The following is a 66,701-nucleotide window of genomic DNA, read 5'->3' on the forward strand; positions in this document are numbered from 1 at the left end:
CGGAATCCACCTTGCAGCCCTGCTATGATCTCCTCCAGAAGATCCATTCTGCAGGGCGGGAGAGGGGGGTGGGTAGACCCAGGGTTACCTCAGGGATGAGGGAGGGCTCCAGGGTCCCCCGCCGAGGGCTCCATTTCTCACTTCTGCAAGCTGGAGAAGAAGCCTCCTCTGAGCAGCTCGGTGCTGGGTGCCTGCAGGAGAAAAAGCCTGGAGCTGCCACCCAGTGGCCAGGGGCCTCAGGGTGGGGGGTGGAGCGGGGGATGGACTCAGGGTCCCCTGCTTCACCTGCCATCATGTCCTTTCCTGTCAGCAGCCTCCCAGGGTGTAGGAAGCCCCCCTGTCGGTCAGCAGGTGGGGAGGGGGGAGAGCTCACAGGGCTGGGGGTCCAGCAGGGCAGCCCTGTGTGTGTGCAGGGCTGGATCTTGGCTAAGGACTTCTCTCAAGCTGCTCCGTGGAGCCTTGAGCCCCCAGCAGGGAGGCTAAAACCTGAATGCTGGAGTACAGGGAGGGGCACTGGGGGAGAAGGGTCAGTCAGGGATCACAGATAAAGGAACAGGCAGGCATCCCTGGGGGGTCACGGGTCAAAAGAGGCAGCCAGGGAACTTGGGGTTGGTAAGCATTGAGGGGCAGGTCACAGGTTAGTGAAGGGACAGTCACAGCAGGACTCTGGGGGCATGCGTACCACTGAGCTGGGCTCCAGGCGGCAGTGCGGGCTGGCCCTGCCTGTGGTGTCCTGAGATGGCAGCTGGCGGCCAGGGCTGGGGCTGCTGCCCGGAGCCAACTTGCTGCTCGAGTCCCAAGCTGTGCCCCTCTGGATCCTGCTGTGGCCTAAGGCCTCAGGAACCGCTGGGGCCTGTGGAGAATGATGGCAGAGAGCTGGCATGGGTTGCCCAGGGGCCCCACAACTTCCATGGTCCCCCACATTCCCACCCTGGCTCCTACCTGGGATGGGACGGGGCCTGGGAGCAGCACTGAGGACACAGGTCGAGGTGTGGTCTTGGCTTTGGGAGTCACCTCAGAGTACAGGGTCTCTGGGGGATAGGTTAGAGTTGGAGGGGGGAGGCCCAACTGAGCTGTGACCAGCACCTACCATCAACCCCCTCCTAGCCCTCACCTGGTGGAGAACCCTGGGGGAAGGGGCGCAGTGTGGCCTGAGTCATCGGGCTCGCCTCAGGAGCCAAGTCCTGTGGAGGGAAGGCTGGGCTTGGGACACAGGCCCGCTAGGGCTACCACCCAGCCCCTGTCCACCTGTCCTGTACCTGGGCCATGGCCTCCTGCAACAGGTATCAAGTACTCCTCAGGCTGCCTCAGCGGTCAGCAGGCCCGAGGCCCAGCCCAGCCCGCACCAGGGCCTGGTAGGGGGCTGGCACCAGGGGATCCAGAGCTGGGCTCTCACCTGCCTCCAGCTTGACCTTCACCTCAGGCCCCTCTATCCCAGCCCAGGGCAGCTCTCCTGTGGGGAAGCACGATTGGGGGACCCGAATGGGTGGTGTGCTTCAGTGGGGCAGGGTGTAGTCACGCACTGACCAGTAAAGACCTCCTGGGCCAGGATGCAGAAGCTGTAGAGGTCGGAGGTGATGGTGGGCGTGTCACCGCAGATGAGCTCAAGCGGCAGCCACGGGTACAGCTCGGGGCAGGGGCAGCCCTGGGCCTGGGCCCCCCCAGGAGCAGCTTTGCTGTGGCCTGTGGATCCCAAGGGGCCTGGTGAGCCAGGGGCTGCTGGGCAGAGCCACGGGGGCAGGCGGGGGGACGGGCGGTCACCTGGGCCGTAGCCTGTGCTGGTGCAGTGAGCGCCCGTACTCCAGGCTACCCACCTTGGCCAGGCCCGGCCGCACCAGCTGCACAGCGTGGGAGCTGAGGCCGCCGTGAGCACGCCAGCGGGCCTGCAGGAACAGCAGGGCTTCCAGCACCCGCAGCAGCAGGCGGCCCGGCGGCAGGCCCATTAGAGCCTGGGCCCCGCCCTTGCTCTGTCCTTGTGGGTGCAGCACCACGTGTAGGGAGCCCAGCCACACCGGCTCGAAGACTAGGCACAGCCCTGACAGGTCGGCCGAGGGGCTCAGTGCCATCAGCAGTAACAGGCTGGGGTGCTGCAGAGTGCTGGGTGGGTGAAGAGCAGTCCACTCACAAGGAGGCTCCAACCCACACAGGGTGGGGGCTGCTCCTGGGGATAGACCACCACGTGCTAGGGGTCTGGAGGTCTGTACCAAGCACCTGAGGAGAGAAACAGATGCAGGCGCACACAGCCTGGCAGTGATAAAGCCAGGGATCCAGCTGGTACCCCGTCCGTGGCACCCCTCCCCACACCCACCACCCCCTGACACCTGTAAGAGAGAAGTGCCCACTTTGTGGTGGGGGACAGTGATCACTCCAGCAGGAGGGCTCCCTGCCAGGTGCTGGTCCAGAGTGAAGACTGTAACTGTGGCCATTACCACACACCCTGGTCTGCTTATGAAACATGTGAGTTGGGAGGGCTGGCCTGTGGAGCTGGGCTGGGCTGGGGAAAAGGCAGGGTGGGGTACCTGCAGTGCCGAAGGTCAGCCACCAGCACATCAGGTTGGGTTCCAGGTGCTCTCAGGTGCCGCACAGTCACAGGGTGGCCCCTCCACAGGAGGCTGGGGGTGGGAGGGGGAAGGAGTGTAGGTCTGAGATGTCGACCAGGTCTTCCTTGTGAGGGAAGCAGGAGAGCTAGACTTTCCCCAGAGTCCTGCCGGATGGACAGCCAGGCAGGGGCTCTGCAAGGGTGTGGGAGGAGGCTGTCTCTCACTTGGCCATGAAGGTGTGGGAGCAGCTCTTGTAGGTGCGCTCGGGCTCGCCCTGGGCTGGCAGCAGCTCCCTGGGGTCCATGAGGGGTACAGCTGTTACCAGTCCCAGTGGCCACAAGCTGCTCAGCTGGGGATGGGAAGTGTGGGCATGAGCCACAAAGAGGACAGGATCAGTTCCCCTCCCCTAGCCTCTCCCACTTACCTGGCCAAACCCCAAGGCAGGTATTTGGGGGGCTCTCCCCATCTTCTCTGGCCTCAGTGCCCTGGACAAAGCAGTGGGCCGAGGTAAGTCTGGGGTAGCTGGGACAGTGGTTGGTGGGCTTCAGGGTGCAGAGAGTACCTGCTGGACTGCACTGGCCACAGTGTGGACAGGGGGCCACACAGGCTGTGCACAGAGCCAGTCTGCGGCTCGCCAGGAGATGCAGTGGGGGCCAACTCATAGCCATACACCAGTGCTGACATACAGGTGCGGCAGAGCTGTAACAGCTCCAACACCTGGGGGCGGGTCGCATGGGGTAAGAGCAGGTGGGGGTGCTGGTCCTGACGCCCCTGACCCCACCCAGGCACTGCTCACTTTCCAGCTCTCCTTGGCACCGCCCTGCTCAGCCCAGTCCCATGGCGTGCGACCCTGGTGGTCACGCAGACGCAGGTCACCCCCGGCCTGCAGCAGGTGCAGCATCACCCGCCTGCGGCCCGAGAAAACGCCCGTGTGCACCGGGGTGCCGCCATCAAAGCAGCGGCTGCGGTGGAACAGCGAGGGCAGGAATGGGTTAGGAAAGGGACGGAGCAGGGATCAAAGGTGGCAGAATGGGGTCTTTGGGCTTGGCAGGCACCAGGAGAGTGGGAGGAGTCATGTGGGAGAGGAGGGTCATCGAGATGGAAGGGGCACCATGAGGGAGGCCTCCAGGGAAGAGAATCCCAGCTCTCAGGGGCTCAGACGCAGGGCCCAGGGAGTGAGGGCATTGTCACCTGTCCACTCACTGGTTGGGGTTGGCACCGAAGGCCAGCAGAAGCTGCACGGCAGAGCTATGGCCCAGCAGTGCTGAGAGGAAGAGCGCCGTCTGTCCAGCAGAGTTCTCACCATCTACCTGGACAACTGAGGGGCGGCAAGACTGCAGACTGTCCCCTCCCCATACTCCCAGGGCAGAGGTCCTGGAGGCCATGGGGGCAGCATCCTTGGTAATTCCCAGCTTCCACAGTCCCTTCTTTACTGGATGACCCTTGACCCCAGGTTCCATCTCTGTGTCCTGGAACCCCCATCCTCCAGAATCCACCTCAACGCAGTGCTCCAGGAATCACTATTAAGTCTACAGAATTGGAACAGGGGTGACATCTACCTGCCAAGCGGACATCAGTCCCCCATCCCAGAGGAGTCAAATCACACAAACGCCCCCAAGGGCCTGCGTGGTGACTACAGAAGTGCATGTTGTGGGGACTTTGGCTGACAGGAGCCTCGTGCACTGTCTAGGGCAAACAGCCTACACCCAGCTCTAACTCAGTGCTATAAATACAGCCCCATGTGACCAGCATCCAATTCTTCAAGGAAAGCAAACTCTGAATTTTATCAGGAAATCTCTCGTTTATTTCTGAACCCTGCATCTAAGGGCTGAATCCAGGTTGCAACCTCTTCTGTATCCCCCCTCAAATGTCGAATCCCTTTCCCCTACCATCATCCTGCTCCAACCCCCTCCCAACCCCTTGCCCTCTTCCCCAAGTCCTGTATTTCTGCATCATCACCCCGAATACGGCTTCCTTAAGGATTTGTCCCAGGGAGGGCCAATGCATAGTGTGCCTGCGGCTGCCTCCACACCTATGTCCTTGGCAGACATGACTAATCAATGATGCACATGTTCCAACACAGCTTGGTCTCTATTGCAAAATCCCTCCACATATGGTCTTTCAGGAACCTCCAAATAGCACATTACTCATGATCCGTACATCCCATTTTACTCAGTAGCCCGCTGTCTTTTGTGATGGCACCTTAACTGGCTTTCTGCATTTGTCTTATCCCACTTGATTTGCTGCCGTGAAGTCAATTCCAACTCATAACAACCTTATAGGACAGAACAGAACTGTCCCATAGGGTTTCCAAGTAGCTGGTGGATTCAAACTGCCGACCTTTTCGTTTCAAGGATATCTATAATCTTATACATGTTGTTCTGATGCAAGAAAAATACAAAAAAGAGACAAGGCTCATTTTATGAGGCTAGTATGATCTTAATTGCAAAATCAGATGAGAGTTTCCAGAACCAGAAAATAAAGTTATGTATCATTCCACTTAAGAACATCTACGAAACTCAAAGTAAAAGGGGCATCCCAATCAGTTTAGTCCCAGAAAGCGAGGATGGTTAACCATCAAAAGTCTATCTATGTAATAAACCACATTCGTGGGTTAACGGACAAAAATCAGATCTTTAACTCAGTAGATACAAAAAAAGATTTGATATAATTTAATCATATGTATAATGGGGGGGACTGAGAAAACTTAGATGGGCGCTTACTTTCCTTGATAGAAGTTACAGACTAAAAACCAATAGCAAGCATAGTACTTAAGGCAGAAATGCAGTCTTGTTCCCTTTAGCATCAAGAACAAGGCAAGAGAAGTCCACCAATAACATGGCTCTGAAGGTCCAGCCAACCCCTCAGACCAAGGAAAAGAAATGAGCACAAGGATTGAAGGGCTGAGACCAAGTTGTCACCATCTGCAGACAAAAGAAAACCTAAAAGCATCAACAATTAAAACTATGAAACAAGTTCAGAAAATGGCCAAAAACATCACTTACAAAAAATTAATGAAACATGGAAATCCTAAGTTAGATAACGTCCATTTCTTGCCTACAACGCCAGTGGTTTTTCATCATACACACAACAAAATCCAACAAAATTCATCCCCCTTTCAAGGCCCTTTACCTCGGTCCTTTCGCTAGTCCCCAAGCTGCTGATGCTACTCCCACACGTCCAGTTCATTCTGACTTCAGGAGCTTTGCACTGGCTGTTCCATCTTCCTGGAGTGCTCTTCTCCAGCTTTTTACATGACTGGTTCTTATGCTGTGGAACTCAAGTATCACCTATTCCAAGAGGACATACTGCCCAGTGTCTTTACCATCCCCATCACCCTTCTACACCTCCCTACTAGATTTCATTCACGGTGACCCAGAACGTCATTTCCCCCCTAAATTCCTACCATGGACCACACGGCCTTGCACATAGGTGCTGCTACACAATTGTGACTCAGCCAACTGAAGCCACACCCTCCATACTGCCCCCGATCCTCCCCCTGCAGATGGTCCCAGCCACTGGGCCCTCACCTCTCCGCAGGAGCCTGGCAAGGCCCCAGCATGGGCCCCCAGCCACAGCTGATGCAGACGGCCCACCAGGGTTTCGGGATCATTCATGGAGCCCAGCTCCACAGGAAAGCAAGATGGAAGCCAGGGCATCTGAGGGCTGGAGACTCAGCTCCTGGGCAGGGGTCAGCTAGGGGTTTCATGAGGGCAGGAGGAAATGAAGGATGGGACCTCCTGGGGCTAGGTCAGAAGCAACAGAGCTGGTTCAAGGTGTGCAATCTGAGATAAGAAGGGGATTTAGGAAGAGTTTGATGTGGAGGGAGGTGTCTGAATGAGAATAGGGGGAGGGAAGGGCAGAGGTTTAAGGGAATCTGAGAGCTGAAGAGGCTGTAAGGAAATCTGAGGGCTGGGAGCTCAGTGTGGGATAGGGAGCATAAGGATGGGAAAGGGCTGGGGGATAGGATTTGGGCTTGGAAAAGGAGTCTGAAGGTTTAGGGAGAAGGTCAGATGGAAGGCTATTGGCTGGAGGAAGAGGGGCCTGAGGATTAGGATCTGAGACGGGGTGGGGTCTATGAGCTGTGAGAGGGATCCTGGAAAAGGAGGTCCGAGGTTGGGGTTTGCCCCCTGGGGGAGAAGTCTGAGGAGTGGGTGGGGTCTGAGCTCAGTGGGAAGATCTGCGGGAGGAGAGAGGGTTGAGGGTAGGGTCTGCCCGTCCTGCTGGGAGAGGGTCTGCTGGTGGGAGGTGTGGTCTGAGGTCTGAGGACTTGCCAGTACATTGGGGCGGGGTGTACAGCCTGGAGGAAGGGTCTGAGGATTGTGTCTACCGACTGGGCGAAGGGTGTGTAGAATGCAGACGGGATCTGATAAAGGGGTGGGGTCTGCGAATTGAGGAGGATCTTGCAGATTGGGGTGGGGTCTGAGAGCCGTAGGCGGGGTGGGAGGAGTCCGGTGGAAATCTGAGAGCCCGTAAACACTAGGGGGGGTCTCAGGACCAGACCTCAGTCCAGATGGCTTAGCACCTACCGTTGGGTTCCAGCTAGTGATCACCACGTGACTACCACGTGACTCAGGGGTGCTAGTTGTGGCAGCCCGGGCGGGAATCCTAAGCGCATGCGTATCAGTGGTTTCCTGCCATGCCTGCACAGCAACCTCCTTCCTAGGAGAGGATACACCCCTGCCCTGGGGTGACCCTCAAGAAGAGACTGCGATATCTAATATCCACCCCAGAGTTTTAGGCTTAGCTTTGCACATACCTTCCCCCACCACCAGGACCTCTTTGGAAGCCTCGGGCTCTTCGTGATTCCTGTAGAGCTGTACTTGGCTGTCTTCTTCCCACGTTTCTCACTCACCCCACTGACTATTTCAACTCTCTGTCCCTGCCCCAGCCTCTCCCCTGAGATCCAGACCTGGGGGTCCCACGGTGTCCTAGACATCCCCTGGAACCTTCACACCTGCAGGTTCTCTCACTGACCTCAGTATTCCCCCGACCTGCCCTTCCTCCCGTGTCTCTGCTTCAGGGTTGACCCCACCGTCTCCCTCTGCAAGCCAGAGCCCCGGGCATCACCCTGGATATCTACCTCCCCTCAGTCCCCTATGCTTTCCACCAGCCTCTCCTCTCCCCTCAGCCCCGCCCTGCTCCAGCCCTCCTGCTTCCCTGCCAGCTTCTCCTGGGCTCCTGGCTCTAGTCTCCCCCTCTGGTCCATCCTCCACATGGCAGCTGGGGGGATTCTATCCCTCACCTGCTTAAAACCCTCCCTGACTCCCCAGCGCCTCTGGGACAGAGTCCAAACCCTGCAGTCCAGCATCTAAGACTGCGTCATCAGGCCCTGTGGCCCGTCCAGGCTGGTCTCCACAATCTGCCTTACATGTCTCTGTTTGGGCACTCGCCTTGCCTTTGAATGCCTTCTCAATCTTCACTTCATTACTCCTGTGAATTCTTTCACAATGAAATACTCTTGATCACCCCCAGGCTAGGTCATGCACCTCCCACAGCCCCCAAGACTTCCCTCAACACCCTGACTACTCTGCTTGGCTTCCAAGACCACAGCCCTGAACATTCTGGGCTGTCACCATCTGAAGATGGTTTGTCTACTCCCAGTGACGCCCCCCCCCCCGCCCCCACACCATGAGGCAGCGCCTGGAGTTGTCATCATCATTGCTGTGTCCCCAACATTGTTCACCTCCAAGCTGGCCCAGAAGGGGCCTCAGACAAATGCCTATTCGATGAGGGAGAGGTTGGGCTCTCCCTCTGTGCCTCCCTGGATGTGTGGCTTTGCTCCAGCCTCAGTGCCTCAGCATCGGCTCTTCGTCTATGGAATGGGCACCTAACGAGGTGAAGGAACTCCCTGCGTTAGCCACCGCCTGGATGAGTAGAGCTGGTCCCAGGCCCATCCCAGTACCAGTGCCTCAGTGTTGGGGGGAGCTTCGTTAGTCTTTGCTCAATGTCCCTACTATGCTATCTAGGTCCCCAGGAGCCCTTCCCTGAGGAAGCGGTTTCAGTGGGGGGCAGCAGCCTGGGCAGTGCCTCAGGACCTTTATTGACCATGACCACCACGGACACTGACGGGGTTCCCTCAGGCGCCCCCCAGCAGCCTCCTCCGTAGCTCTCGGCCGAGCAGCTCCTGTTCCCTGCGGACGCCCTCCAGCACGCTCCGGTTCTCCTGGGCCCTCCGGATCAGGTAGGGGATCACCTCCTCCAGGGAGCCGTAGGGGATGGACTTATACACAGCATAGCCGGCCTGCCCTGCGGGGAGAGGGTGGGCGGGGTGTGGGCCTGGGCCTGTGGAGAGGCTCCCCTAGGCCCCATCTGGAACAGACTTCCATTTCTGAGAACAGGATAGACTGGCTGAGTTGGACACACTTTCCCACTAAAGAAAAAAAAAATTCTAGAGCAAATGTTTTTTAAATCTTTTTAAAATCACTAAAATGATGCCAAAAGAGTAAGGAATTATTAATCCAATGATTAAGAGAAAGGCTGTCGCTGCAAGGTGAAGAGGGTTAATAACAAGTCAGTTCTCCTGCTTTCCCTCACTCCCATGGAATATTGACTACACCACGGACTACCAAAAGAATGAACACATCTGTCTTGGAAGAAGTACAGCCAGAATGCTCCTTAGAAGCAAGGATGGCGAGACTTTGTCTCACATACTTTGGAAATGTTATCAGGAGGAAGCAGTCCCTGGGGAAAGGACATGGGGCTTGGTAAAGTAAAAGGTCAGAGAAAAAGGTGGATTGACATGGTGGCTGCAACAATGGGCTCAAGCACAGAAGTGGTTGTGAGGATGGTGCGGGACAGGGCAGTGTTTCATTCTTTTGTACATAAGGTCACTATAAGTCGGAACTGACTCGACGGCACCTAACAACAACAACAACCCCCACTCCCAGGGAATGGCCTTGGCAACAAGCAGAGCCAGGAAGAAAACAGATGAAAATCTCTCCCTGAGAGTTTGTAGCCAGATTTGCCACACCAATTTACACCCCGGGATTGTCTCAAGAAACCTCAGGCTGTGAATTTACGGTAAAATAGGTTTGTAGTCTTAGTACCTGGCAGAGGAAAACACAAATCCTTGTGTCTCAGGCCCTGGCAAGCAGCACAGTGAAGATAACAGGGCACACAGGAAATCAGACACCACGACTGAGAACCAGAAAATACAACAGACAGCAGACACAGAGACACAGCTCTGCAAGGCCTTCAGATAATGGAATAGCAGATCTGTCTGGAAGCCTGTGGAGGCTGGGCCAGCTGCAGGCTCTGGGTGGGAGCCTGCCGGGCATTGGTTGGGAGAAGAGGCCTCGCTGGGACCGGAATGGGTGGTTCACATACCCAGTGCCAGGGAGACGTGGTCGCACATCCCCAGAAGTTGTCCGAAAAAGACAGGCCCATCCAGAGGAATCCCCAGCTCCCACATGCTACGAAAAAAAGGACATACCCTTAATCCAGACAGGGGCTGGATCCAGGGCTGAAAGTCAGCCACTGTGCACCTGTATGACTTCCAGTTATTAAAATAATAAGATATTATAAACTCAATAATAATAACCACTGCCCCGAGCCCCTTGGGAGCCGCCCAGGAGATCCTAGCCCTGTCCTTGAATCCTAGGACCCCCTCATACCCCAGGACCCCCTCATACCCCAGCCAGAGGCCTACAGGACCCTGCTGCAATTCTAGCCACACTGATGCCTGGCTGTGGCAGGTTAAATACTTTGAGTGTCTCCCAGAATCCTTCCTAAGCCTAGTGGCCCCACACCATTCCTCCCCTTGTCCACGTCTACCTTCTACCTGTCCTGTAGACACCGACTTCCCTTCCCGTGCCTCATACCGCTTGGTTGCCTGGTGGACAGACTCCTCATTGTGGGAGGCCACCATGAGGTGACACAGGGGGCCACGGCGGGACACGTGGGTCAGCATCAGCTCCAGACAGCGGCTGTAACTGCACAGATATGCTAGATTCAGCTCAGGCATCTGGGTGGGGCCAGGCCCCAGGGATCAGGGATTCCTGCCCTTGGGAAGGTGGGTGCTGTGAAGGGCAAGGTGTCTGGAGTCAGAAAGTATCCCCACTCCTCCTGCACCAGCTGGGTGACCCTGCACAAGTTGCATTCTTTCTTTGAGCTGTTTTTCTCTTCTGTAACAGCGTGAGTTCTCCTAAGAGTGCTGCTGTGAGGATGGAGTGAAACAAAAGTGACTCAAGGGCGATCCCACACACGAGATGACACATGTCCAAGGTTATTCACTACATTGCCTTGTTTGCAGGACGAGATTAGAAGCAAACATTCATTAGCGGAGAACTGGCTGCCTGAACTTTGGCACACAGAGAATAGGGGAGTACCCCTCTCCAAAAAAAAAAAAAAAAAAAAAAAACCATTGCCATTGAGTCGATTCCAATTCACAGCTGTAAAAAAGAACGAGGACACTCTGGACACTGGGAGGGAAAAGTAAAAAGCCTGGCAGATGCTTTCTGAACGTGCCGTAGGCCAGGTGCTTCACGTGCTCTGTTGGTTCTCCTCCGTTGCCTCCTACATCTGTCCTCTGCCCTGTCTGCCCCTCAGGGCTTACGTTCTGCGTCATCCATGAAGGCATGGGCAGGAGACCAGAGCGAGGGAGGAGGAGAGAGCTCGGAGCATCTCACCTCCCAGTCCCCTCCCTTGGTCACCCTGGCTTTGTTTTGTGTATGGCCACGGCTCCTGTCTGGCAGTCCCTCTTCCTCAGCCCAAACAGCTTCCTGCTCTTGTGTGTCCTTGGGTGCCTCATCATTCCTTATGAGTTCCCCTAACTTTGCCCAACCTTCTATAAATAGTCCCATCACTGAACTCCATCTAGTTAAATCCCTTCGCATGGAATTCTGTTTCGTCTGGGACCCTGCCTGACACACGTACATTTGCTCATTTAATCGTCAAATGAACTCTGTGAAGTAGATGTTCTTATTATACCCATTTTGCAGAGGGGAAGATTGAAGCTGAGAGATGTTAAGTCTCTTGTCCCGAGGTCATCCAGCTAGAAATGGCCGAGCTGGGATTTGAACTTAGACTGTGGCCTCCAGAGCTGGAGTTTGTTACCACTAAATTATGCTGCCTTTGAGATACGCAGTCTAGTGGGAAAGCAAGGAACAGTGTGTAGACATGATGTCTTCTATGCCAAAAGAAGGAAAAACAAGAAAATATCTTTGTGTTTGCCTGTTTATGAATACAAAGGCACTCAGGAAACAATGCGGGGGCAGGGAGACCCCATGACTAGATGGAGATGTGGGTGGAAGTGAGATATGTCAGCATATTTATTTTCATATTGTCATGGATTGAATTATGTCCTCCCAAAACTGTGTGTATGAACTTGGTTAGGCCATGATTCCCAGTATTGTGTGGTTGTCCTCCATTTTGTGATTGTAATTTTATGTTAAGAGGATTAGGGTAGGATTGTAATACCACCCTTACTCAGGTCACCTCCCTGAAGCAACTTAAAGGGAGTTTCCCTGGGGTGTGGCCTGCACCTACCATGTACCAGGCACAGTTTTAAGCACTGGGTTTGTTTGTTCGGCAGTGAACAAATCAGAAACCTCTGCCCTCCTGGATCCACAGTCTGGTGAGGGAGAAAGGCAATGGGCAGCTGAATACACAAACTGCATAGAATCCCAGGTACTGATAATTGCTAAGGAGAAAAATACATTCAGATAGGGGACAGACAGTGGGTGTGGGGTGTTCCAGGTTTTGATAGGGAGAGCAAGAAAGGCCCCCTGAGAAGGTACCAATAAGTCAAGACCTAAGGAGGTGACGGATTGAGTCAGGTAGCAATCCGAAAGAAGAACATTCTGGAAAGTGGGAACAGGAAGTGCAGAGGCCCTGGGGGATCAACCGGGAGACCAGCATGGCTGGAGTGAAGTGAGTGAGAGGTAGAGAGGTGATGGGACCAGGTCATGTGAGGCCTTGTGTGCCACCGTGAGGATTTGGGGTTTAGTAAGAGTGCGGAGGGGTTTTGAGTGCACGAGGGACATGATTTGGCTGTTGTATTAACAAGTTCCCTCTGGCTACCTGTGAGGGACAGGGCAGGGCAGAGGAGGGAGCAGGAGCCTAAGGAAGAGCCTGCTGCGATGGTCTAGGTGGGAGGTGATGTGTCTTGGACTAGGGAGAAGGAGTAATACGTAAACACCCAGGATACTCAGCACAGAGCTGGATGGGTGTTGAGCCCTCACTAAATGTTAGATGTTATTGTTATTTCTCTCAGAGCCTGGCCTGGCCCAGTCTTACCTCCAACTGGTGGCCTCGTAGTCAGGCTGAGTGGGGTCTTCGGTCCTTTGGAGCCGGGCCACCTGTCTCTCCTTGTCCAGGTAAGCCCCTCGTACCAGCTTCACTCCAAAGGCCAAGCCAGCCCTGTCCGCTGCCTCAGCATCCCTCTTCAGCCGCTCGTGTGTGTCCTGGCAGGGCACACAGGCAGGTTCGGGTCAGGCCACAGGAACACCAGCCCGTGATCCCCCCGAGTCCATGGTCCCCCCGCGTCCACCACGTACCTTCAGGTAGGCCTGGTAAGTGTTCCAAACCCAGGGTCCTCCCTCCCTGGGGCTGTTCCAGCGCAAAGCCAAGGCAGCCACCAGCAGGGAAAGTGCAGGATTCAACGAGGTGTACTCGGCATCCACCAGGAGCCTCACGTGCTGGGTCCGGGCGTGCTGAAGATGTGGGAGACATGGCCAGGGTGCCAGGAGTGCCTAGCAGGTGCAATGGCACCAGGCCCCAGCAGAAGACATTACCTGTACCACCCGGTGCAAGCGGCTCAGAGAGGCCCAGAGATGCTGGTTCTGCTCGGCATTGAGGCAGGAGACCTGGAGGTCCTGGGGGGTTACAGGGGAGGCAAGAGGGGCTTAGGGCTGCTGTACCCTCCAGGGTCTAAGCTCCCACTCCCACCATCAGGCAGGGGAAAAAACGTTTAGCAATTGTTAGAAATCTGAAAGGTAGCAATAACACATAGACACTATTTATTGAAGTATAATACAGTGGCTGAGAGCCCGGAATCTGGGTTCAAATCCTGGCTGCATAACTTATTGTGTGACCTTGAGCAAGTCCTGCAACATCTATAAGCCACAGTTTTCTCCTCCGTAAAATGGAGGTGATAATGATACCTACCTAATGAGGTTGTTGCATAGATAAAATGGGTTAATGTGTATCTTAGGCTGGGTTCCCTAGTGAAGCAAAACCAGTGAAGCACATATATATATATATATGTGTGTATATATATATAAATACATATGCAGAGAGATTTATTTCAAGGAAATGGCTCATGCATTTGTGGAAGCTGGCAAGTTCCAAATCCATGGGCCAGGAGTCAGACTGGAGGCTTCTCCTGACTCACGTGGTTGCAGGGGCTGGTGAACCCAAAATCAGCAGGTTAGACAGCAGGCTGCTGGCTCACGTCCCAAGAACCAGAGGTCAGAGGATGATGAGTCAGATGCAGAATCGAGAGAGAGCAAGCGTTGCCATAATATCCGTATATATCGGATGCAGGCCACACCCCCAAGGAAACTCTCCTTTCAACTTAGTGGCTGCTCACAACAGATCACATCATAATGGTGATTACAACATATCTGCTGAACCACTGAAAATCATGACCTAGCCTTAAACCATATATAGTCTCTAAATAAAGACAATATAAAGTCATACTTGCACCTAACATGGTACAACTAACAGGCATACAAATGAATATTCACTAGCCCCATTTACATCTTATATTTTATAATGAGTAATGGAATAAAAAAAAAATTTTTTTTTTTTAATGGAATAAGGGAGGGAAGAAAACAAAGATATTTGTTATGTGTATATCTATATCGATACAGATATAGATATATATACATGCACACATAAAATGCACACATACACGTATAATAAAACAAGGAAGAAATACTCATAACAATTACAGTCCTCATTTCAGCAACTGTTCACATGGTCATAACTGGTGTTTAGAGCTACCTTCTTCCACCACTTATTCCATATTGCCTTTGCCCTTAGCAAACACCTCAGCTGGTGGTGGCTCTTTGCCTGGTGGGGTGACCCAAATCATCATTCCTAAAGGATCTGGGCCATTAGTAGCCATGTCGGAATTGGGTTGCTGTAGTTTTTCATTGGCTTTAATCACAGGACATGGTAGTACTAAGAGACGCCTTAAGGGGTCTCCTGCATGCCAGACATCCTCTTCTTTACCTCCATTATGTAATATCAGTCTGATTTCCTCTTGGTAATCAGGTAATCACACCACCCAATATGGTAACTCCCTTCTTTGTTGATCCAGAGGCATAAGGAGCCCAAAGTGGCCAGGTGGCATTCTTAGCTTCCAGTTGGTTCCAGTGGAATCAGTGATGAGTCTCCAGGTGGGAGTGTTCCTACCTTTGGAACTAAGACCTCTAGGCCCACAGAGCATAGGGTGTTGGGGACAGGAAGCAAAAATTTTGCAAGTGAGTCACTAGGGGTAATAGTGCATGGTGCCACTCCCATTTCTCCACCCCTTGATTCCTGGACACATGAACCCAGGCTATGGGAGAAACAGCACCATATTTTGGGGGGGGGTTGGGTTTACAGCATATACAGCCTCCCAGAGAACACTACCCCAACCCTGCAAGGTATTGTCACCTAGCTGGCACCATAATTGTATCTTTAAAAGGCCATTCCATTATTCTATCAAATCAGCTGCTTCAGGGTGATGGCGAAGATGATAAGACCAGCGGATTCCATGAGCATGGGCCAATTGCTGCACTTCATTTGCTGTGAAGTGAGTTCCTTGATCTGAGGCAATGCTGTCTGGGATACCATAACAGTGCATAAGGCATTCCATAAGTTCACGGATGGTAGTTTTGGCAAAAGCATTGTGTGCAGGGAAGGCAAATCCTTACCCATACTAAGTGTCTATCCCAGAAGAACAAAACACTGTCCTTTCTATAATGGAAGCCGTTCAATATAATCAACCTGCCACAAGACTGCTGGCTGATTGCCCCAAGGAATGGTGCCATATCAGGGACTCAGTGTTGGTCTCTGCTGCTGGTAGATTGGGCGTTCTGCAGTGGCTGTAGCTGAGTCGGTCTTGGTGGGGAAGTCCATGTTGCTGAGCCCATGCATTACTTCCATCCCTGTCACCATGGCCACTTTGTTCATGAGTCCATTGGGAAAGCCAGGAGTGGCTGGGGAAAGAGGATGACTGGTTTCCACGGAACAAATCATCCTATCCACTAGTTTGTTAAAAATCTTGTCTACCGAGGTCACCCTTTGGTGAGCATTCACATGAGACACAAATATCTTCAATTCTTTGGCCCATTCAGAGGGGTCTGTCCACATGCCTTATCCCCATACCTCCTTGTCACCAATTTTCCAATCATGTTCCTTTTAAGTCCCTGACCATCCAGACAAACCATTGGTCATGCCCATGAATCAGTATATAATCATACATCTGGCCATTTATCATAACAAAGTTCTGCCCACTGGGAGGATTTCCCTTCACCACTGTCCTTCATGGAGGTCCCAGAAAGGGGCTGTATTGCTGCTGCTGTCCACAGAACCATCTGTAAACCAAGCATGAGTTTTCGCTTCCTCAGTCAACTGATCATAAGGAACTCCCCATGAGGCCATAAGTGTAGACTGGGAGAGGGAAGGTCATGTAACAGAAGTAGAGCATTTGGGTCACTTCCTCACGCCACTTGTGCCTCCAGGTCTTGCTCGAGTCTGATCTCATATATACCACTTCCGTTTAATGACGGAGTGCTGCTGTACATATCTGACTTTGTAGGCCAGACAACACCCAGTTCATGATGGGCAGCTCAGGCTTCATGGTGACTTGGTGGCTCACAGTTAAGTGTTCAGTTTCTACTAAGGTTCATTTACAAGCCAAAAGCTGTTTCTCAAAAGGAGAGTAGATATTTGCAGAGGATGGCAGGGCTCTACACCAAAATCCTAAGGGTCTGTCTGTGATTCACCAATAGGGGTCTGCCAAAGACTCCAAACAGCATCTCTATCTGCCACCGACACTTCAAACCATTGAATCAGCTGGATCAGATGGCTCAATGGCAGAGCGGCTTGCATGGTAGCCTGAATCTGCTTCAGAGCCTTCTCTTGTTCTGGGCCCAACTCAAAACTGGCAGTTTTTTTTTTTTTTTTTTTTTGCCTTAAGTGAAAGTTTACAAATCAAGTCAGTCTCACATAAAAATTTATATACACACCTTGCTACATAACCCCAATTGCTCTCCCCTTAATGAGACAGCCCGCTCCCTCCCTCCACTCACTCTTTTTGTGTCCATTTCACCACCGTCTGAGCCTCTCTACCCTCTCATCTCCCCTCCAGGGAGGAGATGCCAACATAGTCTCAAGTGTCCACCTGATCCAAGAACCTCACTCCTCACCAGCATCCCTCTCCAACCCATTGTCCAGTCCAGTTCCTGTCTGGACTTGGCTTTGGGAATGGTTCCTGTCCTGGGGCAACAGAAGGTCTGGGGGCCATGACCACCGGGGTCCTTCTAGTCTCAGTCAGACCATTAAGTCTGATCTTTTTATGAGAATTTGGGGTCTGCATCCCACTGCTCTCCTGCTCCCTCAGGGGTTCTCTGTTGTGTTCCCTGTCAGGGCAGTCATTGGTTGTAGCTGGGCACCACCTAGTTCTTCTGGTCTCAGGCTGATGTAGTCTCTGGTTTATGTGGCCCTTTCTGTCTCTTGGGCTCATAATTACCTTGTGTCCTTGGTGTTCTTCATTCTTCTTTGATCCAGGTGGGTTGAGACCAATTGATGGATCTTAGATGGCCGCTTGCTAACGTTTAAGACCCCAGATGAGAACTGGCAGTTTTTTGAGTCATTTGATAAATAGGCCAGAGTAGCACACCCAAATGAGGGATGTGTTGCCTTCAAAATCCAAAGAGGCCCACTAGGCATTATGCCTCACTTTTAATTGTAGGAGGGGCTATTTTTTACTTTAGAAGGAATATTTCGACATGCCCCACATCACTGAACCCCTAGAAATTTCACCGAGGTGGAAAGTACCTGAATTTTTGTCAGGTTAATTTTCCACCCTCTAGCATGGAAATATCTTACTGATAAGTTTAGAGTCATTGATACTTCTTCCTCAATAGGCCTAGTCAGTAATGTCATCAGTGTAATGGACCAGTGTGATGTCTTGTTGTTGGGAAAAGCAATCAAGGTTTCTGCAGACTAACTTATGACATAGGGCTGGAGAGTTGATATATCCCTGAGGTATGACAATGAAAGTGTATTGCTGGCCTTCCCTACTGAAAGCAAACTGCTTCTGGTGGTCCTTCAAAACAGGTATGGAGAAATAAGCATTAGCCAGATGGATAGCTGCATACCAGGTACCAGGAGACATAGTAATTTGCTCAAGCAATGAAAACTACATCTGGAATAGAAGCTGCAATTGGAGTTACCACCTGGTTAAGTTTTCAATAATCTGCTGTCATTCTCTAATATCCATCTTTTTTTTTTTAATAACTTTTATTAAACTTCAAGTGAACGTTTACAAATCCAATCAGTCTGTCACATATAAGTTTACATACATCTCACTCCCTACTCCCACTTACTCTCCCCGTCTTGAGTCAGCCCTTTCAGTCTCTCCTTTCTTGACAATTTTGCCTGCTTCCCTCTCTCTCTATCCTCCCATCCCCCCTCCAGACAAGAGTTGCCAACACAATCTCAAGTGTCCACCTGATATAATTAGCTCACTCTTCATCAGCATCTCTCTCCCACCCGCTGACCAGTCCCTTTCATGTCTGATGAGTTGTCTTCGGGGATAGTTCCTGTCCTGTGTCAACAGAAGGTCTGGGGAGCATGGCCTCCGGGATTCCTCCAGTCTCAGTCAGACCATTAAGTTTGGTCTTTTTATGAGAATTTGGGGTCTGCATCCCACTGATCTCCTGCTCCCTCAGGGGTCCTCTGCTGTGCTCCCTGTCAGGGCAGTCATCCATTGTGGCCGGGCACCAACTAGTTCTTCTGGTCTCAGGATGATGTAGGTCTCTGGTTCATGTGGCCCTTTCTGTCTCTTGGGCTCTTAGTTGTCGTGTGGCCTTGGTGTTCTTCATTTTCCTTTGCTCCAGGTGGGTTGAGACCAATTGATGCATCTTAGATGGCCACTTGTTAGCATTTAAGACCCCAGACACCACATTTCAAAGTGGGATGCAGAATGATTTCATAATAGAATTATTTCGCCAATTGACTTAGAAGTCCCCGCAAACCATGTTCCCCAGACCCCCGCGCTTGCTCCGCTGACCTTTGAAGCATTCATTTTATCCCGGAAACTTCTTTGCTTTTGGTCCAGTCCAATTGAGCTGACCTTCCATGTATTGAGTGTTGTCTTTCCCTTCACCTAAAGCAGTTCTTATCTACTGATTAATCAATAAAAAACCCTCTCCCACCCTCCCTCCCTCCCCACCTCGTAACCACAAAAGTATGTGTTCTTCTCAGGTTTACTATTTCTCAAGATCTTATAATAGTGGTCTTATACAATATTTGTCCTTTTGCCTCTGACTAATTTCGCTCAGCATAATGCCTTCCAGGTTCCTCCATGTTATGAAATGTTTCAGAGATTCGTCACTGTTCTTTATCGATGCGTAGTATTCCATTGTGTGAATATACCACAATTTATTTACCCATTCATCCGTTGATGGACACCTTGGTTGCTTCCAAATTTTTGCTATTGTAAACAGAGCTGCAATAAACATGGGTGTGCATATATCTGTTTGTATGAAGGCTCTTGTATCTCTAGGGTATATTCCAAGGAGTGGGATTTCTGGGTTGTATGGTAGTTCTATTTCTAACTGTTTAAGATAACGCCAGATAGATTTCCAAAGTGGTTGTACCATTTTACATGCCCACCAGCAGTGTATGAGAGTTCCAATCTCTCCGCAGCCTCTCCAACATTTATTATTTTGTGTTTTTTGGATTAATGCCAGCCTTGCTGGTGTGAGATGGAATCTCATCGTAGTTTTAATTTGCATTTCTCTAATGGCTAATGATCGAGAGCATTTTCTCATGTATCTGTTGGCTGCCTGAATATCTTCTTTAGTGAAATGTGTGTTCATATCCTTTGCCCACTTCTTGATTGGGTTGTTTGTCTTTTTGTGGTTGAGTTTTGACAGAATCATGTAGATTTTAGAGATCAGGCGCTGGTCGGAGATGTCATAGCTGAAAATTCTTTCCCAATCTGTAGGTGGTCTTTTTACTCTTTTGGTGAAGTCTTTAGATGAGCATAGGTGTTTGATTTTTAGAAGCTCCCAGTTATCGGGTTTCTCTTCATCATTTTTGGTAATGTTTTGTATTCTGTTTATACCTTGTATTAGGGCTCCTAGGGTTGTCCCAATTTTTTCTTCCATGATCTTTATCGTTTTAGTCTTTATGTTTAGGTCTTTGATCCACTTGGAGTTAGTTTTTGTGCATGGTGTGAGGTATGGGTCCTGTTTCATTGTTTTGCAAATGGATATCCAGTTATGCCAGCACCATTTGTTAAAAAGGCTATCTTTTCCCCAGTTAATTGACACTGGTCCTTTGTCAAATATCAGCTGCTCATACGTGGGTGGATCTATGTCTGGATTCTCAATTCTGTTCCATTGGTCTATGTGTCTGTTGTTGTACCCATACCAGGCTGTTTTGACTACTGTGGCTGTATAATAGGTTCTGAAGTCAGGTAAGGTGAGGCCTCCCACTTTCTTCTTCTTTTTCAGTAGTGCTTTGCTTATCCGGGGCTTCTTTCCCTTCCATATGAAATTGGTGATTTGTTTCTCTATCCCCTTAAAATATGACATTGGAATTTGGATCGGAAGTGCGTTAAATGTATAGATGGCTTTTGGTAGAATAGACATTTTTACTATGTTAAGTCTTCCTATCCATGAGCAGGGTATGTTTTTCCACTTAAGCATGTCCTTTTGAATTTCTTGTAGTAGAGCTTTGTAGTTTTCTTTGTATAGGTCTTTTACATCCTTGGTAAGATTTATTCCTAAGTATCTTATCTTCTTGGGGGCTACTGTGAATGGTATTGATTTGGTTATTTCCTCTTTGGTGTTCTTTTTGTTGATGTAGAGGAATCCAAGTGATTTTTGTATGTTTATCTTATAACCTGAGACTCTGCCAAACTCTTCTATTAGTTTCAGTAGTTTTCTGGAGGATTCCTTAGGGTTTTCTGTGTATATAATCATGTCATCTGCAAATAGTGATAACTTTACTTCTTCCTTGCCAATCCGGATACCTTTTATTTCTTTGTCTAGCCTAATTGCCCTGGCTAAGACTTCCAACACGATGTTGAATAAGAGCGGTGATAAAGGGCATCCTTGTCTGGTTCCCGTTCTCAAGGGAAATGCTTTCAGGTTCTCTCCATTTAGAGTGATATTGGCTGTTGGCTTTGCATAGATGCCCTTTATTATGTTGAGGAATTTTCCTTCAATTCCTATTTTGGTAAGAGTTTTTATCATGAATGGGTGTTGGACTTTGTCAAATGCCTTTTCTGCATCAATTGATAAGATCATGTGGTTTTTGTCTTTTGTTTTATTTATGTGATGGATTACTTTAATGGTTTTTCTGATATTAAACCAGCCTTGCATACCTGGTATAAATCCCACTTGATCAGGGTGAATTATTTTTTTGATGTGTTGTTGGATTCTATTGGCTAGAATTTTGTTGAGGATTTTTGCATCAATGTTCATGAGGGATATAGGTCTATAATTTTCTTTTTTTGTAATGTCTTTACCTGGTTTTGGTATCAGGGAGATGGTGGCTTCATAGAATGAGTTGGGTAGTATTCCGTCATTTTCTATGCTTTGGAATACCTTTAGTAGTAGTGGTGTTAACTCTTCTCTGAAAGTTTGGTAGAACTCTGCAGTGAAGCCATCCGGGCCAGGGCTTTTTTTTGTTGGGAGTTTTTTGATTACCGTTTCAATCTCTTCTTTTGTTATGGGTCTATTTAGTTGTTCTACTTCTGAATGTGTTAGTTTAGGTAGGTAGTGTTTTTCCAGGAATTCATCCATTTCTTCTAGGTTTTCAAATTTGTTAGAGTACAATTTTTCATAATAATCTGAAATGATTCTTTTAATTTCATTTGGTTCTGTTGTGATGTGGTCCTTCTCATTTCTTATTCGGGTTATTTGTTTCCTTTCCTGTATTTCTTTAGTCAGTCTAGCCAATGGTTTATCAATTTTGTTAATTTTTTCAAAGAACCAGCTTTTGGCTTTGTTAATTCTTTCGATTGTTTTTCTGTTCTCTAATTCATTTAGTTCAGCTCTAATTTTTATTATTTGTTTTCTTCTGGTGCCTGATGGATTCTTTTGTTGCTCACTTTCTATTTGTTCAAGTTGTAGGGACAGTTCTCTGATTTTGGCTCTTTCTTCTTTTTGTATGTGTGCATTTATTGATATAAATTGGCCTCTGAGCACTGCTTTTGCTGTGTCCCAGAGGTTTTGATAGGAAGTATTTTCATTCTTATTGCTTTCTATGAATTTCCTTATTCCCTCCTTGATGTCTTCTATAACCCAGTCTTTTTTCAGGAGGGTATTGTTCATTTTCCAAGTATTTGATTTCTTTTCCCTAGTTTTTCTGTTATTGATCTCTAGTTTTATTGCCTTGTGGTCTGAGAAGATGCTTTGTAATATTTCGATGTTTTGGACTCTGCAAAGGTTTGTTTTATGACCTAATATGTGGTCTATTCTAGAGAATGTTCCATGTGCACTAGAAAAAAAAGTATACTTTGCGGCAGTTGGGTGGAGAGTTCTGTATAAGTCAATGAGGTCGAGTTGGTTGATTGTTGTAATTAGATCTTCCGTGTCTCTGTTGAGCTTCTTACTGGATGTCCTGTCCTTCTCCGAAAGTGGTGTGTTGAAGTCTCCTACTATAATTGTGGAGGTATCTATCTCGGTTTTCAATTCTGTTAAAATTTGATTTATGTATCTTGCAGCCCTGTCATTGGGTGCATAAATATTTAATATGGTTATGTCTTCCTGATCAATTGTCCCTTTTATCATTATATAGTGTCCTTCTTTATCTTTTGTGGTGGATTTAAGTCTAAAATCTATTTTGTCAGAAATTAATATTGCTACTCCTCTTCTTTTTTGCTTATTGTTTGCTTGATATATTTTTTTCCATCCTTTGAGTTTTAGTTTGTTTGTGTCTCTAAGTCTAAGGTGTGTCTCTTGTAGGCAGCATATAGATGGATCGTGTTTCTTTATCCAGTCTGTGACTCTCTGTCTCTTTATTGGTGCATTTAGTCCATTTACATTCAGGGTAATTATAGATAAATAAGTTTTTAGTGCTGTCATTTTGATGCCTTTTTATGTGTGTTGTTGACAATTTCATTTTTCCACATACTTTTTTGTGCTGAGGCGTTTTTCTTAGTAAATTGTGAGATCCTCATTTTCATAGTGCTTGACTTTATGTTAGTTGAGTCGTTACGTTTTTCTTGGTTTTTATCTTGAGTTATAGAGTTGTTATACCTTTTTGTGGTTACGTTATTATTTACCCCTATTTTTCTAAGTAAAAACCTAACTTGTATTGTTCTATATCGCCTTGTATCACTCTCCATATGGCAGTTCAATGTCTCCTGTATTTAGTCCCTCTTTTTGATTATTGTGATCTTTTACCTATTGACTTCCATGATTCCCTGTTATGTGTATTTTTTTTAATTAATCTTAATTTGTTTGTTTTTGTGATTTCCCTATTTGAGTTGATATCAGGACGTTCTGTTTTGTGACCTTGTGTTGTGCTGATATCTGATATTATTGATTCTCTGACCAAACAATATCCTTTAGTATTTCTTGTAGCTTTGGTTTGGTTTTTGCAAATTCTCTAAACTTGTGTTTGTCTGTAAATATCTTAATTTCGCCTTCATATTTCAGAGAGAGTTTTGCTGGATATATGATCCTTGGCTGGCAGTTTTTCTCCTTCAGTGTTCTGTATATGTCGTCCCATTCCCTTCTTGCCTGCATGGTTTCTGCTGAGTAGTCAGAACTTATTCTTATTGATTCTCCCTTGAAGGAAACCTTTCTTTTCTCCCTGGCTGCTTTTAAAATTTTCTCTTTATCTTTGGTTTTGGTGAGTTTGATGATAATATGTCTTGGTGTTTTTCTTTTTGTATCAATCTTAAATGGGGTTCGATGAGCATCTTGGATAGATATTCTTTCGTCTTTCATGATGTCAGGGAAGTTTTCTGTCAGGAGTTCTTCAACTATTTTCTCTGTGTTTTCTGTCCCCCCTCCCTGTTCTGGGACTCCAATCACTCGCAGGTTATCCTTCTTGATAGTGTCCCACATAATTCTTAGGGTTTCTTCATTTTTTTTAATTCTTTTATCCGATTTTTTTTCAGCTATGTTGGTGTTGATTCCCTGGTCCTCCAGATGTCCCAGTCTGCATTCTAATTGCTCGAGTCTGCTCCTCTGACTTCCTAGTGTGTTGTCTAATTCTGTTATTTTATTGTTAATCTTTTGGATTTCTACATGTTGTCTCTCTATGGATTCTTGCAACTTATTAATTTTTCCAGTATGTTCTTGAATAATCTTTTTGAGTTCTTCAACAGTTTTATCAGTGTGTTCCTTGGCTTTTTCTGCAGTTATCCTAATTTCATTTGTGATATCATTAAGCATTCTGTAAATTAGTTTTTTATATTCTGTATCTGATAATTCCAAGATTGTATCTTCATTTGGGAAAGGTTTTGATTCTTTTGTTTGGGGGGTTGGAGAAGCTGTCACGGTCTGCTTCTTTAAGTGGTTTGATATGGATTGTTGTCTCCGAGCCATCACTGGGAAACTAGTTTTTCCAGAAAATCCGCTAAAAAAAAATGCAGTCAGATCCTTATCAGAGTTCTCCCTCTGGCTCAGGCTATTCAGATGTTAATGAAGCCGCCTGCGTCCAGTCCAAATCCCTGCGGGACGGTTCCCCGGCTCGGATGCTGCTCTTTCTGCTCCAAGACCAGTCACTGCCTCCCGGGGACTTCTCCTACCGGCTGGGTCCCACGCCACCCGTGGAACTGGCTGGTCCCCCTCCCGGGGTTAGTTCAGGGGGGTGGAGCCGCTCTCTGTGCTTGTGCCGTACCTGACTGGTACGCTGGCTCCAGGCTCTGGAAACAATCGCTGCTTCCCCGTATTAGTTCGTTCTCCGTCTCTAAATCTGTGTTTGTTGTTCAGGGTTCGTAGATTGTTATGTATGTGATCGATTCACTTGTTTTTCCGTGTCTTTGTTGTAAGAGGGATCCGAGGTAGCGTCTGCCTAGTCCGCCATCTTGGCTCCGCCCCCTCCATCTGTTTTTTGCACAGGCCAAATAAGTGAGTCGAATGGGGATGTAGTGAGAAACACCACCCCTGCATCCTTCAAGTACTTGATGGTGGCAGTAATCTCTGCATTTCCTCCAGGAATGCAGTATTGCTTTTGGTTTACTATTTTCCTCCATAGGGGAAGTTCTAATGGATTCTACTTGGCTTTTCCTACCATAATAGCCCTTACCCCACATGTCAGGGATCCAATGTGGGGGTTCTGCCAGTTGCTGAGTATGCCTAGTATGTCTAGTAAGTACATCTGAGTAAGTCTAGTTATAGGTCTAGAAGCAAAAATGGGTGGCGGGGGTGGGTCTGGAGACATTCAGCAGTGTCTTGTAAGGCATCTATCTCAAACAATTACACATTCTGGAACTGGAAAAATCACTATAGGATAGGTTTGGGGACCCAGTGGACTCACTGTGAGATGGACATGAGCCAAGACTTCATTAAGAAGCTGACCTCCATATGCCCCAACACTGATTAGTGGGCCATCTCTGACTAGTGGGCCATCATGGTGTTTTGGGTACCTGGAATTAGTGCCAGGTCAGAGCCAGCATCCAGTAATCCCCCAAAAGTCTGACTGTTTCTTTTCACCCAATGAACAGCTACTCTCGTGAAAGGCCGTAGATCCCTTTGGGAAAGGCTGGGAGAAAGATTACATTTTTGGCAGTGTAGCGGGGTCCTGCCTCAAAGTGACCCGGCCTTCCCTTCGTTCAAGAGGTTGTGGGTCTGTAAACTGGCTCAAGTCTGGAGACTGATTGAGGAGCCATGACTCTCTATTTTGGTGATTCAAGTTGGACTGCTGTTCGCTTGACCTAAAATTCTTCTGCTTGTACAGATAAGTATTTAGTAGATTTCTCATCTCTTTCCCTCCTAGGTACACCATGACTAAGTAGCCAATGCCATAAGTCCGTACGAGTCAGACTATTCCTATTACTGCTTTGACTCTGCTGTCCATTATGGTAACCACACCTGCCTTGTTTTTGTCAATTAAGTGCCATTATTTGGCCCCTACCACCAGAGGATCCAATTAGCCCCGTTGAATTTAGGTGTCTTAATTTTTTTTTTTTTTTTAATTAAGTTAGGGCAGTTCTCACTGTCAGATCTGAGCTGAGGCTCCCTTCACAAATTTGTTCCCAACCATTGTGTTAAAAGATGTGTCCTCTGGGCACTCCATGGGTGGATCTGTGGGCCCAATCTGTTAAATCCACTCTAACATGCCAATTTCCCTAAACCATTGGATACTGTCTTCTACAGTATACCGAGGCAGGTCTAGCATTTCAACTTTGATTTTGTATAGGCCATCACTTAATCCATGCTTCATTGAACCGGCCAAGTAAATGACTGGATCCTTTTCTAAACATTAAATGAAGAATCTGTGTTAGTGGGCCCATAACAATAAACTCAGACTTATCTAACTTTATGTTCCTTGCACCATTATCCCACACCCTAATAGCCAGTCCCGCACATATTCCCCAGGTTTGTGTCTGTATATACTAGAAAAATCAAGGAGTTCTTTTTTAGCGTAGCATGGCTTCTCCTGGGTCACACTTTGTATTTCATCTCTTGGGGCTCACTGGGACTTAAGTCTAGTTTTAGGTCTAGAAGCAAAAATGGGTGGTGTGGGTGGGTCTGGAGACATTCAGCAGTGTCTTGTAAGGCATCTCTCTCAAACAATGCCCCAGACAACACCTCAGGTGCTGTCCCAGGTGATATCTCTGACAAAGACTCTTCAGTGGAAGGGATAATAATTTTACCTGGGACGGTGGCTTAGCAGACAAAGAGAAATAATCCTTTCAAATGGGAGTAAGAGGGGTGGTTGTGTTGACAGGAGTGATTCAATGAAATTTAGGGGCTTAATGTCCCCAGCTTCCTGATTATCTGCCCATATGTCCTCATCCCAAGTCTTTAGAACCCAATTTCTTACCAATCAATGCCTTCACTTTAACTTCAGACACCCACCTTTCGAGGTTGGGAATTCAATTGACATTGTAATTTAGCTGCTGTTATGATACGAATCTGGGTTCAGTTTTTGGCATACCCTCTCTGTTACTACAAGAAATAGGGTTTTCTTTCAGGGCATAAGTTAGAACTTTCAGGTCTTTTATGCAACACTTGAGCTGTGACTCTGAAGCCCTGAGTTCATCTCTTTCTTTCGCCACTTTGTCTACTGAAAGCAGGACCAACCAACCAGCTTCCTTATAATTCTAATTCTGACAAAATTGTAGAAAGGTATCAAATATGGAATCATCCAGAGCCTTGTCTCTCACAAATATTTGACCCACTGGTGGTGATATTTTGTGTATTTCTATTGCCACCTCATACCATGAATTAGCAGTGCCTTCTTTTTTTTTTTTTTTTTACTACTGGAGACAGAGTCATCGTTGCCTTTAAGGATGGCCAGACTTGAGAACCAATTCATAACTCATTCTTGTGATGTTCCTCTAGAACCACTCTCAGTACCAAATATCTTAGGCTGGGTTATCTAATGAAGCGTGTTGTTATTTTTGTTAGGTGCCGTCGAGTCGATTCCAACTCATAGCAACCCTATGCACAACAGAACGAAACACTGCCTGGTCCTGCGCCATCCTTACAATCATTGTTATGCTTGAGTTCATTGTTGCAGCCACTGTGTCAATCCACCTCGTTGAGGGTCTTCCTCTTTTCGGCTGACCCTGTGCTCTGCCAAGCATGATGTCCTTCTCCAGGGACTGATCCCTCCTGACAACCTGTCCAAGGTATGTAAGACACAGTCTCACCATCCTTCCCTCCAAGGACCACTCTGTCTGTACTTCTTCCAAGACAGATTTGTTCATTCTTTTGGCAGTCCATGGTATATTCAATATTCTTCACCAGCACGACAATTCAAAGGCATCAACTCTTCTTCAGTCTTCCTTATTCACTATCCAGCTTTCACATGCATATGATGTGATTGAAAATACTATGGCTTGGGTCAGGTGCACCTTAGTCTTCAGGGTGACATCTTTGCTCTTCAACACTTTGAAGAGGTCCTTTGCAGCAGATTTGCCCAATGCAATGCATCTTTTGAATTTCTTGACTGCTGTTTCCATGGCTGTTGATTGTGGATCCAAGTAAAATGAAATCCTTGACAAGTTCAATATTTTCTCCGTTTATCATTATGTTGCTCATTGGTCCAGTTGTAAGGATTTTTGTTTTCTTTATGTTGAGGTGCAGTCCGTACTGAAGGCTGTGGTCTTTGATCTTCATTAGTAAGTGCTTCAAGTCCTCTTCACTTTCAGCAAGCAAGATTGTGTCATCTGCATAACGCAGGTTGTTAAGGAGTCTTCCTCCAATCCTGATGCCCTGTTCTTCTTCATATACCCCAGCTTCTCGTATTATTTGTTCAGCATACAGATTAAACAGGTATGGTGAAAGAATACAACCCTGATGCACACCTTTCCTGACTTTAAACCAATCAGTATCCCCTTGTTCTGTCCGAACAACTGCCTCTTGATCTATGTAAAGGTTCCTCATGAGCATAATTAAGTGTTCTGGAATTCCCATTCTTTGCAGTGTTATACATAGTTTGTTATGATCCACACAGTCGAATGCCTTTGCACACAGGTAAACATCCTTCTGGTATTCTCTGCTTTCAGCCAGGATCCATCTGACATCAGTAATGATATCCCTGCTTCCACGTCCTCTTCTGAAACCAGCCTGAATTTCTGGGATTTCCCTGTCGATATACTGCTGCAGCCATTTTTGAATGATCTTCAGCAAAATTTTGCTTGTGTGTGATATTAATGATATTGTTCTAGAATTTCCACATTTGGTTGGATCACCTTTCTTGAGAATAGGCATAAATATGGATCTCTTCCAGTCAGTTGGCCAGGAAGCTGTCTTCCATATTTCTTGGCATAGATGAGTAAGCACCTCCAGTGCTGCATCTGTTTGTTGAAACATCTCATTTGATATTCCATCAATTCCAGGAGCTTTGTTTTTCGCCAATACCTTCAGAGCAGTTTGGACTTCTTCCTTCAGTCCTATCATTTCCTGATCATATGCCACCTCTGGAAATGGCTGAATATCGACTAATTCTTTTTGGTATAATGACTCTCTGTATTCCTTCCATCTTCTTTTGATGCTTCCTGCGTCATTTAATATTTTCCCCATGGAATCCTTCACTATTGCAACTCGAGGCTTGAATTTTTTCTTCAGTTCTTTCAACTTGAGAAACGCTGAGCGTGTTCTTCCCCTTTGGTTTTCCATCTCCAGCTCTTTGCTCATGTCATTATAATACTTTGTCTTCTCGAGATGCCCTTTGAAATCTTCTGTTCAGTTCTTTTACTTCATCAATTCTTTCTTTTGCTTTAGCTGCCCGACGCTCAAGAACAAGTTTCAGAGTCTCCTCTGACATCCATCTTGGTCTTTTCTTTCTTTCCTTTCTTTTCAGTGACCTTTTGCTTTCTTCATGGATGATGTCCTTGGTGTCATTCCACAACTCGTCTGCTCTTCAGTCACTAGTGTGCAATGCATCAAATCTGTTCTTGAGATGGTCTCTAAACTCAGCTGGGATATATTCGAGGTCATATTTTGGCTCTCGTGGACTTGCTCTGATTTTCTTCAGTTTCAGCTTGAACTTGCATATGAGCAATTGATGGTCTGTTCCACAGTCGGCCCCTGGCCTTGTTCTGACTGATGATATTGAGCTTTTCCATTGTCTCTTTCCACATATGTAGTCAATTTGATTTCTATGTGTTCCATCTGGCAAGGTCCATGTGTATAGTCATGTTTATGTTGGTGAAAGAAGGTATTTGCAATGAAGAAGTCGCTGGTCTTGCAAAATTCTATCGTTTGATCTCTGGCATTGTTTCTATCACCAAGGCCATATTTTCCAACTACTGATCCTTCTTCTTTGTCTCCAACTTTCACATTCCAATCTCCAGTAATTATCAATGCATCTTGATTGCCTGTTCGATCGATTTCAGACTGCAGCAGCTGATAAAAGCCTTCTATTTCCTCATCTTTGGCCCTAGTGGTTGGTGTGTAAATTTGAATAGTGGTATTAACTGGTCTTCCTTGTAGGTGTATGGATATTATCCTATCACTGACAGTGTTGTACTTCAGGATAGATCTTGAAATGTTCTTTTTGACGATGAATGCAATACCATTCCTCTTTGAGTTGTCATTCCCAGCATAGTAGATGATATGATTGTCCGATTCAAAATGGCCAATACCATTCCATTTCAGCTCACTAATGCCTAGGATATCGATGTTTATGCATTCCCTTTCATTTTTGATGATTTCCAGTTTTCCTAGATTCGTACTTCGTACATTGTAGGTTCCAGTTATTAATGGATGTTTGCAGCTGTTTCTTCTCATTTTGAGTCGTGCCACATCAGCAGATGAAGGTCCCGAAAGCTTGATTCCATCCACGTCATTAAGGTCGACTCTACTTTTCACGTGTCTCTCAGTTTATCATACTGTGGGGGCTTGCATGTTGCTGTGATGCTGGAGGCTATGCCACCAGTATTCGGATACCAGCAGGGTCACCCATGGAGGACAGGTTTCAGCTGAGCTTCCATACTAAGGCAGACTAGGAAGAAGGACCCGGCAGTCTACTTCTGAAAAGCATTAGCCAGTGAAAGCCTTATGAATAGCAGCGGAACATTGTCCGATATAGTGCTGGAAGATGAGCCCCCCAGGTTGGAAGGCACTCAAAAGATGACTAGGGAAGAGCTGCCTCCCCAAAGTAGAGTCGACCTTAATGACGTGGATGGAGTCAAGCTTTCGGGACCTTCATTTGCTGATGTGGCACGACTCAAAATGAGAAGAAACAGCTGCAAAATCTAGTGAAGCGTATATATATGTAATTATATATATGGAGAGGTTTATTTCAAAGAAATGGCTCGTGAAGTTGTGGAGGCTGCAAGTCTCAAATCCACGGGTCAGGCATCAGGCTGCAGGCTTCTCCTAACTCACGTGGTTGCAGGGGCTAACAAACCCAAGTAGACAGGTCAGATGGTATGCCGCTACTTCTTAGGGCTTTGGGAGTTGTTGAATCGCAAAACCTGGAGGTCAGACTACAGGCTGCTGGCTCACGTCCCAAGAACCGGAGGTCAGAGGATTAAGAGTTGGATGCAGGACCAAGAGAGGGCGAACTTTGCCTGAGCATCCATATATTTTGGATGCAGGTCACACCCCCACAGAAATTTCCCTTTCCACTGATTGTTTACTCACAACTGATCACATCACAGACAGTAATTACGTCATATCTGCCACGCCACTGAGAATCACGGCCTAGCCAAGTTGACACATAACCTTAACTATCACAATGTGTGTGATGTGCCTGGACACAATAAGGGCAGGACAATGGCAGTACCTGTTGCCAGGTGGATGTTTACCCGTGTTTTATTGACTATGCAAAGGCATTTGATTGTGTGGATCATAACAAATTATGGATAACATTGCAAAGAATGAGAATTCCAGAACACTTAATTGTGCTCCTGAAGAATCTGCACTTAGACCAAGAGGCAGTCATTTGAACAGTGCAGGGGAATACTGCATGGTTTAAAATGAGGCAAGGTGTGTGTCAGGGTTGTATTCTTTCACCATACTTATTAAATCTGTATGCTGAGCAAATAATCTGAGAAGCTGTATTGCATGAAGAAGAACGTGGTATCAGGATTGGAGGAAGACTCGTTAAGAACCTGCGATATGCAAATGACACAACCTTGGTTGAGGAAAGTGAAGAGAACTTGAAGCACTTACTGATGAAGATCAAAGTCTGCAGCCTTTGGTATGGATTACACTTCAACATAAAACAAAAATTTTCACAAATGGACCAATAAGCAACATCCTGACAAATGGGGAAAATATTGAAGTTGTCAAGGATTTTATTTTACCTAGATTCACAAATCAACGCCCATGTAAGCAGCAGTCAAGAAATCAGAAGACACATCACGTTGGGCAAATTGGCTACAAAAGAGCCCTTTAAAGTGTGGAAAAGCAAAGATTTCACCTTGAAGACTTAGGTGTGCCTGACCTCACGCCATGGTATTTTCAGTTGCCTCATATGCATGCAAAACCTGGACAATGAATAAGGAAGACCAAAGAAGAATTGATACATTTGAGTTGTGGTGTTGGTGAAGAATATTGAATGTACCATGGATTGCCAAAAGAACTAATAAATCTGTCTTGGAAGAAGTACAGCCAGAGTGCTCCTTAGAAGCAAGAATGGCAAGATTTCATCTCACATACTTTGGACACATTATCAGGAGGGACCAGTCCTTGGAGAAGGACGTCACACCTGGTAAAGTAGAGGGTCAGTGAAAAAGAGGAAGACCCTCAGCAAGATGGATTGATACAGTGGCTGCAACAATGGGCTCAAACATAACAAAGATTGTGAGGATGGTGCAGGACCGGGCAGTGTGGCACCTAACACACACTACTGTCCCCCTCATTCACTGTGACTGCCACACTGGCCTCTCTGCTAGTCTTCGAACATGTCAGGTATCTTCCCACTGCAGGTCCTGTACTCTGGCTGTTCCTTTCTCCTGGAATGTTCTTCCCCTGGATATCCACTTCCCTCACTCCTGCTTAGTGTGTTTACGTTGACTGTAGTTTTAATTATTGTGTGTCTCTTGCTCACAACTAGCAACTGCCCCTGTCTCAAGGGCAGGAATTCTGTCTGTCTTGGTCATCGTTGTCCCCTCTGACCCTAGCGTAGTACCTGGAAGGTGGTAGATGTTCAGCAAACATTTGGGGAATTAATAAGTTTGTAACATGGGAATAATAACCATCCCCAACTCACAGTCTTGTTATGGGAATTCCAAAGGGTAAATGTGATTTACTGGTGTCCCAAGAAAGTCCAGCTAGGTTTGAGTAAATTGGGAAATTAAAGAAAGAAACATTTTGTTGATTATATTTGCACCACAATAAAAAAGAAAGGAAGAAAGAAAAATAGGTAGGACTTTAAGCTTTATTACATCCAAGAGAGTAAAGGTGAATGACATAGGCCTAGGATTGTTAATGGAGCCCTACCGGGGTGGCTGGCTTGCATGTGTAAACCTCTCAGGCTTGTGGGAGAAGTCTCTGTCCATGGGGAAGAAAGTCAGATGGGGGCGCCTGCCCACCTGACTTTGCCCCAAAAAGTTGCCTCTCCCCCCTGGCTTGGGGCTTCGTCCTGGAGTTCTGGGAGATTAGCCGCTGGTGGCGCTCCCTATGTATAATGCCCACCCTCACAGAGGGCTTGCTCCGTGCCAGGTGCTGTTTCAGGTACGAAATATTAACTCATTTTATCTTCAACACCCTCTGAGGTGGAATATTATCATCCCCATTTTGCAGATGGGAAAGCTGAGGCACAGAGAGGTGAGGTCACACAGCTAGTCAGGGGCAGACCTGGGATCTGAACCTCAGCCAGTTGGTTCCAAAGTCTGGATCCTTAACCGTCACTCTCCATGTACACAGTCAAGGGCAGGGAGTAAATGTTTCCCTCTAACGTAAGTGGACTGCTTAGAACAGTGCCTGGCACATTATGCATGATCAATACGTTCTCCACTGTTAATTTTTAAAAATCACCTGCTTCATTCATTTATTCACTCACATATATTGATCATGCCTTGTCCAGGTGCCAGGGGCTAGGGATATGGCAGTGAATGGGACAGCCGTGAATCATGCTGGGGAATCAGTTGATGTGAGCCCCAGGATGTGAACAGTGGGGCTCTGATCTGAGGTCGGGGGCAGTAGGGCTGCCCCTAAGATGGGGACAGGAAGGAGGGGCAGGTATGGGGGGGATACTGAGACCAGTGTGAAGAGCCTGGGGGTCACCCAAGGGGAGATGTCCAGGAGGCTTTGAGTCTGGGGCCCAGGGGAAAGGGGCTGGGGACAGAAACGTGGGCAGCATTAGGGCAGAGTTGGGAAACTGAGACCGAAGGTGTAGATGAGAAGTTCCCTGCAAGGGGAGTAAGGAGGAAGAGGGAAGGAGGCCAGGACCCAGCCCTAGGGGACCTCCATATTTATAAGACCAAATCCAAACCAAACCCATTGCTGTTGAGTCAATCCTGACTCATAGCGACAGGCAGAGAAAAACCTAATAAAAACTAAGCAGGAGCTGACAGCGATGAAAAAGGAAAACCAGGTATGTGGTGTAGGGGAAGCCGGAGGGAGCAAGTGATGCAGGAAGGAGGGAGGCCCCTTGTTCTTTGCAAAGTCAGATGCCAGCCTCTGCCAGGGCTTCACACACACGTCTGCCTTAATCCTTAAAACTGCCTGGCAAGGAGCTCCTGTCACCATCTCATGTGAGTAAACCGGAGCCCAAAGAAGTGAAACTCATTACCTCCAAAGCCGATCCTCTGAAATGCTAACGCTGGCTTCTACGTGTTCTGACATGTTTTAAAAATTATAAATGAAGAAAAAAAATCAATATTAAAAAAGAAATATCAGCATGTCCTCTGTAGCATTGTTTGGGGTGGTGGATACTCAGAGGCCACCTGGTGTCCCTCCCTGGGAAGGGAGCAGTTAGAAGTGATGGGTTGTATGTACCCAAAGAAACATGGATGAATCCTAAAATCAGAGTGCTCAGTGAAAAACGTGAGAAACATCCAGAGGTTCACCCTTCAGCCGAAGATTAGACAGGTCTGTAGGGCAAACAATAACACACATGAGGAACGTGCCTGTAGTTCAGTCATGTACACGAGACTAAGTGGGCACACCAGCCCAAAAGCAAAGACAAGAAGGCAGGAAGGGAGAGGAAAGCTGGATGAATGGAAATGAGGAACCCGGAGTGGAGAAAAGGAGACTGTTGATACATCTCGGGGTTGACAACCAAAGTCACAAACCAATTTGTGTATTAATTATTTAATGAGAAACTAATTTGCTCTCTAAACTTTCACCTAAAGCACAATTTAAAAAAAAAAAGAAAGAAAGAAAAACACAAGAAACAGAACAGGAGATATGTAACATAATACAATTTGTGTGAATTTTAAAATATGTCCCCCAGATTGACAGGGAAGGGGCATGAGGGAACTTTGTGCAGTGATGGAAATGTTCTGATCGTGACAGAGGTTTGGATTGCTTGGGCATGCATTTGTCAAAACTCATTAAAAGCTACGTTTAAAATATTCACATTTCAATGTATGTAAATCTTACCTCAAAAAGATAAAAACAACTGTAAATAATGACTGAGCTCCAATTAATGATCGACATCCTGAGGTAGTGGTTAAATGCTATAGCTGCTAACCAAAAGGTTGGCAGTTCAGATCCATCAGGCACTCCTTGGAAACCCTATGGGGCAGTTCTACCCTGTCCTATAGGGTCACTGTGAGTCAGAATAGACTCGAGGGCAGTGGGTTTGGTTTTGGTTTGGTTTTGAAGCATTTAGAGGGACCATTTAAGGATGTCTGCAACTTACTTTGAAATGCATCAAAACGTAAGATGGATTGATGGACGGATAGAGGAATAGACAGGTGGAGAGATATGATTCAAAACAGGTACAGTAAAATACTGATGGTAGAATCTAGGTGGTAAATATGTGGACTTCCACTCTACGAGTCTTTCAACTTTTCTTTATGTTTGAAAATTTTCAAAATAAGATGTTGGAAAGAGTATGCCCCACCAATATGCACTTGGCAAAAAAAAAACACACACACACACATATACACAATAACAAGAAGACACACATTATTGACCCATAACAAGAGAAGAGATTGAAAATGTAATAATAATAATAAAAAAAAAACTCCCAACAACAAAAAAAGCCCAGCCCAGATGGCTTCACTGGAGAAGTCTACCAAACATTCAGAGAAGAGCTTACACCAGTACTACTCAAACTATTTCAGAACATAGAAAAAGAAGCAATACTTCTGAATTCATTCTATGAAGCCAACATAACCCTGATACCAAAACCAGGAAAAGACACCACAAAAAAAAAGAAAATTACAGGCCAATATCTTTCGTGAATATAGATGCAAAAATTCTCAACAAAATTCTATCCAATAGAATTCAGTGTCATGTCAAAAAAAATAATACAGCAGGACCAAGTAGGATTCATACTAGGTATGCAAGGATGGTTCAATATTAGAAAATCAATCAACATAATCCACCACATAAATAAAAGGAAAGAAAAGAATCACATGATCATCTTAATTGATGAAGAAAAGGCATTCACCAAAGTCCAACACCCATTCCTGATAAAAAAAAACTCTCAATAAAGTAGGTACAGAAGGGAAATTTCTCAACATAATAAGGGGCATCTATGCAAAACCAACAGCCAACATCATTCTTAATGGAGAGAGGCTGAAAACATCCCCTTGAGAACAGGAACAAGACAAGGATGCCCTTTAACACCACTCCTGTTTAACATTGTGCTGGAAGTCCTAGCTAGAGCAATAAGGCAAGAAAAAGAAATAAAGGGCATCCAAACTGGTAATGAAGAAGTTAAACTGTCCCTATTTGTGGATGATATGATACTATACATAGAAAACCCAAAAGGCTCCACAAGAAAACTACTGGAACTAATAGAAAGATTCAGCAGAGGAGCACGATACAAGATAAACATACAAAAATCAGTTGGATTCCTGTACATCAATAGAGAGAATGATGAAAAGGAAAATACCATTTATAATAGCCCCTGAAAAAATAAAATACTTAGGAATAAATCTAACCAGGGATGAAAAAGACCTATACAAAGAAAACTACAAAACACTACTGTAAGAAACCAAAAGAGATCTACATAAATAGAAAAACATACCATGCCCATGGATAGGTAGACTCAACATTGTGAAAATGACAATTTTACCCAAAGTGATTTACAAATACAATGCAATACTGATCCAAATACCAACAAGATTCTTTAAAGAGATGGAAAAACTTATCATTAACTTTATATGGAAAGGGAAGAAGCCTCGGATAAGTAAAGCACTATTGAAGAAAAAGAATAAAGTAAGAGGACTCGCACTACATGACCTCAGAAACTACTACACAGCTACAGTAGTCAAAACAGCCTGTTACTGGTACAATGACAGATACATTGGCCAATGGAACAGAATTGAGAACCCAGATGTAAATCCATCCACCTATGGTCACCTGATCTTCGACAAGGGCCCAAAGTCCATCAAATGGGGAAAAGATAGTCTTTTTAACAAATGATGCTGGCAAAACTGGATGTCTGCAAAAAAATGAAACAGGAACCATACCTCACACCATATACAAAAACTAATTCAAAACGGATCAAAGACCTAAATATAAAGCCAAAAACTATGAAGTCCATAGAAGAAAAAATAGAGTCAACAGTAGAGGCCCTAATACACAGCATTAACAGGATATAAACCACAACCAACAAGACACAAACTCCAGAAGATAAGCTAGATAAATGAGACCTTCTAAAAATTAAACACTTATGCTCATAAAAGACTTCACCAAAAGAGTAAAAAGAGAACCTACAGACTGGGAAAAAAAATTTGGCTATTACAAATCAGATGAAAGTCTAATCTGTAAAATCTACAAGAAAATCCAACACCTCTACAACAAAAAGACAGTTAAAAAATGGGCAAAGGAAATCAACAGACACTTCACCAAAGAAGACATTCAAGCTGCCAGTAGACACATGAGGAAATGCTCGCAATCACCAGCCATTAGAGAAATGCAAATCAAAACCCAATGAGATATCATCTCACCCTGGCGTTACTGGCATGAATCAAAACAACAGGAAACTACAAACGCTGGAGAGGCTGCAGGGAGATGGGAACTCTTGTGCACTGCTGGTGGGAATGCAAAATGATACAACCATTTTGGAAGACGATATGGCGCTTCCTTAAAAGAAATAGAAATACCATATGATCCAGCAATCCCCCTCCTAGGAGTATATCCTAGAGAAATAAGAATCATCACATGAATAGACATATGTGCACCCATGTTCACTGCAGCACTATTCACAATAGCAAAAGATGGAAACAACCTAGATGCCCATCAACAGATGAATGGATAAACAAACTGTGGCACATACACACAATGGAGTATTACGCAACCATAAAGAACAACAATGAGTCTGTGAAGCATCTCATAACATGGATGAATCTGGAGGGCATTATGCTGAAATAGTCACAAACGGACAAATATTGTATGAGACCACTACTGTAAAAACTCATGAAAAAGGTTAACACACAAAAAGAAACAATCTTTGATGGTTACGAGGGAGGGGAGGAGTGGGGATGGAAAAACACTAGACAATAGGTAAGTGGTAACTTTGGTAAAGAGTAAGACAGTATACAATACTGGGGAAGCCAGCACAACCTGTACAAGGTGGGGTCATGGACGCTCCATAGACACATCCAAACTCCCTGAGGGACCGAATTGCTGGACTGAGGGCTGTGGGGACCATGGTCTTGGGAAACATCCGGCTCAACTGGCATAACATAGTTTATACAGAAAATGTTCTCACTTTGGTGAGTAGCGCCTGGGATCTTGAAAGCTTGAGAGCGGCCATCTAAGATACTCCACTGGTCTCACCCCTTCGGGAGCAAGGGAGAACGAAGAAAACTAAAGACACAAGGGAAAGATTAGTCCAGAGGACTAATGGACCACATCTGCCACTTGCTTCACCAGACTGAGTCCAGTACAACTAGATGGTGCCCAGCTACCACCACTGACTGCTCTGACAGGGATCACAATAGAGGGTCCCAGACAGAACTGTGGAAAAATGTAGAACAAAATTCTAACTCAAAAAGAAAGACCACACAGAGACTAGAGAAACCTTTAGAGTATGGCCCCTGGACACCCTATGAGCTCAGTAATGAAGTCACTCCTGAAGTTTACACTTCAGCTAAAGATTGGACAGGCCCATAAAACAAAACAAGATTAAAGGGGCACACCAGCCCAGGGGCAAGGACTAGAAGGCAGGAGGAAACAGGTAACTGGTAATAGGGAACCCGAGGTTGAAAAGGGAGAGTGTTGACATGTCGTGGGGTGGTTAACCAATGCCATAAAACAATATGTGTACTATTTAAGAAAAACTAGTTCTGTAAATCTTCATCTAAAGTATAATAACAGTAAAAAAAAAATTTAAGATACACGTTATACAGAATGGAGTGATTGTCAATGTTTGGTGTAGGGGTTAGAAATAAGATATAAAGACAAAAAGGAATAAATTAATGAACAAACTAAAATCCTTTTGGTCTAACCAGAACCCATGTACAATGGGCACACACCAATAGGCCTGTGTTGATTGATAAAATATTAATATCCTTCTGGTTGGGAAAAGAGCTGAGGTCCCAAACTCCTTGAGTATTCCCATCACCCAGGCCCCTCCCCTACAATTCCCAGATGTCCACGTTCCATTCAGGGGCCTCCAGGACCCTGTCCCTCACTACAGTCACATTTATTCTGATTGGTCTGAGTCTGGGAAGTAGCAGGAGTTAAATATATCTTGAACAGATCACCTGCAGACACCCACCACATCCAAGCCCAGGGTCTCTGCTCCCCCCACATTCCCCACCAACCATCCAATCTCACCCCGCCTGACGTCCTTACCTTCCCAGAGTCCAGAGCTTCTGCCAGCCTCTCAGGGCTCAGCTCTACGGAGGCCCCCGGTTCTCTGACCCACGAAGTTAGCTCCTTCTGAAATGGGATAATGGGTGGGGCGCTGGGGGGGCCTGGTGAGTAGCCGCACCCCACCACCACCATCCTGCCCCCCCCTTACACAGAGCCGAGTGCTGGTCAGTGCTGTCACCTTCAGCTGCATGAGGGTGGGCCCAGCTGGGCCAGGGGTCTCCACGAGGCTTCTTGACAGGTCCACGCACCGCAGTATGGCGTTGAGGTTCCCCTCATACCAGGCCTCGCTGCCCAGCCAGCAGGCGTCAGGGCCTGAGCCTGCTAACCCCCTTCCTGCCCTCCTCCAGGCTTCCTGGGGCCCCAGCCCCCTACTCACCCAGTCCTGGCAGCTGAGTCTGGCTCCTCCTCGATAGGCACTGCCAGCAGGGGCCGGAGGCCTAGGTGCTGAAGCTGCTGGACACAGTCCTTCACCTCCTCTACGGTCTCGCCAGCCACAAACTGCCCATAGATGGATGCCCGGAGAAGCGCGCCTGAGAGCCGGGAGCCCAGGAGTCGCCGAGACCAGGCCTGGAGCTGGGGTGACAGGGAGTAAGGGCTCAGAGCAGGGCCCTGGGAGACTCCAGGCCAGTCCTGGGGGCCGCTGCTCACCGCCAGCCCGTGGGTGGCCAGAGGAGGCCAGGCACACAGCCGCAGCACCAGCAAAGCCCTGGTCAGCTCTCCTGTGCCTTTGAGGTGGAAGGCCCCACCATCGAAGCGCAGCGGCTTCCAGCCCCCTGCAGAGGGGCCTGCCCGGGAGTAAGGCACCCGACAGATCCGGAGCATGGGATCCTTTGTCGCTTCCACCCCAGGTGAAGGGGCTTTGGACGCAGTGGGTCGCCAACCGCCCCTTGCCTGGCCAGGGGGCAATGACTGATTAACTGGGCAGTGGACATGGGAAAACAACCTTTAGGATCACAGTTGATTATCCTTGGGAGGGGGGGCAGTTAATTATTAACAGATGAGGTCAGAGTTCAGAGTAACCAGGACAGAAAAGGAAACCCCCAGTCATAGCCCCCAACAAAGCCCTCAACAGCTGGCGCTTATCTGGTGCCCACCATGTACCAGTGGGTGCTGGGTGAGGGCATGGACTCTGGAGCAAGCACCTCTGGGTTTGAGGCAGTTTGGCTTTGCAGTCTTGGGCAAGCTACTTAACCTCTCTGTGTTTCACTTGGCTCATCAGTAAAACAGGAAAGTGTGGTGTTATTGAATATATTTGAAAATGCACATAACCTATAGCCCAGCTGTTCTGTGCTAGGTGTATATCCTAGAGACCTTGGACATGAACAGCAGGAAACATGTACAGGAAAGAATGCTCATAGCAGCACTGTCTGTAATAGCCCCAAATGAGAACCACCAAAATCGCTATCACCAGGAGCACATTGAATACATTGTGGTATAGTGATACAATGGAATACTATACAGCGATGAAAAAGAATTAACTACTGATACACACAGCCACATGGATGGATCTCACGTACACAATGTCCAGTGAAAGAAGCCAGACAGCAAAGAAGCCATGCTATACGATCCTATTCAATACATTTCAAAGCGAGGAAAATGGAACTATAACGAAGTGATGGGGATACACACATGGGTAGACCAACTGTAAGGAAAAGAAACCCAGGAAATGATTACCACACAAGTCAGAGAAGTGGTTACCTCTGAGGAGAAGTTGTGAGGCAGAAGGAGCATATGGGGATTCTATGTCTTTTCCTTAACCTGGATGATGATTCACAGTGTTGACACTGTAGATATTCTTTAAACTATTCACCTATGTTTTATACAGTACTGAGTGTACAATGCCTTCCACAATAAAAGAAAAGTGAGAAATAAAAATAAATCATAGTATCCATCTCACACGGTTGTAGTGAGGATCCAGTGGGTTAATGGACACACAGCATGGTACACAAGAGGTGCTCAATACGTGCTGGCTGTGATCATTAAGTACTGTGTGTGCACAATCTCGGAGCCCTGGTGGCACAGTGGTTAAGAGCTTGGCTGCTAACCAAAAAGTCAGCAGTTCGTATCTACCAGCCGCTCCTTGGAAACCATATGGGGCAGTTCTACTCTGTCCTGTAGGGTCGCTATGAGTTGGAATCGACACTAGAGCAAAGGGTTCGCTTTGGCTTTTATGCAGAATCTCATCGATGCCTGCCCCACTCCTGAGGTCCCAAAACCTGTTGCCATTGAGTCAATTCCAACTCATAGCAGCCCAGTAGGACAGAGCAGAACTGCCCCCATAGAGTTTTCCAGGAGCAACCGGTAGATTTGAATTGCTGACCTTTTGCTTAGCAGCCGTAGCTCTTAACCACTACGCCACCAGGGTTTCCGCTCATGAGGCAGATATCCTTAATCACCCCAATTCACTGATGTTCAAAACTACAACTCAGAGAGGTAGGGGTACCTTTCTGAAGTCACACAGCCAGTAGAGGGCCAAGTCTTTCCGACCCCAGCCCTCAGATTTTTTGAACAATTTTGTTGTGATGAATATATATAACGAAGCATTTCTCATTTCAACCATTTTTATGGGTACAATTCAGTGACACTAAGTAGGCTCACCATGCTGTACGACCATCACCACCATCCATTTCCAAATGTTTTCACCACTCTAAAGAGAAACTCAGCACTCCTTGAGCAATACCTTCCCAGTTTCCCCTCCCACGCGCCGCCCTCAGTAACCACAAATAAACTCTGGCCTATATGCATTTGCCTGTTCTAGGTATTTGGTGTAAGTGAGATCATACAGTATTTTTTTTTTTTACTAACTTATTTCACTCAGCATGATGTCTTCAGTGTTCATCCATGTTGTAGCACGTGTCAGGACTTCATTTCTTCTTTATATCTGAATAATATTCCACTGTATGTATGCATATAAAAAAACCCATTGCGATAAACTGAATGCTTCAAAGGTCAGCGGAGCAAGGGCGGGGGGTTGGGGACCATGGTTTAAGGGGACTTCTAAGTCAATTGGCAAAATAATTCTATTATGAAATCATTCTGCATCCCACTTTGAAATGTGGCGTCTGGGGACTTAAATGCTAACAAGCGGCCATCTAAGATGCATCAATTGGTCTCAACCCACCTGGAGCAAAGGAGAATGAAGAACACCAAGGTCACACGATAACTATGAGCCCAAGAGACAGAAAGGGCCACATGAACCAGAGACCTACATCATCCTGAGACCAGAAGAACTAGATGGTGCCCGGCCACAATCGATGACTGCCCTGACAGGGAGCACAACAGAGAACCCCTGAGGGAGCAGGAGAGCAGTGGGATGCAGACCCCAAATTCTCATAAAAAGACCATACTTAAAGGTCTGACTGAGACTAGAGGAATCCCGGCGGCCATGCTCCCCAGACCTTCCGTTGGCACGGGACAGGAACCATTCCCGAAGATAACTCATCAGACACGGAAGGGACTGGACAGTGGGTAGGAGAGAGATGCAGATGAAGAGTGAGCTACTTGTATCAGGTAGACACTTGAGACTGTGTTGGCATCTCCTGTCTGGAGGGGGAATGGGAGGGTAGAGAGTGTTGGAAGCTGGCAAAATTGTCACGAAAGGAGAGACTGGAAGGGCTGACTCATTAGGGGGAGAGCAAGTGGGAGTACGGAGTAAGGTGTATATAAACTTATATGTGACAGACTGACTTGATCTGTAAACGTTCACTTGAAGCTCAATAAAAATTTTAAAAAAAACAAAACAGAAAAACCATTGCCGTTGAGTTGATTCCAACTCATAGTGACCCTATAGAACAGAGTACAACTGCCCCATAGGGTTTCCAGGGCTGTGATCTTTACAGAAGCAGACTGCCCTGTCTTTCTCCCCCAGAGCAGATGGTGGGTTCCAACCGCTGACCTTTCGGTTAGCAGCGGAGTGCTTAACCACTGCACCACCAGGACTCCTTTGTTTGTATACAGCACATTCTGTTTGTCCATTCATCTGTTGACAGGCTCTTGGATTATTTTCAGGTTTTGGCTATTGTGAATAATGCTGCGAGGAATACTGGTGTACAAGTATCTGATTTCCTGCTTTTAAGTCTTCTCAGTATATACTTGGGAGTGAAATTGCTGGGTCTTGTAGTAGTTCTGGGGGCCCTGGTGGTACAGTGGTTAAGAGCTCAGATTGCTAAGCAAAAGGTCGGCAGTTTGAATCCACTAGCCACTCCTTGGAAACCCTATGGGCCAGTTCTACTCTGTCCTACAGCGTGGCTGTGGGTTGGAATTGACTTGTCGGCAGCAGGTTTGTTTCTCTTTTTAATATACTAGTTCTGTTAACTTTTTGAGGAACCCCCAAACCGTTTTCTGTGATGGCTGCACCATTTTGCAATCCCACCAGAAATGGATGAGGGTTCCAGTTTCCCCACAGCCTCCCCAACACTTTTTATTTTCCATTTTTCTGATAATAGCCTCCAGGTTTTCACCACCTCTCTCTGTGACCTTTTCTGCAGTACCCCATTCACAGAGACAAGTGGCAGAGCCAGATTAGAAAATTCAGCAAAGCCTGGGTTTTAAACTTTTAAAAATCGCATACACATTGTTCACATAACAAACTAATACAAAAGAGGGTAGAGTAAAAAATGTATCTTTCTCCCACTCCTGAATTTCAGCCTTCCAATGTCCCCCATCCCACGTACCTGTGTATCCTCCCAGAGATCACTTATACCTAGAAATGCAGCTATATGTCTATTTTTTGCAAAAGAAAATACTACTCGCACTGTTTTGCACATTACTCTTTTTTAACTTAATATGTTTTGAAAGATCGCTCCCATCTTGGCATATGTAACAATTTTAGTTATATATAACTGTCTTAGTTATCTAGTGCTGCTATAACAGAAATACCGCCATCTTCACAATTGTTGCTGTGCTTGATTGAGCCCATCGTTGCACCCACTGTGTCAATCCATCTTGTTGTCTTCCTCTTTTCTGCTGACCCTCTACTTTACCAAGCATGACGTCCTTCTCCAGGGACTGATTCCTCCTGATAACATGTCCAAAGGATGGTGAGACATAGTCTCACCATCCTTTCTTCTAAGGAATATTCTGATTGTACTTCTTCCAAGACAAATTTGTTCCTTCTTCCGGCAGTCCATGGTATATTCAATATTCTTCGCCAACACCACAATTCAAAGGTGTCAATTCTTCTTCAGTCTTCCTTATTCATTGTCCAGCTTTTGAATGCAAATGAGGAGATTGAAAATACCATGGTCAGGTGCACCTAAGTTCTCAAGGTGATATCTTTGCTTTTCAACACTTTAAAGAGGTCTTTTGTAGCCAATTAGCCCAATGGGATGCGTGTTTTGATTTCTTGACTGCTGGTTCCATGGGTGTTGATTGTGGATCCAAGTAAAACGACATCCTTGACAACCTCAATCTTTTCGCCGTTTATCATGATGTTGCTCATTGGTCCAGTTGTGAGTCTGTGGTCTTTGATCTTCATCAGTTAGTGCTTCAAGTCCTCTTCACTTTCCACAAGGAAGGTTGTGTCATCTGCATAATGCAGGTTGTTAATAAGTCTTCCTCCAATCCTGATGCCCCGTTCTTCTTCATATAGTCCAGCTTCTTGGATTATTTGCTCAGTGTACAGATTTAATAGGTATGTTGAAAAGATACAACCCTGACACACACCTTTCCTGACTTTAAACCATTCAGTATCCCCTTGTTCTGTTCGAACGACTGCCTCTTGATCCATGTACAGAGCCCTCATGAGCACAATTAAGTGTTCTGGAATTCCCATTCTCCCCAATGTTATCCATAATTTATTATGATCCACACAGTTGAATGCCTTCACATTGTCGGTAAAACACAGGTAAACATCTTTCTGATATTCTCTGCTTTCAAAGACCTTCCCCCAGAGCCAGTGGATAGAAAGCCTTCCCCTAGAACTGGAGCCCTGAATTTGGACTTCTAGCCTCCTAACTGAAAGAAAACAAATTTCTGTTTGTTAAAGCCACCCACTTGTGGTACTTCTGTTATAGTAACACTAGGTAACTGAAGGAGCCCTGGTGGTACAGTGGTTAAAGAGCTTGGCTGCTAACCTAAAGGTCAGCAGTTTGAACCCACCAGCTGCTCCACAGAAGGAAGATGTGGCAGTCTGCTTCCCTAAAGATTTACAGCTTTGGAAACCCTATGGGGCAGTTCTACTCTGTCTTAACTAGAATCAACTCAATGACCATGGGTTTGGTTTTTGGGTTTTGGTAACTAAGACATTAGAATTCCCCGGTAAAACCACTTGGGCCTATAGTTTTCTTTGTAGGAAGGTTTTTAATAAGAATTCAATTTCCTTAATATTTAGGGCTTTTCAGATTTTCTATTTCATCTGTGTCATCTTTCATAAATTGTGTCTTTCAAAGACCTGTCATTTCTCTAAATGATTACATCTGTTGGCACAAAATTATTCATAATATTCTCTTAATATCCTTTTAATGGCTGTAGAATTTAAATGACAACACAAGGATATTGGCAATTTCTGAACTCTCTTTTTTTCTTGATTAGCTAAGGATTTTTATCAGTTTAGTTGATCTTTTTAAACAACTAATGTTGGCTTTGTTTATTTCCTCTGTCGTTTGCTGATCTGCCTCGTTTTTAACATTTGTAGATTATTCTGTTGTCTGGACATCCCATTATGGATTACATTATTTTTTATTTCCTCTGACATTTTTAGCATACAAATTTGCAAACAGCAAAAAAGTTGAAAGAATGGCCGTAAGACAATTTATATACCTACCACCTAGGTTCAATAACTTTGCTGCTTTTGCTTTGTCTCTCCTCTGTTTCCCTGTCTCTTAATATAAGCTTCCCCCACAAAACCATTTGAAAGTAAGTGGCAGACATTATGACGTACCAACGGGCACACTTAAGAATGAGAACATTCTCCTCTACGGCCGCAACGCCGGTCTCACAGCTGAGAGGACATCAGTAACTCCTTCAGATTTAACACCTCCTACATGTTCACATTCCCCTGATTGCCTCCAAAATGTCTCTTATAGGTTTTTGTTTTTAAACTAGAGTCCACCTAGGTTCATCCTTTGCGTTTGGTTGTTATGTCTCCTTGGTCTTTTTGTTTTGTACAGTCCTGGCTTTAAAGAAAAAAAAAAGCTACATTGACTTTTTCAAGAGTTCAGGCCAATTGTCTTGTAGAATGTCCCACATATCGAATTTGTTGTATTATGTCTTTGTGAAGTCACTTAACTTGTTTCTTTATCCTTTGTATTTCCTATAAACCAGAACTTTGGTCTAGAGCCATAATTTATTGGACCAGTCTCCTATTGGTGGGCATGTAGGTTGTCTCCAGAGACCCTAAGCCTGGTCTCTTACCCACCATGTTCTTCGGCCAAAACAAGCTTCTACAGGAAAATGGAAGGCAGGGTGAGGGATTAGTTTCAAAGTCCTCATATACCTGCTGTTGGGGAATTAAGAGGGGTTAGAATTTAAGGAGGTGTAGGGGGAGGAGAGAAACTAGAGACAAAAGAATTTTGAGGCTAGGTCGTGAGGGACCTCAAACATTCACCAGGAGGTCCTGACTTTACCTTGAGGCCCTAAGGAGCCGTGGAAGATTCTAGGCAGGAAAGGAGAGTCTCCAGTTTAGACTTTAGGAAGACCCCCTGGCCGCAGAGTGGAGAGTGGATCAGAGAATGAGGCTGAGGCTGAGAGCCCAGGGACGATGCTGAGACATGGACGAGGTGAGCCACAATGGGGCTGGCCAGAGTGGGGTTGGCCAGGATGGGGTTGGAGGAGGGAAGATACACTCGGGGCCATGTGGATGGGTCATGGGACAGACCCTCAAAAATTCCTCATGGAAACCTCAGGTCTGAAGGGTGACAAGCACAGAGACTTTGGTCAGATGTGGAATTTGGGACACCCTCCCCTCACCTTGACCCCCTAAAACTTTTCCATGGAAACCTCAGGTCCCAGGGAACCAAGCAAGGAGACTCTGGACAAGAGTGAGGATCAGAGATACCTGCTTCTCACCTCTGATCCCCTCCCCAAATTTTCTCTTGCATCTTCTAAGCTACTCCCTCCTTCCCTGGTGCTTTTGTTTTGTTTCCTCAAAGGCTACAGTCCTTCATAGCCAGCACATACCAGGTGCTGAATAACTATTTGCTGAATGGATGAACTAAGGGCAGCAGCTCGTCTCTCTGACACCTTCAGACCAGTGTGCCGCACTCCCTGTCCCAGCCTGGATGAATGAATCCTTCTGCAGGGCTTCCATCCTGGGGATGCCACCTCCTGGCCACCCACTGCTCTGAGGACAAAGACAAACTCCTTCAGGTTGTCTACAAGCCCCAGCCTCAGTGTCTCAGCCTTGGCTGTACACTGAGATTACTTGGGGGGACTTTTGTATTTTTATTTATTTTAAAGTATCATACAGTAAAGATTTTTTTTTCCTTTTCTTAGAAAGTTTCATGAATTTTAACATGTTTATAGCCGTTGTGGAGCTTTGGTGGCACAGTGGTTAAGAGCTCAGTTGCTAACCCAAAAGATCAGCAGTTCGAATCCACCCAGCACTTCTTGGAAACCCTGTGGGGCAGTTCTACTCTGTCCTGTAGGGTCGCTATAAGTCAGAAGGAACTTGACGGCAACGGGTTTGGTATACCCATCGTCATTGAGCCAGTTCCCGCTTGTGGTATTACAGAGAGGAACTGCTGCATAGAGTTTCTTGGCTGTAATCTTTTTTCTTTTTTTAGTTGTGCTTTAAGTGAAAGTTTACAATTCAAGTCAGTTTCTCACACAAAATTTTATATACACATGGTTGTGTGACCCTAGTTGCTCTCCCTGCAATGTGACAGCACGCTCCTTCTCTCCACCCTGTATTTCCTGTGTCCATTCAACCAGCTCCTGTCCCCCTCTGCCTTCTTATTTTGTCTTGGCTGTAAACTTAACAGAAGCAGATTGCCAGGCCTGTCTTCCACTGTACTGCCGATGGGGCTCCAACAGTCAACCTTTAGGTTAGCAGTGGAGCACAAACCACTTTCGCAACCTAGGGACAGTTTCATGAGTTTTAACATATGTGTAGAATTGTTTAACCCCCGCTGCAGTCAGGATCAGAACAGTGTATCAACCCCTTATGACCCTTTATAGTCACCACCTCACCCCACTCGTAAGCCCTGACAGCCAGTGATATTTTTTTCCATCACTACAGTTTTGTCTTGCTGAGAATATCAAATAAATGAAATCATATCGTAGGTAATCTTTTGAGACTGGCGTCTCTCACTCAGCATAACCTTTGAGATTCATCTGTGGTGGCTCATTCCTTTTTACTGCCGGGCAGTATTCCGCTGTATTGATGTACCTCGGTTGGTTCATGCATTCACCTGTCGAAGAATATTTGTGTTGTTTCCAGCACTTGGGGAACTTTTAAAGCTCCTGGGTCCCACTCACAGACAGGGCGATGTAATTGGTCACAGGAGCTAGGAATGTTAAAAGGTCCCCTCCCACCTAACCAGATTCAAATGTTCACGCAGACTAAGAACTGCTGCCCAGCAACCTGGCCACTCCACTTCTCCGACTCAGCTCCTACTTCGGTCTCACTGACTCCTCTTTGTTCCTCACTGTCCCACAAACATACCAAGCTCCGTCTTGTCCCAGAGCTTTTGCACTTGCTGTTCCTTTTCCCTTAAAATATTTCCCATCCTTATTTGCCTAATTAATCTGCACCTGCCTTTTGGGTCTCAGGATTTAACACCGTCTCAGCGAGGTCTTCCCTGAGCAGCCCCTTTCACACCCTCATACCAGCCTCGTACTTCTTGTCATGCTGATGGTGACATCGCTAGACTGTGACCATCATGAGGGGAAGGATGACTTTTGTTCTTTGTCACAAATTTATCCTCACGGCTCAGCACAGGGTTTAATTTTTTGTTGAGAGAATAAATGATTCAATGGATTATCTTTTTCTGGAATTTGCTGGACAAGGGACTTGGAGACTTCCTCTTGTAGCAATACAAGTTGTTGTTAGGTGTCGTCGAGTCAGTTCTTACTCACAGTGACCCTGTGCTCAACAGAACGGAACCCTGCCCCGTCCTGCGCCGTCCTCACCATCGCTGTTACGCTTGAGCCCGTTGTTGCGGCCACTGTGTCAGTCCGTCTCATTGAGGGGCTTTCTCTTTTTCACTGAGCCTCTGCTTTACCAAGCATGATGTCCTTCTCCAGGGACTAATCCTTCCTGATAACATGCCCAAAGTATGTGAGACGAAGTCTCACCATCCTCCCTTCTAAGGAGCACTTTGTACTTCTTCCAAGACAGGTTTGTTTGTTCTTCTGGTAGTCCATGGTATATTCAATATTCTTCACCAACACCATAATTCGTCTTTGGTCTTCCTTATTCATTGTCCCACTTTCACGTGCATAGGAGGTGATTGGAAATACCATGGCTTGGGTCGGGAGCACCTTAGTCCTCAAAGTGATATCTTTTTTTTTTTTAATCTTAATTTTTTTTTATTGAGCATTAGATGAAGGTTTACAGAGCAAAAAAAATTCTCATTAAACAATTAATACATGTATTATTTTGTGACATTGTTGCCAACCCCATGACATGTCAACACTCTCCCCTTCTCGACCCTGCTACCAGCTTTCCTGCCCCCTCCTGCCTTCTAGTCCTTGCCCCTGGGCTGGTGTGCCCATTTAGTCTTGTTTTATTTTATGGGCCTGTCTAAACTTTGGCTGAAGAGTGAACCTCAGGGGTGACTTCATCACTGAGCTGTAAGGGTATCCAGGGGTCATATTCTCCGGGTTTTTCCAGTCTCTGCCAGACAAGTAAGTCTGGTCTCTTTTTGTGTGTGTGTGAGTTAGAATTTTGTTCTACATTTCCCTCCAAGTCTGTCCAGGACCCTCTACTGTGACCCCTGTCAGGACAGTCAGTAGTGGTACCCCGCCCCCATCTAGTTGTGCTGGACTCAGTCTGGTGGAATCTGTGATATTTGTGGTCCATTAGTCCTTTGGACTAATCTTTCCCATGTGTCTTTAGCTTTCTTCATTCCTCCTTGGTCCCAAGGGGTGAGACCAGTGGAGTATCTTAGACGGCCACTCACAGGGTTATAAGACCCCAGGTACTACTCAGCAAAGTAGAATGTAGAACACATTCTTTATAAACTATATTATGCCAATTGAGCTAGATGTTCCCTGAGACCGTGGTCCCCACAGCCCTCAGTCCAGCAATTAGGTCCCTCAGGGAGTTGGGATGTGTCTATGGAGCTTCCATGACCTTGTCTTATACAAGTTGTGCTGGCTTCCCCAGTATTGTGTACTGTCTCACCCTTCACCAAAGTTACCACTTATCTATTGTCTATTTAGTGTTTTTCTCTCCCATCCCACCTCTCCCTCATAACCATCAAAGATTGTTTCTTTTTGTTGCTGTTGTTTAACTTTTTTTTAATAATTTTTATTGTGCTTTAAGTGAAAGTTTACAAACCAAGTCAGTCTCTCACACAAAAACCGATATACACCTTGCTACACACTCCCAATTACTCTCCCCCCTAAGGAGACAGCCCGCTCTCTCCCTCCACTCTCTCTTTTTGTGTCCATTTCGCCAGCTTCTAACCCCCTCCAGCCTCTCATCTCCCCTCCAGGCAGGAGATGCCAACATAGTCTCAAGTGTCCGCCTGATCCAAGAAGCTCACTCCTCGCCAGCATCCCTCTCCAACCCATTGTCCAGTCCAACCCATGTCTGAAGAGCCGGCCTCGGGAATGCTTCCTGTCCTGGGGCAACAGAAGGTCTGGGAGCCATGACCACCAGGGTCCTTCCAATTTCAGTCAGACCATTAAGTCTGGTCTTATGAGAATTCGGGGTCTGCATCCCACTGGTCTCCTGCTCCCTCAGGGCTTCTCTGTTGTGTTCCCTGTCAGGGCAGTCATCTGTTGTAGCCGGGCACCATCTAGTTCTTCTGGTCTCAGGATGATGTTGTCTCTGGTTCACATGGCCCTTTCTGTCTCTTGGGCCCATAATCGCCTTGTGTCCTTCATTCTCCTTTGATCCAGGTGGGTTGAGACCAATTGATGCATCTTAGATGGCTCCTTGCTAGCATTTAAGACCCCAGACGCGACTCTTCAAAGTGGAATGCAGAATCTTTCTTAATAGATTTTAGTACGCCAATTGACGTAGGTGTCCCCTGAAACCATGGTCCCCAGACCCCTGCCCTTGCTACACTAGCCTTCGAAGCACTCAGTTTATTCAGGAAACTTCTTTGCTTTCGGTTTAGTCCAATTGTGCTGACCTCCCCTGTATTGTGTGCTCTTTCCCTTCACCTAAAGTAGTTCTTATCTACTATCTAATTAGTGAATGCCCCCTCCCACCTTTCCTCCCTCGCCTCTCTCGTAACCACAAAAGAATGTTTTCTTCTCAGTTTAAACTATTTCTCAAGTTCTTATAATAGTGGCCTTATACAATATTTGTCCTTTCGCAACTGACTAATTTCACTGAGCATAATGCCTTCCAGGTTCCTCCATGTTATGAAATGTTTCACAGATTCCTCACTGTTCTTTATTGATGCGTAGTATTCCATTTTTTTATTATCTGGTTGTGTGAATGTACCATAATTTATCCATTCATCCATTGATAGGAACCTTGGGTTGCTTCCATCTTTTTGCTATTGTAAACAGTGCTGCACTAAACATGGGTGTGCATATATCTGTTTGTGTAAAGGCTCTTATTTCTCTAGGATATATTCCAAGGAGTGGGATTGCTGGATCGTATGGTAGTTCTATTTCTAACTTTTTAAGGAAGCACCAAACCGATTTCCAAAGTGGTTGTGCCATTTGACATTCCCACCAGCAGTGTAGAAGTGTTCCAATCTCTCCACAACCTCTCCAACATTTATTCTTTTATGTTTTTTGGATTAATGCCAGCCTTGTTGGAGTGAGATGGAATCTCATTGTAGTTTTGATCTGCACTTCTCTAATGGCTAATGATCGTGAACATTTCCTCATGTGTCTGTTAGCTACCTGAATGCCTTCTTTAGTGAAGTGTCTATTCATATCTTTTGCCCATTTTTTAATTGGGTTATTTGTCTTTTTGTAGTTGAGTTTTTGCAGTGTCTTGTAGATTTTAGAGATCAGGTGCTGATCAGAAATGTCATAGCTGAAAACTTTTTCCCAGTCTGTAGGTAGTCTTTTTACTCTTTTGGTGAAGTCTTTGGATGAGCATAGGTGTTTGATTTTTAGGAGCTCCCAGTTATCTAGTTTTTCATCTACATCGTTAGTAATGTTTTGTATACTGTTTATGCCATGTATTAGAGCTCCTAACGTTGTCCCTATTTTTTCTTCCAAGATCTTTATCGTTTTAGATTTGATATTTAGGTCTTTGATCCATTTTGAGTTAGTTTTGTGCATGGAGTGAGGTATGGGTCTTTTTTCATTTTTTTGCAGATGGACCTCCATTTATGCCAGGACCATTTGTTAAAAAGACTGTCTTTCCCCCATTTAACTGTTTTGGGGCCTTTGTCAAATATCAGCTGCTCATATGTGGACGGATTTATGTCTGGATTCTCAATTCTGTTCCATTGGTCCATGTATCTGTTGTTGTACCAGTACCACGCTGTTTTGACCACTGTGGCAGTATAATAGGTTCTAAATTCAGGTAAAGTAAGGCCTCCCACTTTGTTCTTATTTTCAGTAATGCCTTATTTATCTGGGGCCTCTTTCCCTTCCATATGAAGTTGGTGATTTGTTTCTCCAGCTCATTAAAGAATGTCCTTGGGATTTGGATCGGAATTGCATTAAATGTATAGATCGCTTTTGGTAGAATAGACATTTTTGTAATGTTAAGTCTTCCTATCCACGAGCAAGGTATGTTCTTCTTCCACTTATGTCTCTTTTGGTTTTTTGCAGAAGTGTACTGTAGTTTTCTTTGTATAAGTCCTTTACATCTCTGGTAAGATTTATTCCTAAGTATTTTATCTTCTTGGGGGCTACTGTAAATGGCATTGATTTGGTGATTTCCTCTTTGGTGTTCTTTTTGTTGGTGTAGAGAAATCCAACTGATTTTTGTATGTTTATCTTGTGTCCTGATACTCTGCTGAACTCTTCTATTAGTTTCAGTAGTTTTCTGGAGGATTTCTTAGGGTTTTCTGTGTATAAGATCATGTCATCTGCAAATAGAGATACTTTTACTTGTTCCTTGCCATTCTGGATGCCCTTTATTTTTTTATCTAGCCTAATTGCTCTGGCTAGAACTTCCAGCACAATGTTGAATAAGAGTAGTGATAAAGGGCATCCTTGTCTGGTTCCTGATCTCACTGGGAATGTTTTCGGGCTCTCTCCATTTAGGGTGATGTTGGTTGTTGGCTTTGTATAAATGCCTTTTATTATGTTGCGGAATTTTCCTTCTACTCCTATTTTGCTGAGAGTTTTTAACGTGAATGTGTGTTGAACTTTGTCAAATGCCTTTTCTGCATCAATTCATACAATCGTGATTCTTGTCTTTTGTTTTATTCATGTGGTGGATTACATTAATTGTTTTTCTAATGTTGAACCATTCCTGCATACCTGGTGTGAATCCCATGTGGTCATGGTGAATTATTTTTTTGATATGTTGTTGAATTCTATTGGCTAGAATTTTGTTGAGGATTTTTGCGTCTACATTCATGAGGGATATAGTTCTATAATTTTTTTTCTTGTGGTGTCTTTACCTGGTTTGGTATCAGGGATATGGTGGCTTCATAGAATGAGTTAGGTAGTATTCCGTCCTTTTCTATGCTCTGAAATACCTTTAGTAGTAGTGGTGTTAACTCTTCTCTGAAAGTTTGGTAGAACTCTACAGTGAAGCCGTCCGGACCAGGGCTTTTTTTTTGTTGGGAGTGTTTTGATTACCTTTTCAATCTCTTCTTTTGTTGTGGGTCTATTTAGTTGTTGTACCTCTGTTTGTGTTAGTTTAGGTAGGTAGTGTCTTTCTAGGAATTCATCCATTTCTTCTAGGTTTTCAAATTTGTTTGAGTATAGTTTTTCATAGTAATCTGATATGATTCTTTTAATTTCAGTTGGGTCTGCAGTATCGCCCCTCTCATTTCTTATTAGGGTTATTTGCTTCCTCTCCTGTTTTTCTTTTGTCAGTTTGGCCAGTGGTTTATCAATTTTGTTGATTTTTAAAAAAAAAACAACTTTTGGTCTTGTTGATTCTTTCAATTGTTTTTCTGTTTTCTATTTCATTTAGTTCAGCTCTAATTTTTATTATTTGTTTTCTTCTGGTGCCTGTGGGTTCCTTTTGTTGTTCTCTTTCTATTTGTTCAAGTTGTAGGGATAATTCTTTGATTTTGGCCATTTCTTCTTTTTGGATGTGTGCATTTATTGATATAAATTGGCCTCTGAGCACCACTTTTGCTGGGTCCCAAACGTTCTGATAGGAAGTGTTTTCATTCTCATTGGATTCTATGAATTTCTTTATTCCATCCTTAATGTCTTCCAGAATCCAGTCTTTTTGAGCAGGGTATTGTTCAGTTTCCAAGTGTTTGATTTCTTTTCCCTGCTTTTCCTGTTATTGATTTCCACTTTTATGGCCTTATGGTCAGAGAAGATGCTTTGTAATATTTCAATGTTTTGGATTCTGCTAAGGCTTGCTTTATGACCTAATATGTGGTCTATTCTAGAGAATGTTCCATGTGCACTAGAAAAGAAAGTATACTTGGTTGCTGATGGGTGGAGTGTTCCGTATATGCCTATGAGGTAAGTTGGCTGATTGTGGCATTTCGATCTTCCGTGTCTTTATTGAGCTTCTTTCTGGATGTCCTGTTCTTCACTGAAAGTGGTGCGTTGAAGTCTCCTACTATTATTATGGAGCTGTCTATCTCACTTTTCAATGCTGATAGAGTTTTTTTATGTATCTTGCAGCCCTGTCATTGGGTGCATAAATATTTAATATGGTTATATCTTCTTGGTGTATTGTCCCTTTAATCATTATATAGTGTCCTTCCTTATCCTTTCTGATGGATTTAACTTTAAAGTCTATTTTGTCAGAAATTAATATTGCCACTCCTGCTCTTTTTTGATTGTTGTTTGCTTGATATATTTTTTTCCATCCTTTGAGTTTTTGTTTGTGTCTCTAAGTCTAAGGTATGTCTCTCGTAGGCAGCATATAGACGGATCTTGTTTTTTAATCCATTCTGCCACTCTCTGTCTCTTTATTGGTGCATTTAGTCCATTTACATTCAGGGTAATTATGGATAGGTATGAATTCAGTGCTATCATTTTTATGTCTTTTTTTGTGTGTTGTTGACAGTTTCTTTTTCCCACTTGATTTTATGTGCAGAGTAGATTTTCTTTATATATTATCCTTTCCTCATAATTGTTGTTGTTGATTTTGTTTCTGCTGAGTCTGTATTTTTCCCTTGTATTTTATTCTGATGAGTAGGATGGTTTGTCTCCTTTGTGGTTACCTTATTATCTACCCCTATTTTTCTAAATTTAAAACTAACTTTTACTTCTTTGTATCGCCATTATCTTCCTCTCCGTGTGGAAGGTGTATGATTACATTTCTTAGTCACTCTTTATTATTTTAATGTTGTCTTCTTTTATTTAATAACATCGCTGTTACCGTTTGGGGCTTTTTATTTATTTATTTTTATAATCTTGCTTTGTGTTTTTGGATTTCCCTGTCTGGGTTGACTTCTGGTTGCTCTGCCCAGTGTTCTAGTCTTGGGTTGATACCTGATATTGTTGATTTTCTAACCAAAGAACTCCCTTTAGTATTTCTTGTAGTTTTGGTTTCGGTTTTACAAATTCCCTCAACTTGTGTTTATCTGGAAATGTCTTAATTTCACCTTCATATTTAAGAGACAGTTTTGATGGATATGTGACTCTTGGCAGGCAATTTTTTTCCTTCAATTTTTAAAATATGTCATCCCATTGCCTTCTTGCCCGCATGGTTTCTGCCGAATAGTCCAAGCTTATTCTTATTGGCTCTCCTTTGTAGGTGACTTTTTGTTTATCCCTCGCTGCTCTTACAATTCTCTCTTTATCTTTGGTTTTGGCAAGTTTGATTATAATATGTCTTGGTGACTTTCTTTTAACATCTATCTTATGTGGAGTTTGATGAGCATCTTGGATAGATATCTTCTCATCTTTCACAATATCAGGGAAGTTTTCTGCCAACAAATCTTCAACAGTTCTCTCTGTGTTTTCTGTTATCCCTCCCTGTTCTGGTCCTCCAATCACTCATAGGTTATTTCTCTTGATAGAGTCCCACCTGATTCTTAAGGTTTCTTCATTTTTTTTTTCAATTCTTTTATCTGGTTTTTCTTCAAATATATTACTGCCAAGTGATTTATCTTTGAGTTCAGAAATTCTAGCTTCCACTTGCTCAGTTCTGCTCCTCTGACTTTCTATTGAGTTGTCTAATTCTGTAATTTTATTGTTAATCTTCTGAATTTCTGACTGCTGTGCTGGGTTGGGTCTGCCTATGGATTTTTCCAGCTTATTAAACTTTTCATTATGTTCCTGAATAATCTTTCTAATTTCTTCAGTTGCTTTATTTGTGTGTTCCTTGCTTGTTCTGTGTATTGCCTCATTTCCTTCCTGTGTCTCGAAGGGTTCTGTATATTAAACTTTTGTATTCTGCATCCGGTAATTCCAGGAATGCACTTTCATCCAGAAGATCCTTGGATTCTTTGTTTTGAGAGCCTGTTGATGTGATCATGGTCTGTTTCTTTATGTGACTTGATATTGACTGTTGTCTCCGAGCCATCTATAAGTTATTGTCTTAGTTTTTGCTTGCTTACTGTGTCATAGCTGCTTGCTTTGTTTTGTTTTGGTATACCTGTTTGGGTTGCTTGAGTGAGCTAGCTTATTTTTGCCTTTGGAGCTCTGGTGTCCTGTCCCCAGCTGGCTAGAGCTGTTATCAGGTATATCAGTCTAGGAGTCCATTCAGTTTTCTTGTATGAATTCAGCTTAGGTTTCCAGGTAGCAGATCATCAAGTGTGTGGTACAGGCTCTGTCCTACAGTCTTAGAGGGATGGGGTGATTGGCGTACATACCGGTATCTGATTGCAGCTGGGGGTCACACTCTGAACAAGGCAGGGGACTGAGAACTGACCCCCAAATATCTCTGAGGAAAACATGTCTCTGTTCCCTAGAGTGTGCAGGTGGGTGGGTTCTGCAGAGGGACCATGAGCACCCAAAGTTTTTGGTTGTAGGGACTGGGAGGTACCAGTTATCTTTGGACCCCTGTCGCGGGTGGCTGGGTGACCTGAGTGGACCTACCAGTTCTTAGGTCCCTGATGTGGGTAGGTGAGGACCTTGTTTCATAGGCAAAGCAATGGCAAACGTCAAACGCCCACCTCTCCACCACACAGCTGAAATGGTTGGAGTTTGCCAACAAGGGCCTATTCTCCCAAAATAGGCCCACACAGGTCCATGCAGAAGGGAAAGGTGCTCCAGGTCCATGGATGGTTTATGCCTGGACAGGAGCCACTTCTGTCCTGAGCTCCCCCAGTTAATGGAGCTAGAAAATTATCCTTTCCCCCCAAGTTGCAATTTTTTTCCTTCCCGAAGGCCGGGAGGATGGCTCTAGGTGCTCACCAGGATCTATCTCGGGCTCAGGGATTCAGCCGCTGAAGCCGGCTTGGGGGTGGGGTGTGGAAAAATATACAAAAGTACTTAGCTTTTGCTGAGAGCACCGTTCTCCTCAGGTTCCAGAGGTGTGAGTAGGCTGTGTGGCTGGCTGCTTCTCCCTGAGGAAACTGCGGCCAAACGCTCCTACCAGCCTGCCGCAGCTGCTGCTGCTCTGGGAATGATGTCTGAATGCTCCCCGCAATTCAGGTCCAGTAACCCCTCTCCACTTCTGAATGCTCTCTTCCTCCTCCTGCCCCTCAGTTTGTTGTCTACGCTTGCCTTTAATGCTCAGGGCTCCCAGCTTGTCACAAATATACTTGTTTCACTTGTTTTTTTGGGTCTTTGTTGTAAAGAGGGCTCGCCAGGATCGTCTGTCTATTCCGCCATCTTGGCTCCGCCTCGATTGTTTCTTTTTTTGTGTAAACCTTTTCACGAGTTTTTATAGTAGTGGTCTCATACAATATTTGTCCTTTTGTGATTGACTTATTTCGCTCAGCATAATGCCCTCCATATTCACCCATGTTGTGGATGCTTTGCAGAGTCATCCTGGTTCTTTATCGTTGTGTAGTACTCCATTGTGTGTGTGTTCCACAGTTTGTTTATCCATTCATCATTGATGGGCTCCTAGGTTTTTTCTGTCTTTTTGCTGTTGTGAACAATGCCACAACGAACATGTGTGTGTGTATGTCTATTCGTGTGATGGCTCTTATTTCTCTAGGATATAGTCCTAGGAGTGGGATTGCTGCATCATATGGTTTTTCTATTTCTAGCTTTTTAAGAAACCTGCATATCATTTTCCAAAACGGTTGCACCATTTTGCATCCTCCCAGAGTGCATAAGACTTCCAATCTTCCCGCAGCCTCTCCAACATTTGTCATTTTCTGTTTTTTGATTCATGCCAGTAAAGTCGGGGCAAGATGGCATCTCCTTGTGATTTTGGTTTGCATTTCTCTAATGGCTAGTGAACATGAGCATTTCTTCATGTGTCTGTTGGCTGCTTGAATATCTTCTTTGGTAAAGTGTCTGTTCATATCCTTTGCCCATTTTTTAATTGAATTATTTGTCTTTTTGTTGTAGAGGTGTTGGATTTTCCTACAGATTTTAGGGATTAGGGCTTTATCAGATTTGTCATAATTTTTTTCCCAGTCTGTAGGTCCTCTTTTTACTCATTTGGTGAAGTCTTTTGGTGAGCATAAGTGTTTAATTTTTAGAAGATTCCAGTTATTTAGCTTATCTTCTGGTGTTTGTGCATTGTTAGTTATGATTTGTATCCTGTTAATGCTGTGTATTAGGGCCTCTAGCATAGACCCTATTTTTTCTTCTATGACCTTTACAGTTTTTAGTTTTATATTTAGGTCTTTGATCCATTTTGAATTAGTTTTTGTGCATAGTGTGAGGTATGGGTCCTGTTTCACTTTTTTGCAGATGGACATCCAGTTTTGCTAGCACCATTTGTTAAAAAAGATTCTTTTCCCCATTTGATGGACTTTGGGCCTTTGTCAAAGATCAGGTGACTGTAAGGTACATCAGGGTAGAACTGCCCCATAGGGTTTCCAAGGAGCGGCTGGTGGATTCAAACTGCTGACCTTTTGGTTAGCAGCCGAGCTCTTAAACACTGTGCCACAAGGGTTCCATGTGTGCCCTGCAACCCTGTAATTATACTTCTAGGCATATAGTCAATAGGAACGCTTATATATATGACAGAAAACACTTGAACTACAAAGTCAATAGCTGGCCTAAACTGGAAACAACCCAGGTGTCCATCAAAGGAGAGTGGGTAACTAAATCGTGGTATATTTACATGTGGGTTCGCAGTTCTGTTCCACTGGTTAATGTGTCTGCTGTTGTACCAGCACCAGGCTGTTTTGACTACCAGAGCTGTATAGTAGGTTCTGAGGTTAGGTAGTGCGAGTCCTCCTTCTTTATTCTTCGTCGATAGTGCTTTACTTATCTGGTACACTTAGATGGTGTTGTGGTCAGAGAAGATACTTTGTGTTATCTCTGCGTTTTCGACTTTGTCAAGGGTTGCTTTGTGGCCTAAGATTTGGTCTATTCTGGAGTTTTTCCATCTCTTTAAAGAAAGCTATTGTATTTGGATCCAGATTGCATTGTATTTGTAGATTGCTTTGGGTAGAATTGACATTTTCACAGTGTTGAGTCTACCTATCCATGAGCATGGTATGTTTTTCCATTTATGTGAGTCTCTTTTGGTTTCTTGCTGTAGTGTTTTGTAGTTTTCTTTGTATAGGTCTTTTACATCCCTGGTTAGATTTATTCCTAAGTATTTTATTTTGTTAGGGGTTATTATAAATGGTATTGTTTTCCCGATTTCCTTTTTGCGGTTCTCTTTATTAGTGTATAGGAATTCAACCAATTTTTATGTTTATCTTGTATCCTGCTATTCTGCTGAATCTTTCTATTAGTTCCAGTAGTTTTCTTGTGCAGTCCTTCGGGTTCTTTTGTATACTAGTCTGCATATAAATATTGGGGCTTAGTGACTACTTATATACAGACAATCCCCTCCTTCTGCCCAGTTTTTGTCTCCAGCACGGTTATCTTCCCTGAGCTCCAGAGCCCAAAATCTGAAAGCTTATTCAGACTGTCCGTTCAGATTGGTTATTCTCAAACAGAGAAGTAACACTCCCAGTGAGAACTTTGGATATTTTTGAAAATATTTTGGTGGCCACGTTGATTGGAAGGTGCTACTGGCATTTAGAGGTCAGCGACAGGAATATTGGCAATGCATACTGCATCCCGAACACCTTGGAAATGTCCTTAAAGACATTTATCCTGGAGGAAATGTTTATAATTATCTGAAATTAATAATATAATATGAACATGTATACCTGAACATTTTTGGTATTATTTAAATATACTGATGTTTTCTGAAACGATGTAAATGGAGTGAAGATTTTTTGTTGTTGTTGTTCAGAACATCACCAAGAGTTGCTCAGTATACTGGAAGAATCACACCACCAAACATAGTGCCACCTATGGGATGTAAAGTAAAATTTTTAATGAAGTATAAAATAAAAAGAAATGTGATAAATTTTTATAAAGTGACCACACCTATGTAACTAGTACCCAGGTCAAAAAACAACATCTTCACCTCCCAGAAGCCCCTCCTGGCCTCTCATCTCAATCAGTATCACCCTTCTCCCCAGTGACAACCACTCTTTGCCTTCTAATGCCACAGATTAGTCTTGCCTGTTTTTAACTTTAAATAAATGAAATCATATGATATGTTCTCTTTTGGATCTGGCTTCTTTTATTCAATATTACATTTGTGAGATTCATTCATGTTGTTGTGTCATGTATACGTAGTTTGTTCATCCGCATTGCCATAGCGTCCATTAGATAAATATACCACAATTTAGTTATCTATTCTCCTTTGATGGACACCTGGGTTGTTTCCAGTTTAGGCCAGCTATTAACTTTGTAGTTCAAGTGTTTTCTTTCACATAGCGTTTCTATTGACTATATGCCTAGGAGTATAATTATGGGGTTGTAGGGCACACACGGAAACCCTGGTGGCTTAGTGGTTAAGTGCTACAGCTGCTAACCAAGAGGTCGGCAGTTCAAATCCACCAGGCGTTCCTTGGAAACTCTATGGGACAGTTCTACTCTGTCCTATAGGGTCACTATGAGTCGGAATCAACTCGACGGCAGTGGGTTTTGGGTTAGGGCACACATGGAGCTCTTGTGGTGCAGTGATTAAGAGCTCAGCTGCTAACCAAAAGGTCAGCAGTTCAAATTCACCAGCCACTCCTTGGAAACCCTGTGGAGCAGTTCTACCCTGTCCTAAAGGGTCACTGTGAGTCAGAATCGACCAGATGGCATTAGTTTTTTGTTTTTTTTTTTAGGGTACACGTGTGTTCAGATTTAGTAGATACAGCCAAACAGTTTTGCAAATTGGTTGTATCAATTTGCATGCCTGCCAGCATTTTTTTGTTTTTCTTTTTTCTTCTGGACCTCAGAGACACAGAATGAATTAGCCATTGTCCTCAGTTCATGGCGCACTCTCATCCATGTAAGACCTGCTTCTGTGTGTTTAGTTCGTTTTTGCTAATATGATAAGCACCTGCAAAACCACCATCCAAAACTAAAACCGGAACCCTGACAACCCACCCTCAACCATCCCGCTACAGGTAAGCACCATCCTGAATCATGTTGACTTGCTTTCCCTTTGGTATGTTCTTAAGGGTTTATATTTTATTTTAGTTTCATTTAATTTGTACACCTGATAAAAGGAGTATCATATTGTATGTAGCTTTTGGACACTTGTTAGCTCAACATTCTATTGCTAAGATTCATTAGTTTTATTCCTTTTGACGGCTGTCACTTTGCTCACTCTCCAGTTATTTTTAATTACTCATTGATAGGTGCTTTGATTTTTTCCTGAAAATAACCATATAATCTGGAAATAGTAATTCATATTTCTTCCTGTCTTATTTTTATCTCTAATTTTTTTTCTTTTCCTAATTTTTAGCTTGCATCTCTAATGCAATATTAAACAGAAGTGATGATGGTGGGCATCCTTGGCTAGTATTAAAGTGAATGTTGCTAATATTTCCCCTTTTAGGATGATATTTGCTGTCAGTTTTTAAAACTGATACTCTGTTAGGTTAAGAAAGTTGCCTTCTGTTACTAATCTACTAAAAGTTTTCTCTTTTTAATTTAGGAGATATTTTTATGCAATTATTCAGATTGCCATATGGTTTCTCTGCTCTCATCTACTTATTGACAAATTACATTTAGAGATTTTCTAATATTAAGCCATCCTTGTACACATGGAATAAACCAACTTGGTCATGGCGTATTATCTTTTTTATGCACACATTGGATTCAATTGCTAGCGTTTTATTTATAGATTTTTGCATCTATGTTTATTAGTGAAATGAATCTATAATTTTACTTTATTATCCTGTCTTTTTACTCTTCAAGATTTTTTTCTCCTGTAGTCGGCGTTAGTAAGTTTTATCTTTCTAACTATATATCAATTTCATCTGTTTTAAAAATTGTCGGTATATAGTTGTTGATGGTGTTCTTTACTTAATAAAGTTGTTTTTACACATTCTGTATTCTTACTGAAAAGCTGTAGGTATGGTACACAGAACTCTTTTTCCCTGAACACTTTGGGTGTAAGTTGCCAACTAGATGCCCCGCCATCCTAAATATCTTCCAACAAACAAAGACATTCTCCTACATAACCACAGTACCCCCAAACCAAACCCATTGTCATGGAGTCAATTCTGACTTACAGCAACTCTATAGGACAGGGTAGAACTGCCCCATAGGGTTTCCAAAGCTGTAAATCTTTATAGAAGCAGACCGCCACATCTTTCTCCTGTGTAGTGGCTGATTGGTTTGAACCACTAACCTTTCACTTAGCAGCCAAGCGCCTAACCCATTGTGCCACCAGGGCTCCTATAACCACAGTAAACCGAAAACCAAACCAACCCACTGCTGTCGAGTTGATTCCGACTCATAGCGACCCTATAGGACAGAGTAGAACTGCCTGATACAGTTTCCAAGGAGCGCCTGGCAGATTCAAACTGCTGACCCTTTGGTTAGCAGCTGTAGCACTTAACCACTAGGTCACCAGTGTTTCCATAACCATCGTACAACCCTCAAAATTAGGAATTTAACAATGATACATTACTACCATCTGATTTTCAGACACCATTCACATGTTTCCAATTGTCCCAATAATAACTTTTTCATTCTTGACACTTTTGAAGATTACAAGCCAATTATTTCATAGAATGTCTCTCAATTTGGGATTTTCTACAATTTTTCCATGTGGTTAGATTCAGATTATACTTCTTTAGCAGGAATGTCAGGGAAGTGATCCTATGCTCTTCTCATTGCCTCCTGTGAGGTGGCCTGTGGTTTAAATTGGCCTCATTGCCTAGGATCTCATAAAAATTAAAAACTTTGTTCATCAAAAGACTTCACCAAAAAAGTGAAAAGACAAGCTACCAACCGGGGGAATATCTTCAGAAACCATATATCCAACAAGAATCTAATAACCAAAATATATATACAACTTTGACAACCTAACAGCAAAAAGGCAAATAACCCAATCATAAAATGGGCAAAGGACTTGAACAGATATTTCACCAAAGATGATATTCAGATGGCCACCAAACACACGAAAAGATGCTCAGCATCGTTAGCCATCAGAGAGATGCAAATCAAAACCACAACGAGATACCATTACACTCCCACTAGGGTGGCTAAGATAAAAAACAAACAGAAAATAACAAATGTTGGCCAGGCTGTGGGGAAAAATGGAACCCTTATCCATTGCTGATGGGAATGCAAAATGCTACAGCCACTGTGGAAAACTGTGGCAGTCCCTCGGAAAACTAAAAATAGAATTACCATAAACCTGTTGCCAAGGAGGCAATTGTGAAGTATAGCGACCCTACAGGACAGAGCAGAACTGCCCCATAGGGTTTCCAAGGAGCGGCTGGTGGATTCAAACTGTCAACCTTTTGGTTAGCAGCCGAACTCTTAACCACTGTGGCACGAGGGCTCCAGAACTACCATATGACCCAGCAACTCCACACCCAGGTATATACCCAAAAGACTTGAAAGCAGAGACTCAAAAAGAGACTTGTACACCAGTGTTCATTGCAGCACTATTCACAATAGCCAAAAGGTAGAAACCTAAATACCCATCAACAGATGAATGGCTAAACTAAGTGTGGTACATACGTATGATGGAATACTACTCAGCCCGTAGTAGAAATGAAGCCTAGATACATGTTGCAGTACGGATGGAGCTTGAAGACACTATGCTGATAAGAATTCAATCACAAAAGAACAAATGTTGTATGACCTCCCGTATAAAAGGACAAGAAAGGCAAATGTATAGAGACCAAATTTACTAGGGGTAGAAGGGAGGGGGAAAAGAGGGTTAACAGTGATGGAAAAATCACATTGATAAAGGGTAGGGTTGCACAGCCAGTTATGGTAATTGCTGTCAATAAGTTGTACACCTGTAAAAAGTTGAATTGGGAAAGTTGTGTGATTGGTATATTTACAATGATGACAAAAAAAAAAAAAAAAGGAATAGCTGCTGAGGCTACTATGTACAACCAAACACCTCATGGGATTTGTTTCCTTGGTTTGGAGATTTAGGGTCATGGTCTCATGGGACATCCCAGTAAGTTCGCCTGATAATGTATTTAGTGCTTCTGTTCTACCTCGTAGTTTGTTGCGTAGTGGCTGGGGTCTTAGAAGCTTGCGAGCGGCCATCCAAGCCACAAGTGGCCTCTATGCACTTGGAACAACAGAGGAAGAAGAGTCAGGAATAGGAGAAGGATACTGAATGTGTGGCTAATTGCCTCCGTGAACAGCTGCCTCCTTTGCCAAGAGACCAGAGAACTGGATGGTGCCCAGTTACCATCACTGAACATTTCAAAGATTCTATAGAAGAATCCTGATCAAAACGGGAAAATGCAGGACAGAATTTCAAATTCTTATGGACTCTAGACTTTCTGGAGCCACAGAGGGTGGATGAACCCCTGAAACTGTTGCCCTGAGATAATTTTTGTACCTTGAACCAAAAATATCCCCTGAAGTCTCAAAACTGAACAACAGTTTAGCTTAACTAGTAAAAATGGTCTGCCTTGAGCATTATGCTCTTCTAAGAACTACCTATCTGGGAACAAATCGACAACAGCAACTCAAAAGATTGGCTGGGAACCTTAGGGGGCAGTGAGTTTATGTTAATGAGGGACAAATAACTCAGAAAAAGAGGGTGAGAATGCTTACACACCTGGAAGAATGTAATCAATGTCATTAAGTGGTACACGTAGAAACTGTTGATTTGGTGTATCTTTTGGCGTGTGTATTCTCAACAACAACAAAATAGATAAAATTTAAAGAAAAAACATTTGTCCCATTGCTGATGATGTTTACTTCATTAAAGTAGTGTTTGCCGGGCTCCTTCACTATAAAATCACTCTTTTGCCTTTTCTGTAATAAGCACTGGGGGGAAGTACTTTAAAACTATGGAAATGTCCCATTCCTTATCAAACCCTCTACTTATTTGTTTACTTATTTATAAACAAGGTGGGCTCATGGTTTCCTATTTTATTTAATGTGGTTATAATCCATTTATATATTTATTTTGATACTTAAATTGTTCCTGCTTTGGCCAGTTGTGATCATTAAGGTTGTGTGTCAACTTGGCTGGGCCGTGATTCTCAGTGGTTTGGCAGTTATGACATAGTTTGGCAGTCATATAATGATGTAATCACCTCCATGATGAGCTCTGATATAATGTGATCACCTCCATGATGGAATCTGCTGTGAGTATCCAATTAGTTGAAAGGGAGTTCCTTTGGGGGTGTGGCCTACATCCAAGATCAGTAGGCTTTCTAGCAAGGCTCGTGGGCTTTCTAGCTGGCTCCTGTTCATCTGACCTCCGGTTTCTAGGACTTGAGCTAGCAGTTTACCTATCATCTTGCCTGCGGACCTTTGGATTTGCTGGTCTCCAAAGCCTGTGAACCAGGAGAAGCCTCCAGTCTGACCCACAGACTTGGGACTTCCCAGCCTCTACAACCGCACGAGCCATTTCCTTGATATAAATCTCTCTGTATACATATTTATACTCTTTACTGGTTTTGCTTCTCTAGAGAACTCAGCCTAAGACACCAGTGAAGGTCCTTCAAACAGACCTCTCTGCCCTTTTGACGCGTGTCATGGATTGAATTATGTCCCCCAAAACTCCATGTATCGACTTGGTTAGGACAGGATTCCCAGTGTTCTGCGGTTGTCTTCCATTTTGTGATTGTAATTTTATGTTAAAGAGGATTAG

The 66,701-nt window shown here is 44.8% G+C and overlaps 1 protein-coding gene across 2 annotated transcripts; it reads right to left on the minus strand.

Moving 5' to 3' along the window:
- Window positions 1-8,764: 8,764 nt before the first annotated feature.
- Window positions 8,765-40,120, minus strand: PRODH2 (proline dehydrogenase 2). Of its 2 annotated transcripts, XM_049900829.1 has the most exons (9): window positions 39,947-40,120; window positions 39,675-39,871; window positions 39,447-39,585; window positions 39,278-39,364; window positions 13,277-13,357; window positions 13,040-13,195; window positions 12,780-12,946; window positions 10,364-10,474; window positions 8,765-8,789 (listed from the first exon to the last, which is right to left on the minus strand). In XM_049900829.1, exons 1-9 carry the CDS (start codon window positions 40,118-40,120, stop codon window positions 8,765-8,767), a joined length of 1,137 nt encoding a protein of 378 aa, XP_049756786.1. The 2 variants fall into 2 exon arrangements, with proteins under 2 accessions (XP_049756786.1, XP_049756787.1); XM_049900830.1 differs by lacking the exon at window positions 13,040-13,195.
- Between the last annotated feature and the right edge of the window lie 26,581 nt (window positions 40,121-66,701).

This window comes from Elephas maximus, chromosome 11 (assembly GCF_024166365.1).
Source record: "Elephas maximus indicus isolate mEleMax1 chromosome 11, mEleMax1 primary haplotype, whole genome shotgun sequence".
Classification (NCBI taxonomy): Eukaryota; Metazoa; Chordata; class Mammalia; order Proboscidea; family Elephantidae; genus Elephas; species Elephas maximus.

What these genes read in the sequence shown, in the direction of transcription:
- PRODH2 (XM_049900829.1), bottom strand. Translation starts at nt 40,120, where the DNA reads ATGCTCCGGATCTGTCGGGTGCCTTACTCCCGGGCAGGCCCCTCTGCA. An exon ending in TGGCCACCCACGGGCTGGCG is followed by an intron (nt 39,872 to 39,946) that starts GTGAGCAGCGGC and finishes CTGTCACCCCAG; the next exon opens with CTCCAGGCCTGGTCTCGGCG. An exon ending in TACGAGGCCACCAGTTGGAG is followed by an intron (nt 10,475 to 12,779) that starts GTAAGACTGGGC and finishes ATATCTGTGCAG; the next exon opens with TTACAGCCGCTGTCTGGAGC.